Below are 72089 nucleotides of genomic sequence, written 5' to 3'. Positions count from 1 at the left end.
GAAATAATTTGGGGTGATTTAAGTTGGATCTGTTGTATAGCGTTTTAGGGACTGATCCTAACACGATACTGTGGGGAAGTATTTGCTTTTCAGATAGTGTTGTTGAAGCATGAGTCAGTTGGCTGAGATCGAGCCAAGGCTGGTGACAGCTACATGCATTTGGCCAACTCTTTGGGGGACAGAGTGGGAGGATGCAGACCTAGTATGCAGAGACCATGTTCTCAGTGTCAAGTAGCAAGGTTCATGGGGTCTCTGGATCATCAGCCAGACCTAATCCATTAAGAGACCAGGAATTAGAAACAGACTCACTAAAAAAAAAATCAATAAAATACACAATGAGTTTTAAAAATGAACCAAATTGTGTGTGAACATTGTAGAAACATTAGAAAACATAGCCAGGAAATTAATAAGTAATTACCCAGATATAACCACTGTTAACATTTTGATGTAGGTCCAGTTTTATTTTCCATGTGTACCTATATTTTACACACACGCAAATGGGGAAAAATGCTCTTGCAGTTAAAAAATTTTTTTTGCTTGCACTGTCTTGTGACCAAAAATTAGACATCCACAGCAAAATGGTTACTTGGTATTTCACTGTGTGTACAGTCAAATGATCAAATACATTAATAGTTAATTAACATATTTGATTATTTGGGTTGCTTTTAATTTTTCGTTATTATAAATAATGATGTCATGAACATCCTTGGACATACTTTGAACATTTGCCTGACTATATCCTTGAGATAACTATCTAAAAAGGGAATTTCGAGGTCAAATGGCATGCAAATATTCAGAGTTCAGATACCTACTACGACTATGAGTGCAGTGCTCAGCTGCTCAGTCGTATCTAACTCTTTGTGATCCCATGGACTGTAGTTTGCTAGGCTCCTCTCTCTATGGAATTTTCCAGGAAAGAATACTGGAGCAGGTTGCCATTTTCTCCTCCTGGAGGTCTTCCTGTCCCAGGGATGGAGCCCCTGTCTCCTGCACTGGCAGGTGGATTCTTTACCAGTGTGCCACCTGGAAAACCCTACTACAACTATACCTTCCAAAAAGTTTTAATCCATTACAGTTTCACCAGCAGTCACACTGGATTTCTGAGCAAAGCTTTCAGGCCAAGCTCAGTTCTAAGGAGGGGTTTGAGAATCACTTGCTGCTAAAAATCATAAGATGGTTTGATGTACGTGCAAAACAGAAAATACTGTTGTTCCTACAAGGCTTTTTGATGCTGTGACCTAGGTCACTTCTACCAAAAGGAAAAAATATCTTGTGTATGTGGACACAATATACACTGATCATGAACACAACCAAAACCCAGCAGTTTTCAAACTCTAAAGAAATAAACCCAGTCCAAGAACCCTTGGTCAGAAAAACAAGTTATCAAAGTAAGAGTATTCAATTTTCATAGCTGCATGACAAATTATCACACTTAGTAACTTAAAACAACACACATCTGCTGTCTCACAGTTTCTCTAAGTCAGGAGTCTTGACATACCTTATCTGGGATTTCTAAAAGGCTGTAGTCGAGATGTTAGCCAGGACTGGGTTCTCATCTAGAGAACCAGCCAGGAAAAGTGGGCCTCCCAGCTCACTCCACTTACTGCTATAGGACTCATAGAAGCTTGATTCTTCAAAGCCAGCAAGGAGAGCAAGGCTCCACAGTGTATCTGCTAACAAGACAGTCTTACACAGGGTAATGGAATCTTAACAGTGACAGCCCATCCACTTTGCCATACAACAGAATCTAATTAAGCCTGTGGCACCCCGCCACTTTTGCCATGTTAGAAGCCATGTTAGAATTTGCCATATTAGAAGCAAGTCATAGGTCCCAGCTACACTCAAAGGGAGGGAATCACACAAACACAGGAGCACCGAGAGGTAGGGACCATGAGGGCCACCCAAAGTCTCTTCATCATGGTAAACGACTCTGAAATTTCTCTCCTTAAAGTGCTTTCCACATGAGTAATCAAGGGGGCTGAAGATGGGAAAATGTAAAAATCTGAAACTCATCAGCCTAAAAATAGTCGTCCTGTGTCTCTCCTTTCAACTGGAGGTGAATGGCACAACATTCTATAAATAATCCCTGGCCCTGTGACACATGTGGCATCATTGAAGGTGCACCCTGGGGTGAGTGTTTCATGTTTTCCTGGGAATTCAGTTCTATATCCCTATGACTCAGTTATTTTCTCCCAATTTTGTCCTGTGGAATGAGGTGGCTTACTTCCCAAACCCATGTCATGATGACCATAGTTGAGACATTTTCCATGTGCAGTTGGGCTCACTGTTCTTATGTCCCTAATTACTATCTCCCTGAAGACCTAGCCATGAGCCTCCACAGCCCTTTCAAGAGTTTAAAAAGCACAGAGGGAGGCAGGCAGTTTAAAATGTTCTTCAAAAACATAATAGAAATCATGTTGTTAAAAATGGGCACTAAAGAATTTCCCCATCAATTTCTGCATTTTTATCTTCCTTTTAAAAACTCTAGGGAGAGTTTAGGTTGCATATTACACACCTTCTTTTAAATTTTTTAATTATTATTTTTTAATTTTTATTTATTTTTTTCTTAAATTTATCTTTTAATTGGAGGAAAATTGCTTTACATTGCTGTGGCATATAACAATGCAAACCAGCCATAATTACACATATAACCCCTCCCTCTTGAGCCTCTATTTTTTTAATTATTATTTCACACCTTCTTTGTAGTGCAGTCAAACACTACCTTCATTGTAAAGCAGCTATAACACAGCATTTTCTTAGGAAAACATTGTGCATTCCATGTATCTTCCCCTCGTTGTCCACAATGAACATCATTTAAGATTACATCAGAAAACCTTGGAGGAAGGGTAAGGGGAAAAGATCTCTTAAAACACCTTACTCCCCTTCTTGTCTTCCAGTTGGTTCCCTTTCCTGATCCACATTTAGAGAAAAACAAGCTTATGGCCCAGGGCAGAGTATGATAAATGACTGGAAGGATAGTCAGCTTCAGTCACACAACACTGTACAGATTTTAAAGGCTTGAGTTCTATGTAACTGTATCACTGATCGCCTTCTTCCTTTCAAGGGTTGTTGTTCAGTCACTCAGTCATGTTCGACTGTTTGCCACCCCATGGAATACAGCACTCCAGGCTTCCCTGTCCTTCATTATCTCCTGGAGCTTGCTCAAACTCATGTCCATTGAGTCAGTGATGCCATCCAACCATCTCAGCCTCTGTTGTACCCTTCTTCTGCCTTCAATATTTCCCAGCATCAGGCTCTTTTCTAATGAGCCAGCTCAGGTGGCCAAAGTATTGGAGCTTCAGCTTCAGCATCAATCCTTCCAATGAATATTCAGGGTTGACTTCCTTTAGGATTGACTGGTTTGATCTCCTTGCAGTCGAAGGGACTCTCAAGAGTCTTCTCCAAGAACATGGATGCAGGGAGAGGGGAGGAGAGGGTGAAATGTATGTAGAGAACAACATGGAAACTTACAATAACATATGTAAAATAGATAGCCAATGGGAATTTGCTGTATGTCTCAGGGAAGGTACACTCATGGCTGATTCATGTTGATCTTTGACAGAAAACCACAAAATTCTGTAAAGCAATTATCCTTCAATTAAAAAATTAATTAAGAAAAGAGTTTTTTCCAACATTGCAGTTCAAAATCATCAATTCTTTGACGCTTAGCCTTCTTTACAGTCCAACTCTCACACTCATAAATAACTACTGGAAAAACCATAGCTTTGACAATGTGGACTTTCGTCGGCAAAGTAACGTCTCTGTTTTTTAATATGCTGTCTAGGTTGGTCATAGCTTTTCTTCCAAGGAGCAAGCATCTTTTAATTTCATGGCTGCAGTCACCATCTGCAGTGATTTTGAAGCCCAAGAAAATAAAGTCTGTTACTGTTTCCGTTGCTTCCCCATCTATTTGCCATGAAGTGATGGGACCGGATGCCACGGTCTTAGTTTTTTGAACCAAAGCTAAATGTTGTGAGTGCACAGTGAAGATGGTGGGAGAAAAACATTTAATGTGTTCCGAGCCTGCCCTCTTCCTCTTGCCTGCTTGGTTTCTTGCCCCCCCACCCACTTATCTAAGGGAAAGAAAAGCACTGCAGAAAGATTTGCCAGAGAAAGCAGACTGGGAAATAAAAGACTGTTCCCCAGAGGGTGGGGGTGGTGGGGAGTGGATCTAGCCCCGGACTGTGTTTAGGGAATTAAGGTCTTCATTGACAGGCAAGATGAGAGAGGAACCAGGAGAGAAACAGAATGCACTCAGATAAAAGTTTGGGAGGGCCAGGAATTGGGTGGGAGGAAGTTAGGGCTGGGCAGGGGGTTTTAGTAACAGTTGCTGCTAAGTCACTTCAGTCGTGTCCGACTCTGTGTGACCCCATAGACGGCAGCCTACCAGGCTTCCTCGTCCCTGGGATTCTCCAGGAAAGAACACGGGAGTGGGTTGCCATTTCCTTCTCCAATGCAGGAAAGTGAAAAGTGAAAGGCGACTCTTTGCGACCCCATAGACTGCAGCCTACCAGGCTCCTCTGCCCATGGGATTTTCCAGGCAAGAGTAATGGAGTGGGGTGCCATTGCCTTCTCCGTTAGTAACAGTTACTCTAGACCTTATACTTGGACTGTCTTCAATGTTTGAGGGAACTGTTAATGAAGAACAGTGATTCTATTTAGACTGGGCTTATTTAAGTGTTACATCACTCTGATCCCCCAAAGCATGTATTATTACATGCAAGCACGTAGTATCATGACCTCTCTCCACCCCAGCACGATCTCCTCCAGCTGTCTTCACAAAATGCCACAAATTAGGTGGCTTAAAACAACACAAATGTACTATTCCACAGTTCTGGAGGCTAAAGTCCAAAAGCAAAATGTCAGCAGGGTCCTGATCCCCCTGAAACCTATAACACAATTCTTCCTTGCCTCTTCCTAGCATCTGGTGGTTGTTGGATATCCTTGGCATTTCTTGGCTTGCAAACACATCATTCCATTCACTGCCTCCATTATCACATGTATTCTCTGTGTGTGTATGTGTCCTCTGTGTCATCCACTCATTATAAGGACACCAGCCATGTCAACTTAGGCAGTACTAGCTGGCAATGGCACCCCACTCCAGTACTCTTGCCTGAAAAATCCCGTGGATGGAGGAGCCTGGTAGCCTGCAGTCCATGGGGTCACTAAGAGTTGGATACGACTGAGCAACTTCACTTTCACTTTTCACTTTCATGCATTGGAGAAGGAAATGGCAACCCACTCCAGTGTTCTTGCCTGGAGAGTCCCAGAGACGGGGGAGCCTGGTGGGCTGCCGTCTATGGGGTCCCACAGATTCGGACACGACTGAAACGACTTAGCAGCAGCAGCAGCCCCATATGACCTCATCTTAGCTAATTACATCTGCAAAAACCCTGTTTCCAAATAGGAGCACATTCTGAGGTTCTGGGTGAACATGAGTTGTTTCGGGGGGCAGGGCATTATGCAACTCAGAACAAGACAGAACTTAAAGAAACACACACCAATTAAATTTAGTTTTCATGCTCTAATGTGTTGTTTTGGAAACAAAGTCAGCGGTATTCTGCTTGGGGAAGGAATTGTTCTGAAACCTTCAAGTTTTTATTGATCTGAAATCTTCCACAAGAAGGTGGAAAGGGTAAGAGACTTTGGGATTCTGCACCAGAAGATGACTTCCAACCCCCTTAGCTGAGTCTTTCTTACAAGAACCTCATTCACCGAATGCCATAAGATGCCTAGGACCACATTTTTATCCAATCAGGGAGCCTGTAAGATTCAGGACAGGTAAAATCCAGTCTCAGACTTGTCCCAGGCTCAGGTGTCCAAAAAAAAAGGAAGTGAGTTCTTAACTTTCTATAACTGACTCAGTTGTCCTTAAGTGTTCTCTGACCCCAGTGCCACTGACTAGTGAGAAGTGCTGGTGGAACTGAATTGTAGTCCAAACTGGTAGACTCAGGCTATCCCAGGAAGCAGTCTTTTTGAGTGAGTCAGTTTTTCCAGTTTACATCACTCTCCCTGTTGCCTCTCCAAGACGGTATCTGGGCATGTGGGAAGCTCACAAATTTTGGGTCAGCTGGGGAGAGGGAGCCTTGCACTTCTCCATAGCTAGGAGCTAGCAAGTGTCTGCAGTGATGACTGATCTGCTATTAGCTCAGGCTGTTCAGAAGTCCACTGCAGAAGTGTGCATTTGGGGCCCTTGAGGTCTGGTCTCTCTGTTTGGGCAAGGCTCAAGGTCCTCCCTGCTGACTCAGCCCCACCACAGTCCTCGTGGCACTGCTTCTCGAGAGCTAGCTTGGCAGAAGCACTGCTTCTCGAGAGCTAGCTTGGCAGCAGCACTGCTTCTCGAGACCTAGCTTGGCAGAGGGCCTTACCACATGCCTCAGCGTGGCCGCTGTTCCCCCAGGGCCAGGGCACAGGCACCAGGAGGCTCTCAGGAAGACAGAGGCTTATGGCTCCAATCGTCCCCTCCTGATCCACTCCACCCATCTTTAACAATTCTCAGCTACATCCTCTGCACAGGCCCAGGACTGGAGCATGTGATGGCGTAAAGGAGGTTATGTATTGCCACACTGTCCTGGCTCACTCCACCCTCTGAACCACGGATGGGGGTTGGGAGTCAGAGACTAGAGATGGAGCAAATGCTTGAACATAAACAGGAAGACAGCAAGAGCTTGAAGAGAAAGTCACGGTGCTCCCAACCCAATCCCAGTATTACTGTGGGAAAATGTGGTCCATAATATTGGGATGAGGGCAAAGTGTGGCACTGAAAAGACAAATCAGAAATGAAACACTATGCTCTAGACCAGTGCTCTCCAATAGGATTTTCTGCAGAATTGGACATACTCTGTGTCTCTAATTGTCCCCTGTGCAGTGGTTCCCCAACCTTTTTGGCATCAGGGACCAGTTTCATGGAAGACAATTTTTCCACAGACTGGGTTTGGGAGACAGTTTCAGGATGATTCAAGTGCATTACACTTATTATGCACTCTATTTCTGTTATTATTACATTAGCTCTGCCTCACATCATCAGGCATTAGATCCTAGAGGTTGAAGACCTCTATACTATAGTAACCACTAGTCACATGTGGTTATTGAGCACTTTAAATGTGATTGGTGTCACTAAAGATATGATTTTTTAGCTTAGTTTATTTTTAATTAACTTAAAGCTAAGTTTAGATAGCTTAAATCTTAACCTATATGTATCCTGAACCTCTTGGGTACTCCGGTGAAGCCCATGAACTCCTTCTCAAATTAGTGTATAAAATAGATAAGATTATGATGGAAACCAATTAATTTTGCATTTGTGTGTTATTATTCTTAAATGTAAAGTTATTTTTTAAAACGTTGGTAATATAGTACTTTATTTTCTTCTTTATTCATGCATTAAATATCAATCTAGCAGTGAGCCTAATCGTCCCAATTGTGAAGTAGTAATGAACATAAACAGTATTTTGAGGTAATGTAATGTGATATGAAAATGTCTATGACTTATACAGGTGATAAAGTCACAGATACTGCTAATACTGCTATGGTTTGGGTTTCAGTTAGGAGTTGGCGGGGGGCGGGAAACAAGTACAATTTTCTCCCATCAAAGTTTACAAACCTCCTGAATTCTCTTCGCAGATCTGTTGAAGATACAGGAATGTATACTAAAAATCCCTGCTCTAGACTTCTGTAAACAAGATAGGTTGACATGTTTGAAGAAATACTTATGGAATGCATTCTTTATGTCAGGTACCGTTCTAGATGCTTGAGTTGCAGTTGTAAATAAGACAGACGAGTTGGAATTCTTGTATGTTTTCAATAAGCTTATATTTCAGTAGAGAGGAAATACGATGAATCAACAATCCAATCATTTCAGATGGCAGGAAATGCTGTGAGGAGTACCTAACAGGTTGATCTGATAGAAAGTGACTCAGAGTGGCTGTTTTAGATTGGGTGGTCAGCAAGGTCTCTAGAGAAAGTGAGATTTGAGTTGAGGCTTTAATGGAAGGATCCAGCCACATGAAATATGGAGACAGCATCTTCTGAGCCTGGGAACAGTGAATAGAAAGGCCCTAGAGTTGGATCATTGAAAAAGCAAAAGAGTTCCAGAAAAACATCTCTTTCTGCTTTATTGACTATGCCAAAGCCTTTCACAATAAAGTGTGGAAAATTCTGAAAGAGATGGGCATACCAGACCACCTGACTTGCCTCTTGAGAAATCTGTATGCAGGTCAGGAAGCAACAGTTAGAACTGGACATGGAACAACAGACTGGTTCCAAATAGGAAAAGGAGTACGTCAAGGCTGTATATTGTCACCTTGCTTATTTAACTTCTATGCAGAGTACATCATGAGAAATGCTGGGCTGGAAGAAGCACAAGCTGGAATCAAGATTGCCAGGAGAAATATCAATCACCTCAGATATGCAGATGACACCACCCTTATGGCAGAAAGTGAAGAGGAACTAAAAAGCTTCTTGATGAAAGTGAAGGAGGAGAGTGGAAAAGTTGGCTTAAAGCTCAACATTCAGAAAACAAAGATCATGGCATCTGGTCCCATCACTTCATGGCAAATAGATGGGGAAACAGTGGAAACAGTGTCAGACTTTATTTTTGGGGGCTCCAGAATCACTGCAGATGGTGACTGCAGCCATGAAATTAAAAGACGCTTACCCCTTGGAAGAAAAGTTATGACCAACTTAGATAGCATATTCAAAAGCAGAGACATTACTTTGCTGACTGAGGTCCATCTAGTCAAGGCTATGGTTTTTCCTGTGGTCACGTATGGATGTGAGAGTTGGGCTGTGGAGAAGGCTGAGTGCCGAAGAATTGATGCTTTTGAACTGTGGTGTTGGAGAAGACTCTTGAGAGTCTCTTGGACTGCAAGGAGATCCAACCAATCCATTCTGAAGGAGATAAGCCCTAGGATTTCTTTGGAAGGAATGATGCTAAAGCTGAAGCTCCAGTACTTTGGGCACCTCATGCGAAGAGTTGACTCACTGGAAAAAACTCTGATGCTGGGAGGGATTGGAGGCAGGAGGAGAAGGGGACGACAGAGGATGAGATGGCTGGACGGCATCACTGACTCGATGGACGTGTCTGAGTGAACTCCGGGTGATGGTGATGGACAGGGAGGCCTGGTGTGCTGTGATTCATGGGATCTCAAAGAGTCGGACATGACTGAGCGACTGAACTGAATTGATCTGAACTGTATGGAAAGCAAGTATTTAGAATTTTTAAAAATTATTTATTGTGCACCCTTTTTAGGTCTGTACTTTCAGGTTCATGCGTGTACCCTAAGGCACTTCCAACATTAGTGTGTATCTCTAACCCCAAATAGCTACTCAGCTGCTCTGAGTAAATTGAGTAAATTATGTGGTAAAATGTGACCTCATAAGATTTCTGAGAAAATGCAATTATCCTATTTACAAGGACCCATTCTTCCCTGGTGGCTCAGAGGTTAAAGTGTCTGCCTGCAATGCGGGAGACTTGAGTTCAACCTTGAGTCAGGAAGATGCCCTGGATAAGGAAATGGCAACCCACTCCAATATTCTTGCCTGGAGAATCCCATGGGCAGAGGAGCCTGGTGGGCTACAGTCCACGGGGTCGCAGAGTTAGACATGACTGAGCGACTTCACTTTCACTTCACTTTCATTCCCATACACCCCATAATAACATCACAATGATGCTTCCATGGGGCTCTTGCCATTCTATTTTGGTGAGTCCAGCATCTTTGAATCTCCTCCCTGCATTGGAAGAAGTCCCCACTTTGTGAGTTCTTCCTTCCTCTATGGATTTTCCATAGTGCAGGCAGGTGACCTGGTTTCCACTCCAGACTTCGAGCAGGAAGCTAGAGGCATAAAGTTGCAGATTCTGACCCCCATCCATTCTGGAGAAGGTAGTTGCAGCTGCATTCACTCTAGAGCCAGGAGTGACAGCTCTTAGTAGTGTCAGTGATGCAGAATGTACAGGGCGAACCAGAAGCATTTCCACTGGAGCTGTCTATGCAGTTATCCGGAATTTTCTTTTTTAGCACATTCTCCATGCTTGGCTTGCTGGCCTTCCTGGAGATTCTGTGATCCTTTTCTCCTAAACCAGTGTTGATATTTGGGTTTCCTAGGAAACAGACAGAGATTTGTGTGCAGGAGGTTTTTGGGTGGAGCAGCCTCCAGGATCAACATCTGTGAAGGGTGAGGGATGCAGGATTGGGCAGTGGAGGAACTTGAATTGTCATCATCTGATCCTACGGGGAGCTCTAGAGCTGGGGGGCTCTTCAGAGTTGCCCTGAATTGAGCTGAGGAGGCTAGAACTTTTTACCCCCATGACTCCCACTGTCCAGTCACAGGACACAGGCTGTCCCAGGAGGGGGCATGTCCTTGGGTAAGGTGACTGTCAGGTTGAGAGCCATGTCTAGCCAAGGATGCAGCAGGAACTGTCAGCCGCCAGCACTTCCAGTCTCTACACCGAGCTTTACAGTTTGGAAAGCCATTATTCCCCCGAAATCTACTAATAATCTGCTTATTTTCTTCAAAGTTCAAATAAGAAATTGAGGCTCAGAAATATTAAATGAATGATAAAAATGGTGGACATGAAACTCAAGCCTTAGTCTTCCTAATTCCAAATCCTATTACTTGGCCTGTACCATGTGGAATGTTGCAGAGTAACAGACAAACCCTCAGGAACAGGCAGACTATCTACCCAGAGTAAGGCCTGGCAGATTTAACATTTTGAGGCATATCACTTTGGGAGATTTTCCCAAGAACTCTCAGTCCAACCAGGATTTGGGACAATGGAGTCCAACTGGACCACTAAACAGCAATCAAAGCCCCGTGCTGGGTGTTAACTCTGATATGAAGCACCTATTCCTACTTTCACTATATTCCCTCCTAGGTTCCAAAATCACTGTGGATGGTGAACGCAGCCAAAAAATTAAGAGATGCTTATTCCTTGGAAGAAAAGCAATGACAAAACCTAGACAGCTTATTAAAAAGCAGCGACATTACTTTGCCTACAAACATCCATATGACCAAAGATATGGCTTTTCCAGTAGTCATGTATGGGGATGTGAGAGCTGGACAATAAACTGGTTGAGTGCTGAAGAACTGGTGTCTTTGAACCGTGGTGCTGGAGAAGACTCTTGAGAGTCCCTTGGACTGCAAGGAGATCAAACCAGACAATCCTAAAGGAAATCAACCCTGGAAGGACTGATGCTGAAGCTGAAGCTCCAATAGTTTGGCTATCTGATGCGAAGAGCTGACTCATTGGAAAAGACCCTGATGCTGGGAAAGATTGAAGGCAGGAAGAGAGGGGGAGAGGGTGAGATGGTTGGATGGCATCACCGACTCAATGGACGTGAGTTTGAGCAAGCTCTGGGAGGTGGCGAAGAACAGGGAAGCCTGGCATGCTGCAGTCCATAGGGTCACAAAGTTGGACAGGACTGAGCAACTAAGCAACAACAGCTAGGTTTCTGGGTGAGATTTAAGGTCTGCCAGGGAAATGTACTTGCTTAATGTTTGGAAGGCAGAAGAGAGAAGGTGACCATTTTCCTATAAATAAGACAGTGGACAAAAGTAAGGAGCAGCATCCAGACTCCACATCTTTTGCCTGGTAATAGGTGGCAGGAACAGAGCTGGCATCAACAACAACCTTTTCCTGATCTCCAGCTTACAGCTACAATTGTTGATTTTGAAGCCAAAAGGCCAGGAGCTGTCCCCCAATTTCAACCTCTCCAGCCCTTCCAAGAATTTTGTTGGCACGTCATTTCCTATATTAAGCCAATGTCTCTCTCTGTTTGAAATATTTACTGTGGTTTTCTTTTTCCTGTGCAGAATCTCAGCGTGCACCCCAAGAGTGAAGCCAGAGTCTCTGGCTTTGCTTCACATACCCACACAACTGACACAGTTGGTAAAGGCAGTTCTTACTGGGAAAGCAGCACAGAACAAACCAAGTTCCTAAATATGAGATGATTCTTCCAGGGAAACCAGTGACAAGGGGCCATTTGGAGATTGCTTCTTGGAGCAGGTCAACTTAGAGCCTTGTCTTGCTGTGTGGATTATAATATTCAAGCCTTCTGACCATGACACTTGGTGCCAGCATAGACCTATTCTTTGCCATGCAGCCACAGAGAGGCGAGGCATGAAATCCCACCAGGTGGTCAGGATACTTCCCAGCACACTGCGTTGATAAGGTGCTTCTCTGATAAGGCAGATGTGCAGGAGCCCAAGACCACTGGCAATTAACCAAGTGTTGATGGCTCAAGTGGTAAAGAATGCAGGAGACCCGGGTTTGATTTCTGGGTTGGGAAGATGCCCTGGAGAAATGAATGGCTACCCACTCCAGTATTCTTGCCCGGAGCATTCCAGTTTGGTGGGCTACAGTCCATGGTCGTACATGGACTGAGCAAAGAGTCATACCTGACTGAGCGACTTTCACTCACTCACTCATTCAGCTAAAGTTGTAGGCACCAAAAGCAGTGAATGAAGAACACTTTATGGGCCTCAGGAATCCCATTCCCAAGAAATGGAGAAAAGCAATAAACTTTTAGAACTCAAAAATCACTTGGATTTGTAGCCATTAAAAGCCAAGAGACTTTTCAAATAAAGATGCCATTTTTAGAGGAGGGCAGAGCCAAAGCTGCAAAGAGTCTCTACAAATTCAAGCATTAAACAAATATTCAAGGACAGACTGCACACAAATGCAGAACCTGGAAGACAGAAAGTGCTATGAAAATTAGTTGAATGATACACAATGAAAGAAAGGATTAAGGTAACATGCAGGCACTCTTCCATTTTTTAACAAGAATCACTGAAATATCCAGTTTCCACTTCATAAGGCTGTTGCTATGTTTCAGGCAACAGCTGGTCTCACTCTATTGCTGTGGGTACAATGAGTTCTAGTAAATCCTGTGTAATAGATGTATTCATATGCTCCATCCTCTTAAAAATCTTAATTAGGGTGCTGTCTTTTAAGCAAAGCATTTATATAGTTACTTTATTGCACTTGAATACAGTGTTAGCTTCAGTAGACTTAATATAATTGTATAGGGCTTTTAAAAAAAATTTCTTTACAATGAAGGGAATATTTTTTATCATCACTACAGAGTTATTCCCATGGATATTTAAGAACCATTGGTGCAAAGGTTTATAAATCTCTGTTGAGAAGGAAGACTTAGAGATATAGTAGATGGTGATAGTTTGGCCAGTTATTAACTTCTGCAAACCTCAACTTCTTTGAGGTTGGGGTCAACATCTTCCTTGACTACCTCATGAAGTAATTGTGAACACCAAATAAAATACTATACATAAAAGGGCTTTATAAAGAGTTATGTGCATTTCAAGGGTTGTGTGTATTTCAAGAGCTATTACCATACCCATATAAGCTTCTGACCTTACACTCCACATGGAGATGATGCTGGTGCTTGAAATTTACAAGCATTAAAGTAAAATTGGACTTTCAAGAAGCATGGGACTAGAGGGCAGAGAGAGCTTGGATTATTTAGAAAGATGATGGAAGACAAGCAGAGTCAAGATCCAAGGCATTTGGGGAACAAGGGACAAAAGACAAATGTGCGGTCAGTTAGGCCTTAGCCAGGGTACACACTGACGTTTTAATACCACATCTGTGCCTCCTCTCCATGACGCCAAATTGTTTTTCAGGCCTCCACCCAACGAGCCTCACCCCAAACGTCATTCTATCTTGCATCAGAGATCAAACAAACTATTCTTCATTTAAGCGAATGGGTGTTCTGGTAAACCCTCTCCATGCACTCCTACAGCACCAGGATTCCATTTATTGAGGTCGGATGTCCTATACCCTCTAACAAGTGGATAAAATGGAACTTGGCTGACATCAGGTTTCAGTTGCCTATGCACACACAGATACAACCTCAGCAGTGTAATTTTCAAAATCAAGTGACGAGGATTTATGAAGGAGGCTCTGATGTCTTTTCAATAACACTACATTACCAGTACTCCAGTATGATCTGTATCATTTTCTTTATCATTATACATCCTAGAACCAAAGGAATATTAATCATTTTTCAAATTATGGAGTGAAATAGACTGTGTTGTCCACAATATACCCAATAAGAAAATGCAGCTATTTTAAGTCCAGCTGTTTTATCTACTTCTTTTAAATATAACAAAGTTTCATGTATTCTGAAGTGTTTAGGCACAGAGGCAGTTGTACAGTAAAAAGATCACCATGTTTGAGGTAAAAAAACATAGTTTTGAATATAATGAGGAATTTTGAGCAAGTTACTCTATCCCCCTGGGCTGCAGTTTACCAAGCTCTTTTCATTAAATGGGGATGAAAGCGTTTATTTCACAGGGCAAGGATCAAATGCAATATTGTGAATGCAAGAGCTTTAGAAAATAATGTTCAGTTTGGTTCAGTCGCTTAGTCATGTCCGACTCTTTGCAACCCCATGGACTGAGGCACGCCAGCCTTCCCTGTCCATCACCAACTCCTGGAGCCTGCTCAAATTCATGTCCGTCAACTTGGTGATACCATCCAACCATCTCATCCTTTGTCATCCCCTTCTCCTCCTGCCTTCAATTTTGTCCAGCAGCAGGGTGTTTTCCAGTGAGTCAGTTCTTCACATCAGGTGCCCAAAGTACTGGAGCTTCAGCTTCAGCATCAGTCCTTCCAATGAATATTCAGGACTGATTTCCTTTAGAACTGACTGATTTCATCTCCTTACAGTCTACTGCTGCTGCTAAGTCACTTCAGTCGTGTCCGACTCTGTGTGACCCCATAGGTGGCAGCCCACCAGGCTCCTCCATCCCTGGGATTCTCCAGGCAAGAACATTGGAGTGGGTTGCCATTTCCTTCTCCAATGCATGAAAGTGAAGAGTGAAAGTGAAGATGTTCAGTCGTGTCCGACCCTCAGCTACCCCATGGACTGAAGCCTCCCAGGCTCCTCTGTCCATGGGATTTTCCAGGCAAGAGTATTGGAGTGGGGTGCCATTGCCTTCTCCCCTTGCAGTCTAAGGGACTCTCAAGAGTCTTCTCTAACACCACAGTTCAAAAGCATCAATTCTTCAGTGCTCAGCTTTCTTTATGGTCCAACTCTCACATCCAAATATGACTACTGGAAAACCATAGCTTTGACTAGAGGGACCTTTGTTGACAAAGTAATGTCTCTGCTTTTTAATATGCTGTCTAGGTTGGTCATAGCTTTTCTTCCTAGGAGCAAGCATCTTTTAATTTCATGGCTGCAGTCACCATCTGTAGTGATTTTAGAGCCCAAGAAAATAAAGTCTGTAACTGTTTCCATGGTTTCCCCATCTATTTGCCATGAAGTGATGGGACTGGATGACATGATCTTCATTTTTTGAATGTTGAGTTTTAAGCCAGCCTTTTTGTTCTCTTTCACTTTCATGAAGAGGCTCTTCAGTTCCTCTTCTCTTTGTGCCTTAAGAGTGTTGTCATCTGCATATCTGAGGTTATTGATATTTCTCCCAGCAATCTTGATTCCAGCTTGTGCTTTATTCAGCCTGGTATTTTGTACGATGTACTCTGCATGTAAGTTAAATAAGCAAATAATGTTGGGACCTTTCTTTATTGATTGTGTGTTATAGTCACAGACAACTGTCCTATTTACAGATGTATCTGTGATATTGGAAACTCTCAAATATGTCCTTACCACAAACACTAATTTTAAAGTTTTTAGCTGAAGATCAAAATCAGGATCTATCCTTTCCTTCTTGGCTTCCCTCTTCCTGTCTCAAGTTTCAATATTTAATTGTGGTCATACGTTTCTTGGCTAACTTCTCATTGAAGATCAAAACCCAGAGTCTCACTGACAATTTTAGGCCCACCTAACTGCTAGCCAGATAGAGAGGCTTTTATATAGCTCAGATGATCCTAAGACTCTAAGCCACAGGAAGAGTAGGGGGAAATGTGGAACAGTCTTGAAGCTCTGAGTGAATGGAAGAGGAACTCACAAGGGTTATAGCAAAATGTAAAAGCCAAATGGTTCTCTGTACCTCAGTCTCACTGATTTCGAGGGTCCATTTATCTATACAAGCTCAAAATGGAATACCAAACTATTTCTTTTAATCCACTGGAGAGTAAAGGAAATGTTAATCCATTAATTAACCTGAAAGTTAAGTCAAAAACAATATGAAAATATATTTTCTGGCAGATGAAACCTACTAAGAATCTGCTGAGGTTTGTGGGGAACCAATAACTAGCACGGCTCTGAACCGAGAAATCAAACAAGAGGTTAAGGCAGGTAGAGAACCAAACCATCAGCTTTATTATTGATAACATTACATTTAAGAGCATGGCTCATCACTCTAAGTGGGCTTCCTAATTCTTTCTAACAGTTAAAAGCATGCTTCATCTCTACGTGCCCCTGGGCTTCCCCCACTGCTGACTTATTCTGTGTCTGCGAGCAATAATGACTTGTTCTCTCTACAAGTGGGCTTCTTCCCAAGAGAAAGGGAAGAGGAAGGAATTCAAGAATGTATGCTCAGCCCTCAAATTCACCCTGAGGAAGAAGAAAGGATGGAAAGCAGAGAAAATTCAAGAATGTAATGGCAGTGGAAGCCCTTCCACATGGCTGGAAGGATCCACTCCAGGAAAGAAGCATTCCTCTATAATAGATCAACCATCTTTTTCAGCCAAAAGTAAATTTCTGTAAGAGGCATTAACTCTGAAATCCAAAATATCACACAACTGTACTTCTTAAAGATGATGATTTGGATGAAATATCCATATTTCAAGAATATTTATATATTGCAAAATGTTTGGTTGCCACATGTTTTAAGGGCTTTCTCCTCTAGGTTGTCTACCTTGTTGATTATAAAATTGTCCATCAACTCAAGTCTAGTAAGACAAGGGTTGAAGGGCAGGTGGAAATAGAGGGGTTGAAATGATGGCTGGTTTCCAGATCACAGAGTCGAGGCTATGAAACACTTTGCGAGATGGCACATTTTTTTTTTCTCCCTCAGCCTGGATTACTTCGTACTGTTCCTGATTCTCCTGGCAGGAGTCCTGCTGAATTCAGGAAAACCATATGAAACCCATCCCGGGCATTGCCAAAATAAATTGTTAATCATATCAGATGTAGCACCAAAGAGTGTTCCATCGTAGGCAATTTTCTGTTCTGTAACTGTTCCCCTTGGCTTCATTCAGGATCTGCCAAGAGGAAAGGAAGCCCATATTGAACATGCCACATCTGGTTATCTGCCAGTGGAGAGAGAACAGTGAGGGATGCTCATGGGGTCAGAGCAAGGGTACTCCTAATACAAACGGGAGATGTTCATTACAGCCCAATTTCAAATATCCCTCTGGGGATAAAACAGTTTGGAATGCTCTACACTATTCATTAGAGCTTGAGAGTATGAGAATCTCATGAAAGTTCAGTTTTCACAGAGTGGGGATGACCATCAACATCTGTGCCTGCATGTTTCAAAAATGGCTTCTTTAAATACAAAAGTTATTAAAAATTACTGCAATTGCTTCTGCTATCTGGTTCGATTAAATGGAAACAGGCTCACCTGAGCACTTAGTTATCTGGACTATCGTCTGTTTCTCCATTATGGGGTAAAGAAAGAAGTAAATGATAAGAATTTTTTTTTTAATAGAGCAAAAGCAGAATAGATAAGTAGCATCCAAAATCTGTCCTAGGGAAGACCACATCGACACATCTAACCTCATGATAATAGACCCTTGGAAAATAGATTGAATACTTTTAAATTGAATCTGCACCCCCTCTACATTTATAGTTATGCTAGAGTTGTTGCAATGAGCAAGTAGAAGGGTTATGCAGCTCTTGAATATTAATCATGGCATAGGACTTCTGTGTTTATCTAGGTGAGAAAAGGAACTGCTAGAGTTCGAACAAGAAGAGAATTTTGTCCAGGCCTCAGGTTCTCAACTAAACAAACTCAATACCCCTCTTTAGGCCTTCATTTTACTGAAGTTCTGCTGCTTCAGAAAATAAAACATGAAGGTTGTTACACTGTCCTAAAAACTTGTCTGTTCTAGGGACTCCCATCATGCCTACTTTAGATATAAAATTTGATTTCAGCTTTAATAAAGTAGGTTCTCTTCACCAAGCTTCGTTTTTCCATGACTCATTTAAAGAGTGATTTATATATGCTGATTTGTTCCAATTTAGGCATCTCCCTGCTTTTCTGAATTTGGAGAGGCTTCTTACCTGAACACGGATTGTGAGTCTAAATCTAAAGTAAAACTGTCATACCAGAAAATTGCTGACATTCCTAAAGTCAATCTAAACATCTTGTCAGACCCAAGGGTTGGATTTTTAACACCTGGAGATGGTTAACTGGTGAGGGAGGAGGAATATATTTAACAGAGTCTAAGGGAAAATGCACCCCAGCAAAGCAGAGTGGATACCATTTTGCCATATTTTCAAAATGAAACTTCCAAATTTGAAGTTTCAATCTATCAGCTCAGAGACTAGCAATGATTTTCCTCTGTGTGTGTGTGCGTGTGTGTGCGTGTGTGTGTGTGTGTGTGTGTGTGTGTGTGAGATGGGGTAAGGGGATGTGTGCGGAGAAGGTGGACATTTTTGTGAAAAAATTCAGTTCAGTTCAGTTCAGTCACTCAGTCATGTCTGACTCTTTGCGACCCCGTGGACTTCAGCACACCAGGCTTCCCTGTCCACCACCAACTCCAGGAGCCTACTCAAACTCATGTCCATTGCATCCGTGTGCCATCCAACCATCTCACCCTCTGTCGTCCCCTTCTCCTCCTGCTTTCAATCTTTCCCAGCATCAGGGTCTTTTCCAATGAGTCAGTTCTTCACATCAGGTGGTCAAAGTATTGGACATTCAGCATCAGCATCAGTCCTTCCAATGAATATTCAGGACTGATTTCCTTTAGGATTGACAGGTTGGATCTCTCCTTGCAGTCCATGGGACTCTCAACTGTGGTCTTCTCCAACAGTTCAAAAGTTCACAGTTCAAAAGCATCAATTCTTTGGTGCTCAGCTTTCTTTATAGTCCAACTCTCACATCCATACATACTACTGGAAAAACCATAGCTTTGACTAGACGGACCTTTGTTGGCAAAATAATTTCTCTGCTTTTTATTTTATTTTATTTTTTTCTCTGCTTTTTAATATGCTGTCTAGCTTGGTCATAGCTTTCCTTCCAAGGAGCAAGTGTCTTTTAATTTCATGACTGCAGTCATCATCTGCAGTGATTTTGGAGTCCAAGAAAATAGTCTGTCACCGTTTCCACTGTTTCCCTGTCTATTTGCCATGAAGTGATGGGACCAGATGCCATGATCTTCGTTTTCTGAATGTTGAGCTTTAAGCCAACTTTTTCACTCTCTTCTTTCACTTTCATCAAGAGGCTATTTAGTTCTTCGCTTTTGGCCATAAGGGTATTGTAATCGGCATCTGAGGTATTGATATTTCTCCTGGCAATCTAGATTCCAGCTTGTGCTTCATCCAGTCAAGCATTTCTTATGATGTACTCTACATATAAGTTAAATAAGCAGGGTGACGATATACAGCCTTGACATACTCCTTTCCCAATTTGGAACCAGTCTGTTGTTCCTTGTCCACTTCTAACTGTTGCTTCTTGACCTGCATACAGATTTCTCAGGAGGCAGGTCAGGTGGTCTGGTATTCCTATCACTTTAAGAATTTTCCACAGTTTGTTGTGATTCACATAGTCAAAGGCTTTGGCATAGTCAATAAAGCGTAAGTAGATATTTTTCTGCAACTCTCTTGCTTTTTTGGTGATCCAGTGGATGTTGGCAATTTGATCTCTGGATCCTATGCCTTTTCTAAATCCAGCTTGAACATCAGGAAGTTCACGGTTCACATATTGCTGAAGCCTGGCTTGGAGAATTTTGAGCTTTATTTTCTTAGCATGTGAGATGAGTGCACTTGCGTGGTAGTTTGAACATTCTTTGGCATTGCCTTTCTTTGGAATTGGAATGAAAACTGAACCTTTTCCAATCCTGTGGCCACTGCTGAGTTTTCCAAATTTGCTGGCATATTGAGTGCAGCACTTTCACAGCATCATTTTTCAGGATTTGAAATAGCTCAGCTGGAATTGCATTCACCTCCACTGGCTTTGTTTGTAGTGATGCTTTCTAATACTCACTTGACTTTGCATTCCAGTATGTCTGGCTCTAGGTGAGTGATCATACCATCTTGATTATCTGGGTCATGAAGACTTTTTTTTATAGTTCTGTGTATTCTTGCCAGCTCTTCTTAATATTTTCTGCTTCTGTTAGGTCCATACCATATCTGTCCTTTAAAGAACAAAAATAAAGACAACTAAGAGATTACATGTTTGCTTTCTTATTGTTACTATATGCTGAACCATTCTCAACAATGTTAAAGATAAAACTTCTTTCCTAAAAAAAAAAAAATCTTTTATTAATCTAAGTTTTAAACATGTGCTACTGTTACTGTTGAGTTTAATAATACATAGATAAGCCTCAAATTGGAACACTATGTTACTTATCCTTAAAAAAAAAATTGTATGGGACTTCTCAGGTGGTGCAGTTGTAAGGTATCTGTCTGCCAGTGCAGAAGAAGCAAGAGACACTGGTTCAACCCCTGGGTCAGCAAGATCCCCTAGAGGAGGAAATAGCCCACTCCAGTATTTGCTCCAACAATAGCAAATGTTCCAATATTGTAATCAAGAGCAAATCATTCCCCACACTTAGTTGAGATAGGTTCCAGGCAGCTGCGTAAGGATGAGTCAGGAGTGAGGAGAGTAGCTGAGACATTTTTATTTACTTAAAAGAATCATTTCACGTGGCATCCCTGTGTTCATGAGGCATGTAGCATAGTGGTCCAGAGTACGGCTCTGATGTCAGCTTCTGCATCAAAACCTGGCAATGGCCACATAGCTTAGTTTCCTCATCTGTCAAAGAGGGACGGTAATACTAGGACCAATCTTATAATAATGTTGTGAAGATGATTGAATTATGCTGTTGTTATCACTCAGTAGTCGTGTGCAGATGTGAGAGCTGGGCCATAAAGAAGGCTGAGTGCCAAAGACTTGATGCTTTTGAACTGTGGTGCTAGAGAAGACTCTTGAGAGTCCCTTGGACTGCAAGGAGATCAAACTGGGTCAATTCTAAAGGAAATAAACCCTAAATATTCATTGGAAGGACTGAGGCTGAAGCTGAATCTCCAATAATTTGGCCACCTCATGAGAGGAGCCAACTCATTGGAAAAGACTCTGAAGCTGGGAAAGATGGAAGGCAGGAGAAGGGGGTAACAGAGAATGAGATGGTTGGATGGCATCACTAACTCAGTGGACATGAGTTTGAGCAAACTCCAGGAGATATGGAAGGACAGGGAAGCCTGGCGTGCTGCAGTCCATGGGGTCTCAAAGAGTCAGATATGACTGAACAATGACAACAAGCACTCAAATACCCCTCATTCCCATTACTAGAAGCATTAAGATGGAGTTGAATCCTGACTGTTGACATGGAGTTACATTATATTACTTTACGTGGTAACTCACCACATTACACACACATTTGAAAGTCAAATGAGAGATTCTGTTCTGTTCCAGCACCTTGGTAAATTTAGAAACAGGCCAGTGGCCACTGCTCTCTTCTGTACTCCCCCACTTGCCCCCTGCCTTGAGAATAAGGGAGAAAACATACTCGAAAATAAAATAAATGATTAATATGTTTTGATCCAAGACCCAGTTCCAAGTATTTGGTAGTTACGATATTAGTTTCTGAGGGATGCTATAAAAATTACCACACACTAAGTGGCTTAAAACAATAAAAATGCTTTAGCTTGCAGGTCAGGAGGCTAGAAGTCTGAAACCAAGGTTTCTGTTCGGTCTTATACCCTCCAGGAAAGAAGGCTCTGCAGGAGAGTCACTCCCTGCTTCTTCCAGTTAGGGGTGGCTCCCAGCCATCCTCGGAGCTCTTTCTTTGGCTTGCAGCCCTTACTCCAGTCTCTCCCTGTGTCATCACATGAACTTCTTCATTGTGTGTGTGTGTCTGTGTCTTGACACGGCGGTCACTGGGTTTAGGGTCGATCTGGATCCATGTGATCTCATCTTGCTGCTGCTGCCGCTGCTGCCGCTGCTGCTAAGTCGCTTAAGTCGTGTCCGACTCTGCACGACCCCACGAATTGTATATGCAAAGACTCTGCTTCCAGACAAGCTCATGTGGCGAGCTTCACGTCCAATACTGTGGACACGAATTTCGGGAGATGCTCTCTAACCCAGCCTAGCTATTTATGGTCACACTTTCCCAACTGTGCCTTCAGGTCATCACTATCTTTTATGTCCTCGTCTTCTGGCTTTGGCACCCTCTCTGCTCCTCTCACTGTTAACTGTACCTTGAGGCATAGCCACCTCACAAGGGAAATGCTTTAGAAGCCCACTCCTGCACTGTTTCACCTCTTCTTTGGCAAAGCAAAGCAGGAGTGAATAAATCTTCGCCTTGGAGCTGTGCTTTGCCATTTGGAACACTCTCCATTGGAAAAGGCAATATTTTCTCTTAGAAAATACATTTCAAGTTGCAAACAGTCAATTTAGAAACTATTTTTAGAAACGCTGTCAGCTCCACATCGGGGGCTGCCTGTATTGTTAATGAGACATCATGCAGGGTTTTGGACTGTCATCAGAGCCACAGCGGGAATCCTGCTTCAGTGTAATCGCTTCAGATAATGCTGTCTTTGATTTTTAAGAAATGAGTATCCTCATCAAATATAAAAATTTTATTCTGGGGAGGCTCATAAAAATCAGTTCATTTATTAGACAAGACTCTAACCTGCATGCTAAGAATTCAAATATGATATTATTTAGTACGAGTTCTTCTAAAATCAGAGCCTGGGAGGTCTCACATCCAGGTGATTAATTTGGGAGATGATCCTGGGAAGCAGGAGTGTGGGAACAAGGAGGGCAAGAGATAGGCAATCGGAAAAGACAAAATGAAGTGCATGATCAAGGTCACTCCTGTGTGAGAGAGAAGCTTGGTTGCCCAGGGCTCTGGAGAACTGTAGAGACCACCCGCCCAAAATCATCCTCTCAAAAGACCAGAGGCTGGAGTGCTTCCACAGGTCCTTCTCACCATCAAACGAGTTCTCCTTCTGTGCATCCTTCACACTTCTGATCCGTACCTGCCTGGGAGAAGGTGCTGGCAGTGCATGACAAGGCTTCACTTCCATGTAACTGTGCACCAGAGCCAAGGATTCCCATCAGAAGGGGGCCGGGGGAAGATCACACAGTGACCAAAAGCATCTGCTCTATTGGAATTCTTTCTTTTCATCAAGGGTGTAATCTTCACTCTGGACATCACCTAAAAGCTAGCCACTCTATGAATTAGAAATGGCATACAGTTTATTTCTTTTACAAGTAAAAGGCAATTAAAGTATTTTTAGGTAGTATGGCATCAGCTCAGATGTGCTCAGCAGCAGTACAAGAAGATCCAAATCTGGATGGTGTGAAGAGAGGAACAGAAGCTGGTATGGCATTCTGTGCTGTGAGATAGCAACACTTTTAGCCTCAGGCAGATAGCTGGGATCCTTCTGCAGGCTGACTTCTGCTGTGAGAAGCCTCATCAGGGACTCCTGGCAGACTAGCCTGAGGGGGTGGGTTCCACAGTACCTTTATAACTTGCTGAATTTAGCCAAGGAGGTGCTCCACCACTGAATGGATTCCCCAGTGAAACTGCTCGAATGTTCATGTTCTAGGTACCCAAGGAGAATAGCCCGCAGAGTCTGAGCTTCGAGGAGGGGCAGCAGGGTAAAGTAGGGTCTCCTAGTAGCACAGCTCCAAGTGGTGGCCCAAACAGTTGTCTTTATATATACGAGATTCTGTGCGTTTGTAGCTGCTGTAACCACCTAATGGCATCTGAGCTAGCTGTAGCCTCTCTGCTTTAACAGTGTATCTATAAATTACAGCTCCACATGGTTTTGAAATATTTTATGTGAATTTTTTTTGTTAGACGAGAAATCCATTTCTCATTAATCCAAAAAATTTTAGCACTAAATTGTCAATGACAAAAAAAAATGAGCTGTTGAACTTATCAAATACAACTTCAACTATTGTATGTTTAAATAGTCTTTTTTAATGATTGAACATTTCTTCAACTACTTTCACAAAATTTCTAGTTGACAGTCACATTCAAGTATTTGAAGATATCGTTATTACAGATTATGGTTAGTAATTTCCTGTAGCCATTTTAAGCAAAAATTTCTGATTAAAATAAATATTATGCTCACAAAAGCAAGTCTGAATTCTTCATTAAAATGTTTGAAATGCTATTATTTGGAAATTTTACATAAATTCTATATTCAATATATGCCCTCCTCAATGGATTTTATTTTCCATATAGTATAAGCTCTCATAGAACATCTATGCCGGCATATTATACGAACATTATCATTTTCTATGTGTACCATCTCACACGCTAGTAAAGTAATGCTCAAAATTCTCCAAGCCAGGCTTCAGCAATATGTGAACTGTGAACTTCCAGATGTTCAAGCTGGTTTTAGAAAAGGCAGAGGAACCAGAGATGAAATTGCCAACATCCGCTGGATCATGGGAAAAGCAAGAGAGTTCCAGAAAAACATCTCTTTCTGCTTTATTGACTATGCCAAAGCCTTTGATTGTGTGGATCACAATAAACTGTGGAAAATTCTGAAAGAGATGGGCATAACAGACCACCTGACCTGCCTCTTGAGAAACCTATATGCAGGTCAGGAAGCAACAGTTAGAAATGGACATGGAACAACAGACTGGTTCCAAATAGGAAAAGGAGTACGTCAAGGCTATATATTGTCACCCTGCTTATTTAACTTATATGCAGAGTACATCATGAGAAATGCTGGGCTGGAAGAAACACAAGCTGGAATCAAGATTGCCAGGAGAAATATCAATCACCTCAGATATGCAGATGACACCACCCTTATGGCAGAAAGTGAAGAGGAACTAAAAAGCCTCTTGAAAGTGAAAGAGGAGAGTGAAAATGTTGGCTTAAAGCTCAACATTCAGAAAACAAAGATCATGGCATCTGGTCCCATCACTTCATGGGAAATAGATGGGGAAACAGTGGAAACAGTGTCAGACTTTATTTTTGGGGGCTCCAAAATACTGCAGATGGTGACTGCAGCCATGAAATTAAAAGACACTTACTCCTTGGAAGAAAAGTTATGACCAACCTAGATAGCATATTCAAAAGCAGGGACATTACTTTGCCAACAAAGGTCCGTCTAGTCAAGGCTATGGTTTTTCCAGTGGTCATGTATAAATGTGAGAGTTGGACTGTGAAGAAAGCGGAGAGCCGGAGAATTGATGCTTTTGAGCTGTGGTGTTGGAGAAGACTCGAGAGTCCCTTGGACTGCAAGGAGATCCAACCAGTCCATTCTGAAGGAGATCGGCCTTGGGACTTCTTTGGAGGGAATGATGCTGAAGCTGAAACTCCAGTACTTTGGCCACCTCACGCAAAGAGTTGACTCATTGGAAAAGACTCTGATGCTGGGAGGGATTGGGGGCAGGAGGAGAAGGCGATGACAGAGGATGAGATGGCTGGATGGCATCATGGACTCGATGGATAGACGTGAGTCTGAGTGAATTCCAGGAGTTGGTGATCAACAGGGAGGCCTGGTGTGCTGCGATTCATGGGGTCGCAAAGAGTCAGACATGAGTGAGTGACTGAAATGAACTGAACTGAACTGAACTGAACTGAACTGAACTGATGTGTACCATCTCATTAAAAGGAAGCAAGAATTTTGAAACAGGGCTATCTATTATCTCACATAAGTTTGGAAGAAGTACAATTCCTGGTTTAATTTCATTAGATGCATAATGACATCATCAGGTGCCCACAGTTCTGTCTTGTCTGTCAGCCTCTGTAGCTTAGCTTTTGTTCCCTTACGTCCCTTATGTCCCTTCATGGTTGCATGCTGGCTGTAGCAACCTTGAGCATTCTATCCTTATGCAATAATATCAGAATGTTGGAAGGAAGAGTGTCCTTTCTTCAGGCCCATCCTCAGGGCAAGAAAAGCTCTCATAGAAATTTCCTTGCAAACTTTCCATCACATCTCAATGATCAGAATTTATTCATGCCACTTCCCAGAAAATGAATTACCACCTAAATCAGTTAGAATGTTCCATTGTAGATCTCAGAAGTTGATCCTGGCTGATAAAGGAGAGGAAGTTCTATTAAGGATATTGGTTTTAACTCACTAATAATCTTAGCACCATTAAAAGGACCAGCCAAAGTGCATCTTACAGTAAGAGGTGATACAAGTAACCAGCACATTCTGTGACGTGTCCTTGCAAAATCATGAAATTGAACCTGAATATTATCAAGTCCATAGGTCCAACTACCAGTTTAAAGGAAATACTGGAGCTAGAGGAACTAGCTAAACAGTACCACAAGCGGAAAAGCAGCTGAATCTAGGATATAGGCCATTATTTGGGGCAAATGATTCACTTTTTCCAACAAACCAATTGCATGGGGGAAGAAAAAATGGAGGGAGGGAGACTGTTAGAATAAGAGACTTAGAAGACATGACAATCAAACTCAATAATGTGAATATTTTTGGATCCTGATTCAAGAAAGCTGACCGTGAAATGACATATTTGAGACAACAAGGGAAATTCAGATAAACTGGATATTAGATGATATAAAGGACATTAGACACTCTTCCCTGGTAGCTCAGACAGTGAAGAATCTGCCTGCATTGCTGGAGACCTGGGTTCAATCCCTGGGTTGGGAAGATCCCCTAGAGAAAGGAATGATAACCCACTCCAGTATTCTTGCCTGGAGAATTCCATGGACAGAGGAGCCTAGTGGGCTATAGTCCATGGGCTTGCAAAGAGTCGAACATGACTGAGCAACTGACACTTGCTTTTGTCTAGCTTTCGATTTTTCTATGATAATTACAAAATGTTGAACAAACACTGGGTAGCTTATTGTACTTGCAGGAGGACCTGAGAGCTAGGCTTTAAGGTTAGCCCTAACAACCAGTGCCCCAGACTACGCCCCAGAACTGGCGTGATAGGAGACAGCCTCAGTCACTCCACCCTCACTGAGCACCAGAGGAAACTGTTGTCTCCTCCACACCAGGAACTGTCTTTAAAACTGGTACTTTTGACACTAAAAGACAGACATCTCAATTCCTCCTTGGAGTTAGCAAAAGACAGAAACATCACATATAGCCTGTTTCCTCATATTGCTCACTTTCAAATTGAAGGTTCATACAAGTACATCTGATGGGTGGAGTCTCTGCTGTGTCCTAGCTTCAAGGGAGACTGAATTTAAGCCCTGACTGATACATGAGCAAGGCAGAATATGTAATACCAACATGAAGCATATTCCAATCTTCCTAAATATAGAAAGGCTATCCAAAGGATGATGGGCTCCCATGCCTAGCGCAGATGTCCACTATGTCCTACATAATAATCATCATAGAATAAGATTCATCTTTCAGGCTGGAGAGAGACTCAGCCATCCCTGGTTTCAGAGGGCTTCCCAGGTGGCACTAATAGTAAAGAGCCTGCCTGCCAAAGCAGGAGACATAAGAGACACGAGTTTGATCCCTGGGTTGGGAAAATCCCCTGGAGGAGGAAAGTGAAAGTGAAAGTGAAGTCGCTCAGTCGTGTCCGACTCTTCGAGACCCCGTGGACTGTAGCCCACCAGGCTCCTCTGTCCATGGGATTCTCCAGGCAAGAATACCAGAGTGGGTTGCCATTTCCTTCTCCAGGGGAATCTTCTCAACCAAGGGATCAAACCCGGGTCTCCCGCATTGCAGGCAGACGCTTTAACCTCTGAGCTACCAGAGAAGCCCTTGCAGGAGGAAATGGCAACCCATTTCAGCATTCTTGACTAGAGAATCCCAGGGACAGAGGAGCCTGGCAAGCCACATTCCATGGGCCACAAAGAGTCAGACATGACTGCAGAGACGACACCAACACCTGACTAATACAGGGTTCTAATGGCAAGGAAGAAAAGGGTTGGGATAGGGAAAACCATGCAGGGGGTGGCTTCTGGGATGGTAACCCATAGTGATTGCCACAGATGTTAAAGAATCAGTGTGATAGTACCTTTGAAAGTGACCTGATCTGGAAATCAGATTTATATGCTATCTGTATAGTCTTGGGGGCTTCCCCGGTGACTCACTGGTAAAGAATCTGCCTACAATGCAGGAGCCTCAGGAAATGCAGGTTTGATCTCTGGGTAGGGAAAATCCCCTGGAGGAGGGCATGGCAACCCACTCCAGTATTCTTGCCTGGAGAATTCCATGGACAGAGGAGCCTGGCAGGCTACAGTCCATGGGGTCGCAAAGAATCGGATGCGACAGTGCTTTAGCACAAAGGCATATGCATAATCTTGGATTAGTTGCTTAGCCATTCTGCCTTTGAATCAAATAAGCAAGTTCTCTTAGCTCAGTGGTATTCCCCTCTCCTCTCCGCCTCCCACCCTCCCTTCCTGCTTCTCTCCATCTCTGAGGAATCCTAGGGAGCACTACACACTTTAAAAAATTACTTGACTAATTGATTTTTCAGTGTTTCCCCCTTCCCCCAACTCTAGTATTTTATTATTCAGTGACTCCTCTTTGGACCAATTTCTATTTCATACTTTGCTTTACATTAATAGAGAACAGTTTTCTATGAAAAGAGTCAAATAGACTAGGGGCCATAGTAGTTCGGTTTCATTCTGTGCTAACACTGCCTTGGTGAATCATTTGTCTGTCCCTCAGTGTTTCAGGCAGTCAGACGTTCAGGTGCTGAGATTGCCAGGATGTAGACTGAATACTTGCTCTGTTCATGCTCTCCCGTTATAAACTGCCTAGGGAAGAGGCTCTGTCAAATTCCTCTTCATGTCTGTCAATCTCCCACAATGCCCAACACAGAGAAGATGCCCAGGAACTGTTGGTAGATGATTTGATGATATACAAACACAGTTTTAATGTTCTGAGCACTTTACATCTTATGAATCACTAGTACAATGGAGAGTGACTAGGGAATGGGTTTCTTTGGGCTTCAGGAGAGGGAAGGGGCCCCTTTGAGGAGATGAACACACAGAAGACACTCCAGAGGTGTCAAGTAAAGCTACATCTCTTACCATCTTCTCCACCTCCTACTCTATTCCTTGGATCACTGGCTTTAAAACTCTTCCATTTATTTTTCAAGATCCTTTATCCTTTCACCTCATCCACCTTCCATGAGCAGCTTAGCATGTGTCCTAGTTAGAATCAGGGCAAAAATACATGGATGAAATTCAAGACCAGTGTTGATATGACTCACATTTTTTCTTACAAGAATCAGACCCACCAGAAGACATTATGATGCCATGATATCTCTTTGATAATCTTGCTCATCATGAAGAAGAGAAAGAGGGAAGCAAAGGTTAAAAAAAAAACTATTTAACATTCTGCAGTGGGTGGTCCTTTCAAATACAATTAGATTCACACAGTATTCATCTCTTCTTCTATTTGCTAAAAGACTGATGTCCTGTAAGTTCATCGTGTCTGTCCTCTGCATTTCAAACCACACTGAGGGTTTTATCAGGAGAGGAATTGATCCTCACTCCCTCCTGTAAATTGTATAATTGGAAAGCAATAAATTTAAAGATCTAAAAGAACCACCATAATGAAAGTGTGAAACAATAACTTACTCTAATTAATAACCATTTATGTCTCCCACTTGGTGAAGTGCTTTGGAAATGTAATCACCTTTTAGTTTAAAGCATATTCATTTTGTGAGTAGAAAATTATTTCATTTGTGAGAATGAGAATTAAATATGGCTTTTAATCAGCCTGGAGCTATTTAGGGCTAGAGGGACTTTAAAAATGTTAGCAGTACTATGAATTTGCTACAGTTGTTTAAAAATCTTATCTTACCATAGATGACAATTTTTCCTTGTTTCTAATCAAGAGAAAATTAAACTTAAAGGATAAAAGTACATACAATTATATGGTATTAAAGCAATTAGTGTTAAAATTCTCAAATGTTAGCACTATTTTTGAAAGTCTTGTCTTTATTCATGACTTGACATTTTATGATTTATCATTTTAGGCAACAAGTTGCTGCATTTAGAACTAGCCATCCAGTTACTGAGCTCCAACTATAGAAAATTTCTAAAGATATTGCTACCACTAATAATTTCACATTAATGACACTAATAGTTCGGTATCTGTCCTGCCAAGAACAAATGTCATATTCTGAAAAGTTTAGAGATTGTCTTTTTCCTAACTTCAGAATACCTTGTAGAAATCTTTGTTTAAAATTTGCTTTTAATAAATGTGTGCTATATTGGAGTTGGGAAGACATGGTGGTCTGCACACTGGGGCAATAATATGTGGAAAGTTCTTTGTAAGCTTTTATTGGATTCTCACTATTAGTGCGGTCCAACCAGAATAGTAGCCTTTTTCCCTCCAATATTTTATTACAAAAAATTTCAACGTACAGAGTAAGTTAAACAGTTCTGCGGTAAGTCCCTCTACATCCCTCTCTAAACTCTATGATTAGTGTTTTGCTATATTTGCAAAAAACAGTTATCACATAACTATTCATCTAGTCATCCCTCTATCCACCCATCAAACTATTTTTTAAAATGAAAATCAGATTAAGTTACAAATAATTGTATACTCTCTTTAAATACTTCACTGTGTATATAATAGCTGGAGTTCTCTATTTTGTTATGGAATTTATGAAAAATGTATGTACATCAAAATATATAAATCTTCAGTACTTCATTTAATAAGTTTTAACAAGTGCCTGTCTGTGTATCTGAATAGGTATCAAAATATAGAACATTATCATCACTGCAGAAAATTCTCTCTTGTCCTGTTCTAGTCAGTCCCCTGCTGCTACGTCCCCACTCCGATTTAATCACTATTTGGATTTTTTTTCACCATGGAATAGCTTCTCCAGCTTTAGAACTTTGTATAAACGGAATCATCTATACATACTGGATAAGGTTTCTGTTACTGAGCATAATTCGAGATTCATCCATTTCATAGCCTATTTCGTAGTTTGCTTCCTTTGTATTACGCTGTAGTAGTTCTTTGTGTGAATTTATCAACTTTATCTCTTCTTCTGTTGGTGGTTGTTTAGATTGTTTCCAGTTTGGGATTCTTGAATAAAGCTGCCTGTATAAATGTTTGTTTTTCTTGTAGATGTATGCTTCCATTTCTTCTAGTCCCTTAGTGCCTCCAGAAAGGAATATAGCTTTGATTTTCCACACCTTAGTTTTAAATTTGGGTGCTTTAAGCCACTAAATTCCAAGTGATTTGTTATATGTGTGTGTGCTCAGTTGCTCAGTTGTGTGCAACTCTTTGGGACCCCGTGAACTGTAGCCCACCAGGCTCCTCTGCCCATGGGATTTTCCAGGCAAGAATATTGGAGTGGCTTGCCATTTCCTACTCCAGGGGGTCTTCCGGACCCAGGAATCAAACTTGTGTCTCTTGCACCTCCAGCACTGGCAGGTGGATTCTTTACCAGTGTGCCACCTGGGAAGCATCATAGAAAACTAATACAGACTTTGGTACTGGGAAGTGAGGGTATTGTATCACAAAGACCCTAAATTATAAAAGTGGCTTTGGAATTGGGCAATGGGCAGAGGCTGGAAGAACTTTTGAGGCGCAGGATTGGAAAGCATAGATTACTTTGAACAGATGGTTAGTAAAAATATGAGTGTTAAAGACTCTGCCACTGAGGGCTCAGAGAAAGTCAAGACTATGGTAGAGAAAACACAAACTGCCTTGAGAATGCCCAAATAGTTGTAAACAAATGATTAGCAGAAACAACGGGCTTTAGAGACACTATTGATGAATGCTCTGGAAGAATACATTATTGGGAACTAGGGAAAAGGAGGTCCTTATTATACAAGGCAGAAGGTCTGTCCACATTCACCTGAAAAAGAGAAATTGTAAATGATAAAATTGTGTTATTTTACCAGAGGAGCTATCTAAGCAGAGTGTAAATGTGAAACTTGGTTTCTTCTTGATGCTAGTAGAGAACTATGAGAGGAAAGAGATAAACTGAAGTAAAAACTAATAAAAAGAAAATTAAAAGGAATCAGAACTTGGTGATTTGGTAAATTATCAGCTGGAGAAGGCAATGGCACCCCACTCCAGTACTCTTGCCTGGAGAATCCCAGGGCCGGAGGAGCCTGGTGGGCTGCAGTCCATGGGGTTGCTAAGAGTCGGACACGACTGAGCGACTTCACTCTCACTTTTCACTTTCATGCATTGGAGAAGGAAATGGCAACCCACTCCAGAGTTCTTGCCTGGAGAATCCCAGGGACAGGGGTAACCCTAGTATGCTGCCGTCTATGGGGTCAAACAAAGTCGGACATGATTGAGGAAACGTAGCAGTAGCAGCAGCTGATTCAAATTGCAAACAATGGTGGAAAATAAGAGATCCACTATCAAGAAGATATGCTCTAAAGATAAGAAGGAGGTGGCAAAGCAAGTTTTGCAAATGCTCCATAAACATGTGAATCATTACCTATAATAAATCTCTGTTATATTCAATATGTCTATAAATATTTCATTGGTCCTGTTTCTCTGGAGAACCGGAATTATATATAGTCATAATGTATTATTATTTTTTATATATTACTGAATTAACTTTATAAACATTCTGTTAGAATGTCATGAAGGATATTGGTCAATATATTTTATTTCTAATGTCTTTATCTGGCTTAGGTTTCAAGGCAGGCTAGCTTCATAAAACAAGTTTTTGAAAAGAGTTTATCTAAGATCAATTATTTATTTATTTATTATTTATTTCTTAAAAAATCGACCAAGTTGAATAGCAAAATAATCTGACCCTGGAGTTTTCTTTGTGTAAAGATTTTAGAGAAAAATTCAGCTTTTCTAATGGAAATAGAGCTATTCAGATTTTCTATTTTCTCTTGTGTCAGTTTGGGAAAGTTATATCTCAAGAAAAAATATTTTGTTCTAAATTATCAAATTTTTTGTGAATTGTGTCTAAAGCATCTCTTTTATTCTGTTCATGTCTACAAGATGTCCACTGCTATTCCTTTAGTTCCTGATATTCATAATTTGCATTCTTTCTCTTTTATTCTTGATCAGTTTACAATGGTTTTACCAATGGTAGAAGGTTGAGGAAATAAAAATGATGCATAATTCAGAGAGCTTAGGTTTACTTGTGGACTATGAACTGACATGTATTATTTCCCAATTTTTGGTAAAGGATCATATAATAAAACATTTATTGCATGTAAAATCATACAACTATTTTCCTATTTCTCAGCCTTTCTCCATTTACTAATCTACAGAAAATAATGCAAGAGCAGATGAGTTATACAGAAAAAAAGCAATTGAGTTTGACCACAACCACCATTACAGCTTCAAGATTAGGCAAAATATCCTAGTGGTTAAGAGCTAAGCTTCTGGAAATCAGACAGATTTTTGTTTATATCTTGGCTCTAGTGCCTGCTAGCTGAGGACTTTAAACAATTTACCTTATTCTTCCAAGCTTATAATGTTCCTAGGATTAAATAAAATAATACATGTAAAGCATTAAGTATAATTATTGACCCAATGTGTTCAAAGTATTTTACGTTCTTATTTCTATCACTTTGTTGTTGTTGTTCAGTTGCTAAGTCATGTCTGACTCTTTGCGAACCCTTGGACTACAGCACGCCAGGCTCCTCTGTCCTTCACTATCTCCCGGAGTGTGCTCAAATTCATGTCCACTGAGTCAGTGATGCTATCTAACCATCTCATACTCTACCACACCCCTTTCTCCTGTTGCCTTCAATCTTTCCCAGCATCAGGGTCTTTTCCAATGAGTCGGACCTTGATTCATGGACCTAACCTTCCAGGTTCCTATGCAATATCATTCTTTACAGCGTTGGACTTTACTTTCACCACCAGACACATCCACAACTAAGCATCATTTCCGCTTTGGCCCAGCTGCTTCATTCTTTCTGGAGCTATTAGTAATTGCCCTCTGGTCTTCCCCAGTAGCATATTGGACGCCTTCCAACTTGGGGGGCTCATCTTCTGGTATTAAATCTTTTCGTCTTTTCCTACTGTTCATGAGGTTCTCATGGTTTACCATTTCCTCCTCCAGTGGACCACTGGAGGTCAGATCTCTTCACTATGACCCCTCCATCCTGGGTGGCCCTGCATGGTGTGGCTCACTGAGTTACGCAAGCCCCTTCCCCACGACAAGTTTGTGATGATGAAGGGGTTTCTATCACTACCATCTCTATCACTAACCCAGTCAGATTTAATCTTAGACAACAGAGTTTAGCTTATTTTTGTGTTTTTTTTTTCCCTCCTGTTGTTCATTGTCTAAAGAATTTTTACTTCCTGTCCTAAAGTTTGTGAAATGCTGCTCAGCATTATTTTACCAGTTCAGTTCAGTTCATTCGCTCAGTCGTGTCAGACTCTTTGCGACCCCATGAATCGCAGCACGCCAGGCCTCCCTGTCCATCACCAACTCCCAGAGTTCACTCAGACTCACATCCATTGAGTCCGTGATGCCATCCAGCCATCTCATCCTCTGTCGTCCCCTTCTCCTCCTGCCCTCAATCCCTCCCAGCATCAGAGTCTTTTCCAATGAGTCAACTCTTCACATGAGGTGGCCAAAGTACTGGAGCTTCAGCTTTAGCATCAGTCCCTCCAAAGAAATCCCAGGGCTGATCTCCTTCAGAATGGACTGGTTGGATCTCCTTGCAGTCCAAGCTCTCAAGAGTCTTCTGCAACACCACAGTACATGGTTGTAAATTATCTCGAGAGACAGTTTTGCCATCAAGTGGAATGTTGTCCTTGATTGATTGAAGAGATTTCTGTACCATTTCATTTGCATAGTTCTTTGGGGAAGAAGAGGGTATGACCAAGACTTTTTCCATGTGTTCTTGAAAATTATCTAAATAAGAACAAAATTAAAATATAACCCCGAGCAAACAGGAAACTGACTTTTTCTTTCGGGAACTTAGTCAAAAGCCAACTTTTTGTGGTTTCTGTGAAGGTTCCTCCCACAAAGTTCAGATATTCATCTTGCATTTTCAGTCTCTCTTTCCCTCATCTTCCAGGCTACCTGCAAAGACCTCAGCCCTTCATTCACCTTCCAGAAACTGACTCCAAAGATGCCTGCACAGATTTTTTTTTTTAATTCTTTTTTTTTTATTACAAAACAGACTTTTTTCCTTCTTTCTAAGATGAAGACAATCTCATAGAAATACCAGACAGCCATGCTGGCTTCAGGCAACTATAAATAATTTCCCTATCCACAACCAAATACAAGTACCTGGCATGCTGTTTATATAGCCCATTAATCATTATTTAGTCAAAGGAAATGTCAAGCAACGGACAAGCCTGGACAGAAGATGCATCTTTTGTGGAGAAACTCTTTTGCCTTGTTATACAACTACAGATATTTTATAGCCATCATGATTTAGGATAAGACTGTTGAGCTATCCTCACACTCATGGCAAGCTTTTGACTTTAAAAAAGTGAAGAGCTGAGTCAATTTATTTGGGGGAAAAAAAAAAGAGAGTACTTGATGGGCACATACTGTTTGCTTTCCTCATTGCAAGTTCTTTTTTCTTTAAAAATATATATTCAACATGTTTTCATGTAATGTGAACCTGAGTGTGTAGATTGTTTTGTCATCTATTTTTTTCACTTCTTTCTATTTTATATACACATAATGATGCAGATTATATCAGTCCATTCTAAAGGAGATCAGTCCTGGGTGTTTCGGAAGGACTGATGCTAAAGCTGAAACTCCAATACTTTGGCCACCTCATGCGAAGAGCTGACTCATTGGAAAAGACTCTGATGCTGGGAGGGATTGGGGGCAGGAGGAGAACGGGACGACAGAGGATGAGATGGCTGGATGGCATCACTGACTCGATGGACATGAGTCTGAGTGAACTCCGGGAGTTGGTGATGGACAGGGAGGCCTGGCATGCTGCGATTCATGGGGTCGCAAAGAGTGGGACATGACTGAGCAACTGAACTGAACTGAACTGAACTGAACAGATTATATATTTGTCATCATTGACTAAGGAGCAGTCAATCGGGTTATGATAACTTAGTGTGCTTAGCTATTCTCCTATTGGTGAGAATTGTTTCTAATTTGCTAGCTTCTCTAACAGGTATTGGACAAATAACGACTTCATTAGGCTTCCTTGGTGGCTCAGACAGTAAAATCTGCCTGCAATGCAGGAGACCTGGGTTTGATCCCTGGGTCAGGAAGATCCCCTGGAGAACAGAATGGCAACCCATTCCAGCATTCTTTCCTGGAGAATCCCATGGACAGAGGAAACTTGTGGGCTGCAATTCAGGGAGTCACAGAGTCTGACACAACTGAGCGACTAACACTTACTTAAGGACTTCATTATCTTAATTATCCTCTCTCTTTTGGGGTTATTTTCTTTGTATATACTATCAACAGCTCTGTATATCATATTAAAACTTTCTTTTGGGGGGATGATCTGAAGGAGAGCTTTATTTTAAATTAATTCTTTGTAATCAGATTTTACTTCAAATATTTGAGCACTGGTTTATTTTTTGTAACCGCATTCCTTACTTTTATTCAACCTATGAGACATTTCAGAATCATAGAGTCAAAATAAGAACTTTGGAAATAGCTTATCCAACTATTATTGTTGTACCTTACATATTATACTAATCCCAATCCTCCCCCCCATTTTATAAATGAGGAAAGTGAGACCTGGGACAGAAACTCTTGAAATGCTAGTACTTCCATCTTGTATTTGAATATGACATTTTGCATTTCGAAAGTTTTACCTTGAACTATTACCTATAATTATCCCATTATATTGTCTCAATGGTCCCATAAAATTAAAAAGACAAACTTGTTGCCTTTTTAAAATTTTACTTTGATTTTTGGAGGAGACATTAAAACCTTAAAGTCACAGTGTTAACTTTTTTTTTTAACTTTTTATTTTGTATTGGGGTATAGCCAATTAACAGACAATGTTGTGACAGTTTCAGATGAACAGCAAAGGGACAGCCATACATATACATTTTCCCCTCCTCTTCCATCCAAGCTGCCACATAACATTTAGCAGAGGTTCCCTGTGCTATACAGGAGGTCCTTGTTTGTTATCCATCACACAGTTAAGCCAGAATACAAACTCATTTTAGTGACTTCTTTTCCATGATTCTGTCCTCAAGACTACAAATATTCCAAAATTAGAAACATAAATTAATTCACACATGTGTGAATGTTAACTTGCTGCTTTTTATAAAATTGTAGACTTTCCAACACTGGATTTTATCATTTCAAATATCTGATCACTAAAAACATTATTCTGAATAGATAAGTGGGCAGTTTATAATTTAGAAATTAATTTTGTAAAGTATTTATTGGGTGCCTTCTATATGTCAGACACTCTCCTCAGAACTAGGGATTCAGAAATAAGCAAAATAGACACAATCCTTGCCTTTATGGTTAATATACATTGAATTAAAATGTTCACCCTTACTAATAATCAAATGTGTACATATAGAAATGCAGCAACCATTACTTTAAATTATTATTGTATCATATTAGCTCTTTATAGAGAAAATACTCAAGGCCTCCAAGTGCGTATGAAACTGATACTTTCATGCACTATATAAGAGCAACTCCAAGATAGAATCCCCTGCTGGGAAAGAAATTTTGCAACAGAAAGACAGCCTATGAAATACCTATAGGTTTTGGTTCAGAAGTCTCACTCCTTGGAATCTTTCTTAACAGAAAATACTAGATGCACGAAGATGTTCCTTTCAGAGTTCTTCATAGTAGTTTAACATTTTTTCAAAAGGAAGGATGATGATAAGAACAATGAAGAAAAACATGAGGTATCCACACAATAGACTTAAATATCAGCTTTCAGATAAGACATTTTAAATACTTTGTAAAGGAAAAAAAAAGAATAACGATGTAAAATGGCATAGTCAGTATGAATATGCCTCTCCTAGAAGGAGAAATACCAAAATGATAACATTATGGGTAGTTTATTTTTTACCCCCTGTTACAATTTTTTGGTTCCTTTTAGATTTCAACAGCAAGATTTTATTACTTTTATCATCAGGAAAAAACTTTAGCTCTCCATCCCTCACCCCTCTCCCCATACCCTCCCACTCGCTGTATCCCCACCACCACCAAGTAATGTTTTAGCTACAGCCGTGTTTGTCTTTGTGGAGTTGCAGCAGTGAAAATGCTAATGGGAAGAAAAGGGTACCAGAGGATGTGTGAGAAATGTGTTTTCTTTTTCTCTATTGTCATCTTATATTTAACTCTGAAAAATTATTTTTCCCTCTTTTATCATATTTGTGCCGGACTTACATATAACAGAGGGCCCCAAAGAGAATTTAAACATTAATGTTAGGTTAAAACTTCATCCTATTGCCTTACACACTGGATCAGAGCCCACACGTATCATAAATGTACCTGAAGTTTCATTCAAACAGCTTTGCGCAACTAAAATTAATCTCTTACTGGGTAAGCTCCCTGTGTCCCTGATCCCACATTATCCTCCAGCCCTAGTCATCCAGGAAAGGTGGAAGTGAATCCTGGCAAAAGGCTCAAGAAAACCTGCCAGATGCGCAGGAGGAAATGTCTTTATTCAGCCTTGTTTGTCCACAGCTTTTCCATGAACTGCTGTGGGTTTATCTGGATGGAACGTTCCGTGCTGGCAATGGCAAGGTCAACTCAAGAGTTAAACGTGACCAGGTCAGAAATGTGCTAGAGAGTGGTCTGAGGGACTGGAGGGCGTGGAGGCGGTGGGGGGTGGGGGTGCTGGCAGGCACTCAGGGGGTTTGTGATCCTGTCCAGCTGTTCTCAGGGCCTTGAGAGACTTCCGATGACCTGACCCTCCTCTCCTCCAGTCGCTTCTGCTTGCCTTGATGCCAGATGCCATGGAGCTGTTAGGATCACTGATCTAAATGGAATGAAACAGTGGAACGAGTTTTGGTTCCCAATAGAATTTCCACCCAGTAGCAATTTGTTGTTGATGCCTTCTGAATCCTTAAAGAAAAATCCTTAATAAGCTTACCTTTAATATTGCACTCAGTTGGAAATATTAGCTAGGAAAGCCTAGCTCTGAAGGATTTAGATTATAAAGTTTATTTCTTTTATTACTAATGCACATTTATATTGCGCATTATTTAACAATTATATTTAGAACAAAATATTATTATACTATATCATGGTGTATTATTGAGTGCATGCATGCTCAGTCACTTCAGTTGTGTCCGACTCTTTGTGACCCTATGGACCATAGCTCACCAGGCTCCTCTGTCCAAAGGATTCTCCAGGCAGGAATACTGGGGTGGGTTGCCATGCCTTCCTCCTGTTGTGTTATAATGTTATAGTAAATAAAACCTTTAAGACGAAACTAATCCTCAATGCCCAAATAGCTTCCAAAAGAAAATATTTAATATAACTCAACTTGGAACTCTGACAATGTACCTTGTATTGAGTAAGTTCTACTGAAATATTTGTATTCAACTGAAAAACATGCTAGAAAAGAGAAGCAAAGAGTCAGGACACTGTGTGAAAACTCTGGTCTGGCTAACCAGCTGCAGAATTTGGGGAAGATGTTTACTCTCCACCTCTGAGCCTCAGTTTCTGTATGTGTAAAATGAGATCATTGTAAAACAAGGACTTCAAAATCTTTATCCAGCATTCTGACAGAGAGCTGATGGGCTGGGCTCTCAGGAGTCTATGCGTCATCCATGGTGGTTACTAAGGAAAGGAATTCCAGGGTCCACACTCTTGACCCTGCCTCTACTACAGGTCTCTAAGCATGGGCTATGATGACACAAGAGTGTATGTCCATGACTTCAGGCAAACATACATGTTCCAAAGACTAATAATAGTGAGACACAAGGAGGGATAGGAACCAGAGAGAAAAAGATGGTTCTGGGGTTGTGTTCATTGAATAGAAACACAGCATTGAGAGACGCTAGCCTGAGCACCACTCCCCATAGCCAGACCTGATCTCCTCTGCCATCCCTTAGCAAGGACCACTATAATCCGCTCTCACCAAGAGTAAACAATTCCTTTATCCTCCATGATTTTGAGGTTGGGGCTTCCCTGGTAGCTCAGCTGGTAAAGAACTTGCCTGCAATGCAGGACACCCCGGTTTGATTTCTGGGTCGGGAAGATCCCCTGGAGAAGGGATAGACTACCCACTCCAGTATTCTTGGGCTTCCCTGATGGCTCAAATGGTAAAGAATCTGCTTGCAGACCTGGATTTGATCCTTGGCTCGGGGAGATCCCCTGGAGGAGGGCATGGCAACCCACTCCAGTATCCTTGCCTGGAGAATCCCATGGACAGAGAAGCCTGGCAGGCTACAGTCCATGCGGTTGCAAAGAGTCAGACAAGACTGAGCAACTAAGCATGACCAGCACAAGATAAGAATCCCCCCCCCCGCCAACCCTCCTCCCCAGGGTTCAGAACTGGCCCTTGAAATTCCGGCAGCAAAATACATATAGGCTTATGATAGTTTATTACAATAGAATTATTCTTTTATTTCACCAGCGCTTGCTGGGCATCTTTTTATTGCCAGAGAGCTGTGGAGACTGGAGGCATAAAGAGGGTATAGTCCCTACCCTCAAGGCTAGCAAAGACTTGCACATAACCAGTAACTCTCTTCTCAGTTCTATGGGATCTACAACGTGCAGTAGAGTCATCAGAGACGTGATCAGATGGTACCTACAGTGACGTCTTCTTATATCCATATACTATCTCCTGGGCCAGTTATGAAGTTGCTGACTTTCAGGGTGAAGCGCCCCCTTCTCTGCTCTGCAGCTGGGTTCCTGCAGACTGCAGCTCTGCTCTGCCAGCGGGCTCTGTGCTAGTTTCTGCCATCATAGCTGCGAGGCTGAAAGAGGAAGAGCCTCGCTTTGTCTTGTCTGCCTCCTGGTCCTGGGAGTGTCACCCCAGCCACACTTCTTCACTCCAGCAGCGACAGTTCCTTCCCAGAGCAATAACTGAATCCACTTTGCAGTTTTCCCAACACTTAGAATCCGCTTTGTGGAGTGGGCCGCCAGGACCACAGCTGGCAGTAGGCTTTGCCGAGTCTGGGTCCCACAGTCCTGGGAGCTCAGAGACACCAGCATCAGCAAGTAACATCCACTCTTCAGAGGTTCAAGTTTCAGTTCCATGGGGCCTGCCCTCGTGATTTCCAAGTTTTAATCATGTAGCCTCTTCCCTTTGTTTCCTCAGCCCTGGGGGCGGTAGCTACTTCCTGCAGTGACCACCTCCGTGGTATCTGAAGACTTCCCTTTTCATCTTTCACTTACCTGTCAACATCTTCAAATAAGGAATTTGGTTTCTGTCTCCTGATAAGACTCTAATGGATGAGACTCCCTGGATAAATTAAGAGTCAGGAGAGAGAAGAGTGAACATCATGAGTTTTGGAGTCACCCAGACCTGGATTTGAATTATGGTTTTGATCTTCCCGACCCAGGCATGGAACCCGTGTCTCTTGTATTTCATGCACTGGCAGGAGGGTTCTTTACCACTAGTGCCACCTGGGAATCCCTCTTATACTTTTAACAGCTACCTAATTCCTTCCAGCCTTGATTAGCTGGTAACAAAGATGGGGTTTCCAGCTGTCGTGAGGCTAGCTGAAGGTCTTGGCACAAATGGCCTGCTCAGTGATAGCAGCCATTACCATTACCAGATTGTTAGCTTCTAAGGCCAAAGCCAAGGTCTTGTATATCTTACCATTCCCAACAGGATGTTTCATAAATCTGTTTATGTGAGATATACTTAATAAGGCGATACTGAATGAAAAAAGTACTTAAACTATTCGTGGAGTACTTAACTTTCACAGGTCTAACATGAAACCCTTTGTGGTGGTCAGGTTTTATCTTTAAGTTATGGTTTAAAACATCTTTTTCAATTGCTATTTAAAAATAGAGAGTAGTGAATTGACCTGGATGATAAGAAAAGAAAATCTGTGTCATTCATTCTTCTGTCAGCCTGGCAAGTTGTCTCAGAGCCTGACTAATAGGATGTTGGAATGTACCATAACTTCCAGAAAGAAGCCAAATTTGGTCGGCGAGTGACACATTTGGGGCTCTTCCCAGCTACAAAGCAGACACTAGTTTTGTTTTTTGTTTCGTGGCATACTTCATAAAGAGAAAGATTTTGACAACTCATATAATCAGTGATATCTCTTCTGAGTGTTGAACTGAAGACTCTAATGTAAACCCTGAAAATGAACGAGGTCCCAAAGGAGTGTCCGGGGCCTTCGTAAGTCACTGTGGATAAAAGTCGTTCCAATGCCAGAGGGGAGAACAAAGCATCTATTCTTTTCAGTACAACAGATAGATAGACACCCAATCTGGGTAACGGCTGTGTACACAGGAGAAGAAGGAAGTCCGCAGTGCTTTCTTGTTTCACATTTAGGGTTGTGCGGGGCGGGGCCTGATAAAGGTATTTGCGTCTAAGTGTGGAAGGCTTCCCCAGTCCCAAAGGCCTGGATGGGGATGTGGAAGAACTCAGTTCATTCCAGAACACTGCCTTCCCACAAAAGCCTACAACATCTATAAAGAGAAAAACAGCTGCCCAAGATCCTAAATCATTCGTTTCTCAAATAAGCCATGAATCTTAGCTAACCAGCGGTGCAGGTTTGAAAGAACCATAGTTTGCTACCTTCTTGAATGGCTTTCCTAGCCTTGAAGTAGCTTTTGATTTCTTTGTGAAACAGTGTGACCCTAAACACAGGAAAAGAGACTGCAGTGTGCAGGAAGAACCGGAGAGCTAGTCATTCTGTTTCCAGAAGACTTTTCTTGTTTCCATCCATTTATTTGGGGGTCGGCCAAGGCCGTGTCCTCCAGAAAGCCTTTTCTGAGCATGCACCCTTCTCTTAGAGCAGGTGGGCATTGCAATGAACACAGTATCCCACCTGGACTGTGAGCAGACACTGTTTGCTCTCTGACAGTCACACACACACAACACACACACACACACACTGCACAAAAGAGAGAAAGAAGGAAAGAGGAAGGAAGGAAAAAAGGAAGGAAGAAAGCGGGGAAGAGAGGGAAAGAAAGGAAGAGAGAAGGAAGGAGAGAGAGAGAGGGAGGGAAGCAGGAAGGAAGGGAGACAGGAGAAAGAAAGAGGAGGCAGATGTGAGAGAGGCAGGAAGGGAGAAAAAAAAAGAAAAATAAGAGAGACAGAATCATTCAGAAACAAAGTGTTCTCAGGCTGTGTGAGAAACAGCCGTTTGTAGAGATCATTGTTACTACACAGACAGAGATTATCTTTTCTTGGATTAATCATTGCCCAGGCTGGAGGTGGAGCACCTGAACCATCTGCACAGAGCACCTGGGGAAATAACTCTAGGTAACCTGCGAGGGTGAGGGTGAAGCGCTCTGACTGTGTCTCGGATGTTCATTAGGGTGTGGAGTCACCCTTGCTGCGTTAATACGCTGCAAGCTAGAGGTTTACCCCTTGGACTGGACACACGGCTGGTGGTGGTCTAGGACGCCAGGTTTACAAATGGAGACAGCAACTTTCAGTGAACCGGGGCCAGGGCCAAGATGGCAGTGAGGGGAAGGTTACCAGATTAGATCAAAGCCAGAGGGGACATCTAGCTGATGAATATGCCTCAGGCATGTTCAATGACAGCTGGTTGAAGGCCAGGCAAGGCACAGGGGCCCATGTATCCTTTAAGCTGAACCTGCAACATCGTCCGTGCCGGTCCTGCCGGTCCTCAGCTGGCTGTCAGTTATCTCAGGACACCAAATCTGTGCGTCTCTGCCCCGCCATGCCCAGCCATTTCATTACCTTGTGGTTTCTTTTTCTCTTTGGTTTCCTAGCTACACTTCTTTCGAAAACTGTTAACTCTTTCTTAGTTACATTAAGGTATAAAGGGAATGCTTACATCTTAGCTAGGCATAAGTGAACATACAATCGTATGTCTGTACAGGCTTGGGGGCAGTGGAATGCTGTTCAGTTCCAAGTCTTTAATTAACAGCCTTAGACAGGAACGTCCCTGGTGAGCCAGTGGTTCCAGTGAAGGACGTGCAGGTTCGATCCCTGGTTGGGGAGCTAAGATCCCACATGCCTTGCTGCCAAAACCCATAAAACAGAAGCAGTACTGTAACAAACTCAATAGACTTTTAAAATGGTCCATATTGAAAAAAAACCCCAACACTTTAAAAAAAATAGCCTCAGACAAGTTAACCTCTTGAGCCTTGATTTCCCTGTCTATAAAATGAGGGTGATAATCATACCCACTTCACAAGACTGTGTGATAATAAAGATCAAATAAGTTAACAGGATTGTGGTAGAGGCTGCTCCATGTCCACCTATGGTATCTATTCCCTCCTTTTTTTCAGTAATGAAGTTTTACCTGGATTCATGGCCGTCTGGAGTAAAAATTACATCTCTGAGTGTCCCTGCAGTCAGTAATTCCATTTGACTCAGTTCTAACCAATGAGTTACACATGGAGACACGGTGGTCAACTTTTAGGAAATGTCCTTAAGCTGGAAAAGAAACGCCTTCACATCTTCTTCTCTTCTTGCTCGTTAGAATGTGGAAATGATGGCTAGAGCTCCAGCAGCCTTCTTAGCCCAGGAGGCAGTACACTACCCATGGTGGAAGAGCAAGAATAAAGAAGACTGGATTTCTATAAAGTTTGAGGGTGCCATTATACACCCCTTAAGAGCCCACCTTGGGATTTATTGCAAAAGAATAATGAACTAACTTTTGAAAAAAAAAATCCATTTTGAGAGAGTCCTCGGGTACCATTACACTACAGTCTAACTAGGGCTGTAGAGTATGCAGAGTGATTAGAATAGGAGAGATCTTATTGTCATTTTTTCTGATTTTTAGGAAATACATATCAAAGTTCTCAAAAATACAGACATGAACCAGATGGGTCAAGAGGGTCAAAGAGGGAGTGTTGGTCCACCCCTCCGTGACCTTGGCCCACTCCCAAGGCTATGTGGATAGGACAAGAAATACAGTCTTTACCAGGCAGAGGCTATGGGCTACCAGCCAGAAGGGAACACTCAGCCTCCTGGCCTCACTTTATCCCCACTGCTAATCCTCTTCTGCAAGCAGCACTATGATCTGGAAAGGGGGAAAGGACAGAAAGTGCCCCCATGAACCACACAAACTTTGGACATTGGTAGACCTGAGTTTGTGCCCTGGCACCTCCATCCACTTGCTGTGTGACTTTGGGCTAGTTTTGAACCTCTCTGAGCTCCAGTCTCTTCACATCAAAATGGATCATGGGATATTACTAGGTCCTTGGTGTTGCTGTAAGACTTAAACAAAATGTCAAGTTTTGAACATAGTGTCTGACACATTATAAGTATTTGGTAAATGTTTAGATGTGAAACCTGAACTTCATCTCACCATTCCCAACCACAGCCACAGGCTTCATCCAGAGCCGTTTGACTAACTGTCTGCAGCAAGGACTCTTCCCCCAGTGCTGTGCCTTTTGCTCACTGCTCTCTACAGATAGCTCCATTGCTTCTTTCGGTCTCTCTTTATCTCCCAGATTTTCCCGGCACCTTTAAGTCCTCCTTGACTTTCAGCCCGAGGCAATCTCTCTCCCTTTTTCCTGGATGGTGGGAGTATTTGATGTCCAACCACTCATTAACATTTACTGCCTCAGATTGGTATTAAATTTCAAAGTGCGTGTCTCATCTTGCCAGCCTTACCTTATGCTCTACACGGGTGTGGCTCATGCCTGTTGCACCTTCTATCCCCTCAGCCCTTAACTCAATGAACACTTGCTGAGCAAGGAAACCAAACCCAATTATCCAGAGCCCTCTAACTAATTTCTCTTTTGGAGTTCTTTTTGAACCTACATGCCTATTGGGCGGGCTTCACAGGTGGCTCTAGTGGTAAAAAACTCACCTGACGTGGATTCTATCTCTGGATTGGAAAGAGCCCCTGGAGGAGGGCATGGCAGCCCACTCCAGTATCCTTGCCTGGAGAATCCCATGGACAGCAGAGCCTGAAGGCTACAGTTCATGTGGTCACAAAGAGTCAGACATGACTGAGGCAACTCAACATGTATGCACGCCTATCAGGCATCAGTGTTCCTCAGAGTTCAAAGCACATGGACAATGCCTTCCTGTGACATCATCAGGGGTTCAGTTACCTTTGCTCCTGAGCATCCAACACAGATTGCTTGGCTGATCCTGGTCAGTCATGGGGAATAAGAGGAAAGGTGAGAGAGGACTTCACGTAGAAGAAATTCATTACTCCAAACAAGTAAAATGATGTAGAGAAATTTTTTAGGGGTGGTAAGTCAAAACTACTATTTGGAGTTTGGGAGCACATGGGATTTGTCTTTTGAAAGAAGAATACTGCAATGGAAGACATCACTATCGTTTTGAATACGAGAACGCTTTTGTCTTTTAAAAATCTATTTATTCTTGACCGCACTGGGTCTTTGTTGCTGCCTGAGGCCTTTCTCTAGCTGTGGCAAGCCAGGGCTCCTCTCTTCTTGCCGAGCACGGGCTCTAACATGCACAGGCTTCAGTCGTTGCAGCATGTGTGATCAGCTGCTCCCTAGCACATGGGATCTCAGCTCCGGGTGCTAAGCCACTCCAGTTGTGTCTGACTCTTATGTGACCCCATGAGCCTGCCAGGCTCCTCTGTTCATGGGATTCTCCAGGCAAGAGTACTGGAGTGGGTTGCTATGTCCTCCTCCAGGGGATCTTCCTGACCGAGGGACCGAACCTGCATCTCTTACATCCTGCAATGGCAGGCGGGTTCTTTACCACTAGCACTACTGCTGCCGCTGCTAAGTCACTTCAGTCGTGTCCGACTCTGCGCAACCCCATGGACTGCAGCCCACCAGGCTCCTCCGTCCGTGGGATTTTCCAGGCAACAGCACTAGCTTGGATCAAACCTGTGTCCCTGCACTGGCAGACAGATTCTTAACCACTGGCCCATCAGGGAAGCCCCTGCATTTGTCTTTTTAAACAGGTATGCTGGGCTTGTTTCGTGCGCATGCTGTCTCCAGTGCCTTAAGGGAATGAACAGAATGGCAAGCGTGCTAGCTGGTCACTCTGGAATAGGGTTCCTCCCCGGGACCGGAGGCCCTGCCTTCCTCCAAGGAAACTGAAAAGATCCACAGGACTGTTAGGTCATCCCAGCTGCATGGTGGGACAGAAATATTACACAAGGAATCCTCCTGTCATCACTATCGCTTTTCAGGTAATTGAGGACTCATTAGGGAGGCTTATTAACAATATAAATTCTCTCGTTTCTAACTCCAGCCTACCCACCCCCAGGAACTCAACAGGGCTATGGGTAGGACTCAGGAATCTGCATTTCCACCCAAACTTCAAGTGCTGTCGATGCAGGGCATGGCTCACAGACTACACTTTGAGAAACACTGCTTTAAAAGAAAGACCTTTCACTCTGAACAGGAGCCACTGCTGCCTTCCCTCTTGCAACCGTTCTACCTTAGGTGTGGCAATAATAAAGCAATGAGTTAATCATCTCAGTTAAAATGCAGACGGAACAGTAATCTGAGTACAGTTTTGGACTAGAGACACTCCAGTTCTGGAGGTGTGTGGGTGGTTGGCCCTTTCAAAGCAACTTGTGCTGAAGGGTGGGTCAAAATGTTTTGGGCGGGGGGTGAAGGGCAGGTCCTGGAAGTGCTCTAACTGTGGACAAGAGAAGGACATTGGCCACCAGCTGCTGTGGGAAGGTGACTCATCAGCCTATGTGGCAGTAACCACTGGCTGGCGGAATGACTCCCTTGGCCGTGGGGGGCCGTGGGGGAGGTGATGGTTGTGGCTGGAGAGAGCAGTGCATTCCAGAGGAGAACCAGACCTCCTGCAAGGATGCCGATCTGCGCTGTCAGTCACCTTGGCAGCCACGGAGGAGGGACAGGGAGGGGTAGATGAGCGGTCTCAGCAAGATGGCAGAGGCACCATTTAGTCACTGGCGTGATCAGCCCTGGGTCCACTACCCCTGGACTCACCCTGCCTCCTTCTCTCCCCATCTCTAAATCCAATGACTAGATCTGGTCGATTCTACACTTTAACCTCTTCTAGGTGCCCCCTCTACCACTGCCTTTGTGTCACCGCTGTCATATACCGCTCATCTTTCTCTTTCTGTGTATCCCCATCATTATGACCCAGGCTTGAGTTCCTGTCATTGCTCACTTGGACTCCTGTCCCTGCCTCCTGCCTCCCTGTCTCTAATCCATCCTTCCTACAGCCACCTATGTGTTTTCTCCAAAAGTGAAAATCCAAGCATTCCCTTACTTAAAATTCACAGCTAGAAGGGGGGAAAAAAAAATCTTCAGCTTACCATGGCTCAGTGGTTCTTGAACTTCACTGTGCCTCAGAATCACCCGGGGGCTTGTTAAAACACAGCATGGGGCCCCAGCTGGAATGTTCTTCACTCTTCCACATCTTCCTCCTTTACCCACTGAATTCCTGACCCTATAACCTCTGTGCCGCCTTCTCCATCTCTTTGCCTTCGTCCTCACTCCACCTCCCCCCGCACCATCATCATCACCACCCACACACATTGAGTGCTTGCTATGGTGCATTCCATTGAATCATCACGGGGGAAAAAAAAAATCCATGATGTGGGTCCCATTATTTTTCCTATATAATATAGGTGTTGAAACTGGGGCTCAGATAGGTGCAGAAACTTGGCCCAGTCAGATGACTAGAAAGCAGTGAAGTCAGGATTCAGTGCCTGGGCTCAGGACCCCAGCAAATATCAACTCATCCAGATGGAATTAAACCTTTCTTCCTCAATGCTCTCAGAACACTCTTCCCATCACTTACACATCTAAATCCACACACAAGTAGGCTGAGTTATTTGAGGGTGGGTCTTCACCTTTGTTTCCTATGCCTAGCCCATAGAGGGAACTCCATGCTGGGTGAATAAATCATGAATTATGCGCACTGGAGTGCTGGCAAACGTAAAGTAAATTTTTTTGATGGGCCATAAGAAATGAGAAATATTCCAGATTACTTAAATTCCTTATAATATGCAAACTCAACATATAATATGCCAACAGGTACCGTTTCATATTGGGGATACACAAGTATCACTCTATATTAGGGGAAACCCTGAGACAAATGAAAATACAAAGAACATGATTGCCATTAAGTGGTCATTTTGACCTTTCCATCTTGCCTCTCCTGATTACATCTTTTAGACATATTCAAAGTACATGGAGGTTTCTCTCTGGAATAGCATGATGGCAGAAGTATTAATTTTACAGGAAACTTTGGTTAAGTCTTTTCTGTTGGTGCAGAAAAAGAACTTGAGAAGTCAGCATATTAAGCAAAAAAAAAAAAAAAATTTACAGGAGTATGTGTTTTAGAGTGAAATTTCACATGTATTTGGAACCAAGGCAGAAACAATGCTTTCTGTAAATGAGCACCATTAACTAGAGAATATAACTTACCTTTCATATACAAATCCAAAGTATAAGCAAATGGCAACTTTTTGCTTCTCTCTTTTACTAGGAAGGAAATTGTAGCCAGCTAGCCCCCAGGGCATCTCTCCCCTGCTGCAACTTTGCTTTCCTGGGTTAAGAAATTACATTTTTGGTTAAGAAAGGGGGAAAAAAATGAGAGAATGCTACACCCCAGAGTAAAAGCGACCTGTCAGCACTGATTTTCCAGAACTAGTGCCTGCCCCACAGCTCCTCCCCACCTCACTCTGGGCTTGGGGCCATGCAGTGCCAAAGGTGGTGCTCCTTTTCCATCCGACTTCAAAGCCTTTGTCCAAACGAACCATAAGTTAACAGGCTCTATCAACGTGGATGCCTCTTTGAAGGCACCTTAAGGCCAAGCGTCACCTGCTCTGTTCTGGAAGGCAGCGAAACAGAGGAAAAGCCGCACCCCTCCCCTCCTGCAGTGTGCATTCTAACTCTCTTGCTACCAGCTATACCTGCCTGTTCTCTCAGGCAGGTACGGGACCCAGAGCAGCTCACTGTCTGGGCCTCTGTGTCTTCTCCCTCCACTTAGAAGCAAAGGCCTTCCGGGACCTGCTGAGGCCCGGAGCTGGGCTCCTCCTTGGTGGCAATGGGGAAGCTTGGAGCTCCTTTCACCCAGTGGGCATAGAGGTGACTTCATTCTGCAACTCCCTGAGGCTGGTTTTCCCTTCCCTACAAGTCAGTAAGCACAAATCTTTGCAGAGAAGCCCGGAGTTCTAAGCATTCGCTCAGCAGAAGGAAAAAAGAAAACAAAACAAAACCCACCACACCACTTTTCCAACTCAGCCCTGTTAAGGACATGGTCTCAGACATTTCCTGCCTGAGCCTCCGCGGCTTCCCTCCTCTTGCACACGTGCTCCCCCTACTGCCTGATGGCGGCAACGCAACCCTCGCTCCACGAGACCCAGGAACGCCCCAGCCTGGCCCTGGAAGAGCCATGTTGTAAGGCTGCAGAGGGCTTGCCAAAAAATGAAACAGTAGATCTTAAGAATTCTTCCATGGCTTCGGTGAAGGGCCCAAGCTAAGTCTTTACATTTCAAGAGTAAACTCTGTAATAGAGACTGAATAAACAAATGTTCCCTGAATAGAATTTTGCCAAATAAATTAAATGTAGGCTTCCCTCTAAGAGTTAAATAAATGAAAAGAGCTTTGGACTTGGGTTGAGAATAGGGGACTCAGATTCAGGTTATGCTTCTTTTTTTTAAAAATGAGTGACCTTGGACTTTAACCGTTCTCACTCTCAGTTTTCTCATCCATTATTTGGGCATATGGCTCATCTCTTAGTGTTGTTGTGAAAAGTAAACGAAAGAATGTGAACGTGTGAGAAACGTGTTTTATAACATAAACATTTAATATGAGCCATTATTTTTTCCTTTCCAATGCAACACACACACACACCTGCCTTTTTCATACATTTCAGTGGAAATGATAGGGGAGGCAATTTAAACCCCCAAAAGGAAGTAGGACAAGGAAGCTCAGTCACAAACAGGAAGTAACAAAAATGCCATCAGAAAAAAATTGGCTCAAGCAAAAGAAAAAAAAAAAGTCATAGGCCACGTTTTAAAGATCAAGTTAGACTTAGTTCATGATTTGGGGTGTTGCACAGCCCCCTAAATTAGAGGGTTTTCAGAGATGATTAGGCAACTCTTTTGACCTTGATTTGACCTCACAAATGGGAATTCTCCGGGGCGTTTTTTTGGATCTCTGTAGTTGGTAGGTTCCTGCCTTTTTAAGTGTAGGTCTCTCCTCCTTTTCCCCTGCGGCCCTGGGAGGGGCCCAGCGCCCTGAGCTGGGGCCCCGCCCTCGCCCGCGCCCCGGAGCCGCCCTGCCTCCTCTCGGATTACTCCTCCCTTCCTGGCCTCACAAACTTGCCACATTGTAGGTTGGCTTCTGCAGGAAAAGTAAGAAAAGCACTGCAATGCCGGCGCACAAAGAAGTTTTACAGTGCTGGGGTTCAGGTCCAACTTTCCTTCCAAATTTTTGTTAAGAAGAGACAAAATCTTGGATATTTTCCTAGGAGGAAAAAAACAACAACAACTTAAAGGGAAACAAAATAACATGTCAGGACACATTGTGCTATTTATTTTCTTGTTTTTCCTCTCATTCTTGAAACTTCCCTTCAAAAATCTTAACACCTTTCTTGCCTCTTGCTTAATTTTGTGTGTTTTTAGCATAGAGAGAGAGAGGATTTGAAGCCTAAGGATTATAAGTCAGAACCAAGGAGGAGGGCATGGCAACCCACTCTAGTATTTTTGCCTGGAGAATGCCCCTGGACAGGGCAGCCGGCTGGGCTAGAGTCCATGGGGTCGCAAAGAGTCGGACATGACTGAGGGACTAAGCACTGTATATGTCAAGCATTCCTAAAACTCATCTGTTTGCAGAATCAGGGTTCCTTTTCTGGCCGAAATGAAGAGACTGATTTCTGCCTTCTTTCCCCAGACTTTTAAAATTAAACCACTCTTCAGCAAATTGCTTGGGGAAGGTGAGATTTGGAAAGTAAGGAGATTCATGTCCATCTAAGTGACTCAAGTTTAAGGATAGTGCCATCAGTTCAATTGCTCAGTCGTGTCCGACTCTTTGGCACCCCATGGACTGCAGCACGCCAGGCCTCCCTGTCCATCACCAACTCCTGGAGTTTACTCAAACTCATGTCCATCAAGGCGGTGATGCCATCCAACCATCTCATCCTCTGTCATCCCCTTCTCCTCCCGCCTTCAATCTTTCCCAGAATCAGGGTCTCTTCGCATCAGGTGGCCAAAATATTGTAGTATCAGCTTCAGCATCAGTCCTTCCAATGCATATTCAGGACCGATTTCCTTTAGGACGGCCTGGTGGGATCTCCTTGCAGTCCAAGGGACTCTCAGGAGTCTTCTCCAACACCACAGTTAGAAAGCATCAGTTATTCAGCGCTCAGCCTTCTTCACAGTCCAACTCTCACATCCATATATCACTACTGGAAAAACCACAGCCTTGACTACAGGACGTTTTTTGGCAAAGTAATGTCTCTGGTTTTTAATAAAAGGATAGTGCCATAGAGACACATATTCTAAAGACTGTCCCCTGTCTTGTTGCAAGCTTAGTGTACTTTGTGGCGGCCTCCAGCTGTGCCACAGCCTCCAGCTGTGCCTTGGCCTCCAGCTGTAGGTGTACATTTGGCAACTGTACTGTCAGGATGCTGATAATGATATTTTCAAAGTGTTTTCACACTTGTGCTTCATAACAACACCGGCAGCATGGTGAAGGGATGAAATTTGCTGCTGTTACAGACGAGGAAGTGAGGAGAAGGGGGGGAAAAGTGATTTGTCCAAGGCCACTCAATTGGTTCCCTACAAAACCCAGACTAAGAAGTCAAGATCTTCCAAATACTACACTGGTATTTAATGCCCGGTTTGGAAATTATTACCAACAGGTTCCACAGGCTCTTGTTTATGCCAAAACAAACTGTGTTCATTTTTAAACTAGGGTAGCATGAACTTTTAAATTAACTTTTTACAAATTATGTAGAGTATGTATCATTAGCAAAGGGACTTAGAGGCCCTTTTCAATAGACAGTATTTTTTTAAATTAAAATTTCATTTTTAATAAACTTAGGGAGGGCATAATTCACTTTCGTGACTGAAAAGTCGCAGTCCTAAAGCCTAGTACACTTGGGAAGTCTTGTTGCCACCTCCTCTCCCTTCAGCTCTTTTCTCTACTTCTGTCCCTCACTGGTAGGTACTTTTATTTTTTTGAATCCTACCCCTGTTTCTTTAGGAAAATACAAATAAGTACAAATACATGATCCTACTCTTATGTATTTTCAGTCTTACAAAAAAGAGAACATTTTGAATTGGTTTTCTGGATGTGTGTGGGCTTTGCTAAACCATCTCTCTTTTCCCTGGGAAGCTCAGGGGTCTGCAGACAATTCTAGTGTGACTGAGAATCTAGAGGTTTCAGCTGGCTGTAGAAGTTTCAGTTGGGTAGCTTTACCTGGTAAACCTAGGTCCCTCCCTCAACCAGAACCAGATGCAGCTGCTGCAACCCTGGGCTTCGAGCACATACTGCTACAGGACAGCTCGTTGTTTCACAAGGAGAAAGTCATCTAGATGTCCGAGGAAACCCAAATGATATGATAGGGGCAACGTTTTAAGCAGTAATTGTCTGTTACTGTTGCTGAAAGGATGGTTAGTGACGAGTTCCATCACTATGGGACTCATTCTACTATGTCCCACTGTGACAAGGTCATAGTGCCTGACAGACAGAGGGGCCATCTCCAATACACTCTCCAAATAGGATTTTTCCACAAAGGAGCTTTCACATCCTCCCTGTCCTCAGTGGCACTGAAAGAACAATCAAAGATCAAACTCAGGCTATGGCAAGGGGGAAGGTCAGGGGCCCTCTGAGAGCAGGAAATCCAGGCCAAGAGCTAAGCAAGGGAAGGACCAGTGTGGGTCAGAGCACCTGGGCCATCAGTGCTCTAGGCTCAGGAGAGCAAGGGCACGGACGAGCGGCAAGGGCACGGACGAGCGGCAAGTGCAGAGACCGGCCAGGAGGCTACCGCAGCTCCTCCTGAGGAGCGATGGGCGTGCAGCGGGGCCTGCAGATTCTCCGCACCACTGACGGGGCAGATCCTGAGGAGACGGCTGGCAGAGGTGTCACAGACGCCCCTGCTGTCCCTTGTGTTAGTTTCCTGGGGCCGCCGCGACAAAGTGCCACAACCCGGGTGACTTACAGTCCCAAGATATATTGTCCCGCCATAATGGAGGCTAGAAATTCAGGACCAAGATGTCTGCGGGGCTGGTTTCTCCTGAGGGAGGAATCTGTGCCGGGGCCCTCTCCTCGGCTTGCGGATGATCGTCTCTTCCTGAGTGTCTTCTCATCATCTTTCCTCTGTGTGTGTCTGTCTGTGTCTGAATGTCCCCCTTCTTATAAGGACACCAGTCACACTAGGTTAGAACCCATCCTAAGAACCATTGTTTTAACTTGACTACCTTTGGAAAGACCCTGTCTGTAAATAAAGCCACATTCTGAGGCACTGGGGCTTAGGACCCCAACATATTTCTTAGCTTTTAGGTTTTTAAAGAATTTATTTAAATTAAAACTTATAGCTTTCTGTCTGCATTAATAGTAACATACAGTTAATAGTTTTCACCCTTTTAACCAGAAATACCAAAACTCAAGAGTTTCCAGAGTTGTTGGTATAATTATTATTATTGCCATCATTATTATTTTGTCTGGTGTAATTACTATTAATAAAGATTTTTGATGTTGACTGAAACATCAAAATTTGAAAGGTCATATTCTATATTTTCTATTCCTGTGGTATTTATCTGGGACCATAAATTTTAGAGAAAACTGTTTCTTCAGTTTATTTTATTGTGGTAGAATAGCCTTATGCATTTTACCATCATAACCATTTATAAGTGTGCGTCTCAATGCCGTTAAATACATTCATGTTGTTGTGTACAGTCACCAGCTTCCATTTCCAGAACTCTTCATTTTGTAAAACTCAAGCTTTAGACCCATTAAGTAATAACTCCCCATTCCTCCCATCCATCAGCCCCTGGCAATCACCACACTACTTTCCGTCACTGTGGTTTGGACTACTCTAAGTCCCTCACACGAGTGGAATCATCCAGTGTTTGTATTTATGTGACTAGCTTATTTCACGTAGTATAACATCCTCAAGATTCAACTGTGTTGTAGCATGTTACAGATTTTTTTTCCTTTTTAAGGCTGAATAATATTCCATTGTTTGTATATATATCACCTTTTATTTATGCATATCTCCATGTTTTAACTACTGTGAATAATGCTGTGATGAACATGGGTAGACAAATTTCTAAGACTCTGCTTTCAATCTGTTTGAATATATATATATCCAGAAGTAGAATTGCTAGATCATATGGTAATTCTATTTTTAAACATTTTAATTACTGTAAGTGATGCTGTGATGAACATGGGTGGACAAATCTCTCTTCAAAACTCTGTTTTAATTCATTTGATGTATACCAAGTATTAGTAGAATTGCTAGATCACATGGTAGTTCTGTTTTTAATTTTTTGAAGAACACCCTACTCTTTTCCCAGCAGTTGTACCATTTTACATTCTCACCACCAGTGCACAATGATTCCGTTTTCTCCGCATCCCTGCCAATGTTTATTTTCTTTTTGATAGTAGCCATCTCAGCAGGTGTGAGGTGGTATCTCATTGAATTTTGGTTTGCTTTTCCCTGATGATGGTGATGAGCCTCATTTCATTCTTTTTCAGATCTACAAGAGTCCTCTCTATTTTCAGAGGTGTTGGCCTCACACCCCCATTTCAATATTGAGAACAAAGCCATACAGTCTGTGGAAGTGGTGAATTAATTGGGCATACTATGGTAAGTAGGAGGGAGTTTGAAATCCCCCTGCTTTCTCACTGGTTGCATATACACTAAATCTAACATGATCTCATTGTGAAGAGTGGGTCCTGTCATTTTCCACAAATCCTTTCTTTGTTTTTATAAAGTCCAAAGCAGAAAAAAAAAAAGAGAGAGAGAGAAAATCCCTGCAACGTCTATGCTATAAACCACACTCCCTCACCCCTCTCACCTCTCAGTACATACACCTCACCGCTGGTGTTGAGAGCCTGATGCCCAGACTGTACAAAATCGCATGCTCTTTTTACTCAGAAGAATTTTCTTTGCCTACAGTTTTTAAGACACACTAAGCTAAAATGTGCATATCACTCTATCTAGAGTTGGGCTTTGGGTGATGTGGTGTGGTTATTAATGACTTTACTTTTGTTTCTGTTAAACCTGGCCCAACATCTTGCTGAGACGCTGTGACAAACACTTTGGGTCCATGACTCGGCAAGACCAGGTGTGGCCTGGCCCACCCCTTGACAGGCAGGCAAAGGCAGCCAAGCTCGCTCAGTTCAAACATGCTCAAGGGATTCGGCACCTGGAAATCCCCACAAAGCTAGTTCCATTCCAGATCTTTCTCAACACCCAGAGGAGGGAACACAAGGACTGATTGTCTTCACAAGGTTTCCTGCCTACAGTTCCATAGTCGGGTTTGTGTGGGCTGAGGGTGGGTAGACACATTTACTTATTAGTGTAGGGGCTCAAGCCAGAAAGGTGCCCTAGAGCTCAATGACCAAATGTTGCACCCTGGGATTCTGTGGGGTGATATTTGGAACAACGTGATCCTCAGCCTGTGGGTGCCAGTGTCAAGCCCCTCCCCCAGGCTCAGCCCAGTGGCCTGTTTTCCAGAGGACTTTGTGATTCTGGTTTCTTGTTGCTTCCTGTCGTTCTTGTTTTCCACATTTCTTGGGCTCCATCCAATGCTGAGTAATGATTCATAGCCAGAAGGCCCGAGGCGAGAAGCTGCCACTCCAAAGAGGGAGTGACTAACAGCTCTAGGCACCAACGGCGGGCCCCTCACCTGGCCCACAGGCTCCTGGCCTCTACGTGCCTACAGGAGGAGTTGGGGCACCAGGGTGGGGTGATTTGTTTTTCTCTGGCAGGGCTGGGGAGAAGCGGGGGTGTGCCCAGCTGAACCTCCATCTCTGGTCTTCCCGGGAGAGGTCCCTTACTTCACACACAAAATGTGATGTGCAACAGTCTCTCACTCCCCTTCCTTTCTCCTTCCCTGTCCCACCCACGCCAGGTTCTTCTTTGGAAGGATTTTACTCCAACATTGCCTTGGGGGGAAGGAAAGAAAGATCTGAAATCAGGGAGGGGTAACACAGTGACTTTCCTCATGTGCCCCAAGTCTGTGACATCCACTGGACTCTGAGCTGGCCCCAACTCCTGGTGGGTGGACCCCCAGGGCTGGTGGGTGGACCCCCAGGGCTGGTGTGGGAGTTCAGCGGGGCTGACAGAAGGCCTAAGGGAGGTGCCAGCCTTGAGAGTGAGCTCTCAACGGGCACTGTACGAGATTATGGCAGAGGTGAAGGCAGTACCAACAGCCAGAGTTCACTGAGTGCCTTCTGTGCGCCGGGTGATATTCAATGTAATACTCCCAACAATCCTACAAGGTCCATGCTATCGCTGTTCCCATTTTGCCAGTGAAGACACTGAGTCACAGAGAGGTCCAGGGTCGCACCGTGAACACGAGGCAGAGCTGGGGAGTTTTAGCCCTGGAAGTGCAACTCTTGAGCTGACTCTCGGTCATAGCTCTATGTTAGCCAAAGCATGGTTTCATTGTTCCTGTGTTACGGATGAGAGGACTGAGGAGTGGTGTGCTCTGCCCCACACTGCTAGGGCACGCAGCTGCCAGGCACCTCCCGTCCAGTCCTGCCCACTCCTTTGTTGTGGGGGGGGAGGAGTTGAGGAGGGGTGGAGTTGGGATGTGACCGCCTCCTACTCACCCTTCTCCACCCCAAGTTTCCACCTTCCTCCTGAAGCTTTGTGCTCTTGTTTCAGGTGACAGGAAGCTACCAGAAAAAAGAGCCAGATAGTGAGTGAGCAGATGAGGAAATCAGAACCCTGCATTTGTCAATCTAGGAATCGGTCCAACACGTCTTATGGAACTGACATGTGGCTGCCCAGGTAAAGTGTCCAGATGCCCCAGGCAAAGGGAGGTGAACATTAGAGGAAGTTAGAGTTTCCAGAATGGTGAATGTGGGGTAGTAGAGAAAATAGAGAAGGCTAAGTTGGGACAGAAATGGGCTAGAATTAGAAGCCCTAGATCTCTATGGTGGGAAGAGCCAGAGAGATTAATGAGTGCAACCTCTTATATACTATTATTAATGAGAACTAACATTGCTTGGGCACCCATGTGCCAGGCATTGTGCTAAGTGCTTTCCTTGTGCCTACAATAATCCTATGAAGCAGGTGCTATATTTATCTTCACTAAGAAACTGAATAAAAAGTTAATTGACCCAGTAAACGGTAGATCAAGACAGTCTCCCTCTCTCCAAAGCCCACATGCTTTTGTACTCTTTAACATATTATGATGAACCATTTTAAATGTATACAAAGTAGAGAGAATATTACAATGAACCTCCGTAATTTCACTGACCAGTTGCAATAATCATCAATACAACACAGATCTTGTTTCATCATTCATCCCCCATCCACGCTTCCAGTACTAGATTATTCTGAATCTCACACATATTATTTCTTATTGTATCATCCTATTGGTATCTGTGCATATTTTAATAGGTATCTCCAAGAAAAAAAGACTTTCTTAATGTAGCCATAATATCAGTGTTGTAGCTAAAAAAATAATAATAATTTCTTAATACCATCAAGTATTCAGATATCTCAGACTGTCCCCAGATGTTTTTTTAATAGTTGATTTATTTGAACTGGAATTAATAGTCTCTATACTAAAAATAGAAATACCATATTATCCCTCAGTTCCAGTCCTGGGTATTTATCTGAAGAGAACAAAAACACTAACTCAAAAAGACACACGCACCCCGATGTTCATAGCAGCATTAGTTAAGATATGGAATCAACCTACGTGTCCATCGACAGATGAAAGGATAAAGAAGATGTGATATATGTATATTTGCATGAGTATATGTACAGTGTACACACACACAATGGAATACTACTAAATTATGAAAATGGATTTCATCGTTCGCAACAAGAATGGACTTGGGGAGTATTATGTTCACTGAAATAAGTCAGAGAGAGAAAGACAAATACTGTACACATCACTTCCACGTGGGATCTGAAAAATAAAGCTAGTGAACACGACAAAGAAGAGACAGACTCACGGACAGAGAGAACAACCAGGGGTTACCAGTGTGGAGAGGGAAGTGGGGAGGGCAAGACAGAGGCAGCGGATTAAGAGATACCAACTACTATTAATACGTATAAAATAAATCAGATACAAAGATATATTCTGCAGCATAGGGAGTCTAGCCAATATTTTATATTAGCTATAAACAACTTTTCAAAATTGTGAATCCCTATGGTGTACACTTGACACGTCCATAATTTGAAGGTCAATTGTACCTAAAGTTTTTTAAAAAGTCCCAACATTTGGTTGATACCCTGCTGCCGTTGTTGAAGAGACAGAGTCACTGGCCTTGTAAACTGTCTCACATTTTGGATTTTGCTGATTATATCCGTTTGGTGCCATTTAACATGTTCCTCCATCCTCTGTACTTCCTGTAAACTGATAGTTAGATCTAGTAGTTTGATTAGATTCACATGTAATTGTTTGGCAAAGCCACTTCATAGGCAGTACATAGTCGCAGCCCTTATACTTACACCTACTTTTCTCCGGAAGACAAAAGGTCAAATCTAACTCAGGTTAGGGTCAGAAAAAAGCCAGAACCAGGATTGGAACTCAGTCTTCCAGCCCCCTGCCCTTCCACTCGTCACTGGACTTGACCCTAGAATATTCTCTTTTACTAGGAGGACAGTTTTGCTGTCATTTAATCCTCTACCTCCTTCTCTAAGAGAAACCAACAGAGGAGCAGTGGGAAAGTTCAAGCCTTTCTCTGGCACATGGTACTAGCTTAATTTTAAACAGATGATGGGAGGGAGGGGTCTCCTCAAGGCTGGATGGGGCTGTGTACCTTCCGCTTTTGCTGGAGGACTGGAAGCACTTCAGCCAGAACTCTGGCACAGAAAGGAGATAGAGCTCCTTTCAAATATTGAGAACTAATTTACCTGAGTACTGATAGGAACATTTCATCTTTTTGACTTATCCATTTTCCTTGATAGGAAAGAAGTCGGTGAACACTCGCAGTGCTGGAGGCCTACTGAAGCACACAAAATTCCATTTGGGGGAATAGGAAGGCAAGAGCTAGTGAAGATGGCAACCCTTCTGTGCATTTCAGCACAGGGAGCACTTCCCCCCCCCCCCCCATTCCTGCTACACTGAGTATGCAAATATCAGAACCAAGATTGATACAGATAACCAGAACTCTTCCCATTGCAGTGGGAAGACCACCCTATACCAAATATTACTGGACCAGGGAGAGGGGTTGGGGAGGAAAGATGACCCGAATGCACAATTACAGTGAAGATTCACATTCACTGGACACTTAAAACACACTGGGAAGATTACGTGCAGTATCTCACTGGGGCTTCCCTGGTAGCTCAGATGGTAAAGCGTCTGCCTGCAATGCAGGAGACCCAGGTTTGATCCCTGGGTTGGGAAGACCCCCTGGAGAAGGAAATGGCAACCCCCTCCAATACTCTTGTCTGGAAAATTCCATGGACAGAGGAGCCTTGTAGGCTACAGTCCATGGGGTCGCAAAGAGCTAGACATGACTGAGCGACTTCACTCACTCACTTAATCCTCACAACAGCCCTGCAAGGTAAAACAGAGGTGCTTTAATCAAATCTGCAGGTGAGGGGGGATGTGAAATCTCACAGATACTACCAGTGAGGCAGAATTCAAATCTCTGTCTTTCTCATTTAGTGTCTGTAGCTTCACCATTAGGCTATAAGGTCAGCCAAATGAAGATGGTGATTTGAGAGGGGCTAGAAATCCAGAGGGCTTCCCTGGTGGCTCAGACGGTAAAAGAATCTGCCTGCATTGCGGGAGACCCAGGTTTAATTCCTGGGTTGGGAAGATCCCCTGGGGAAGGGAATGACTACCAATGCCAGTATTCTTGCCTGGAGAATTCCATGGACAGAGGATACAGTCAATGGGGTTGCAGAGTCAGACATGACTAAGCAACAAAGACTTTCACACTTTTTTCTGGGAATTTAGATGGGAGATTCTATAGTGTTCAGGAATGGCTTGGATAAGGAACACAGGGGCCCCTAGCCTTGGGGGACAAGTCATCTGATATTTTAACACAGGTCTCTGACGTTCATGAATTGAATTTTATGGACGGAGGGTTGGGAAGCCTCCACAAGCAGTTGACATAGAGAAGCAATAGTTAGGCGCTCTCCTGCTCTGTCTCTGTCGAGTTTAAGGCTCCTAACTGGAAAGGACCACTGGGGTTGCATCCGACACATGTGAGGCCTTGTGTAAATTTGAAAGTGACACCTCTTGAAGGGGGATAAATTGCAAAAGCTGCCCCTCTGGGAGGCCCCTTCTGCAAGAGTGGTGTCTGTGTAGCGCCCACTGCTTGGGCCAATGGTGGGTCAGATTTCAGCCCCCTTCATGGCCTCAGCCAAGCCATAGAGTATGCAGCAGTCTCTAAAAGAGCCAAGCTGGTTTTCCACCCAACATGCTGTGTGTACACTTGTCAAGGCCAAGTGACCCTTGCTGAGCTGTCATCATCTTTTGGTGGTTGTTTCATGTAACTGTGGTCTCAAGTCAGGTCAGAAGAGGACAGAACCCAATTACTAGATTACTCACGCTCCTGATTTTCTTTCTTTCTTTCTTTCTCTTTTTTAACCACATTCACAGCTGTGGCGCATTCAATGCTGTGGCAGTCAAATTCCCCCCTCTAACTCAAGAGGCCAGGTTCCCCCACCAAAGCCTCCAAGGGCTTCATGGTTCCCAGGCCTGAACCCTGGCTCCAAGGCCTCTCCTGGTCATCAGGTCCAGGCAGGCCAAGTGCCACCCTTCTCCAAAGCCTCCTCTGACTCTGCCAGCCTCTGCAGATATGCCTGTGGAAGCCTAACTGGCCTGCAGGGACACCTGCACTCCAGGCCAGCTTCAGGAGCCAGTACTGGTGAAAGGAACACACACAGAGATGGGGCTGACACAGCAGGTTCAGACACCTACTTAGAGATCTTGGAGGGCCTGCTAGGGAGCTAGGGACTGGATGTAGCTCACCTTGTGGGCAAGGACACTGATAGTGGAGGCAGCAGGGAATTTTGTTTGTTTGCTGTTTTGTTGCTGCTATTGTTTCATTTATTTTACCTTTTCTACTGTATTTTTTAATTTTTCTAACTTTGTTTCTTTTTGTTATTATTCTGCTCTTTTCTGTTTGTTGTCTTTTGTTTTTTGCTGTTGCTGATTTTTTCTTTTGATATTTCTGTGTTATTTTGTTTCATTTTGGTTTTTATTTTACTTTTATCTTTTTAAAATTTTTGGGTTTTGTTTTTGCTTTTGTCATTTTGGTGTATTTGTCTTTTGTTCTCTGAGCTCTTCTTTTAGTTTTTGTTTGTTTGTTGTTCAATTTTTGTTTTATGTTTAGGAGGCTGGTGGGCTGCCATCTATGGGGTCGCACAGAGTCGGACACAACTGAAGTGACTTAGCAGCAGCAGTTTTGTTTTTATTTTTGGTTTTGGACTCTCATTTGGTTAGATGTCTTATTTTTTGCTTTCCTTCTTTTTTAGTGGTGTTGTTTTGGTTTTTGTTTGCTTGGATTTGTTTTTATTATTTATCTATGGTTTTATTTCTATTTTCCTTTCTTTTTTTGTTTCTGTGTTTGTTTTTGTTTGGTTGGTTTGGTTTTTATTATTTGCCTTGGGCTTTGTTTGTCTGCTACCTTTTATCCCCCCATGCTGCACATCTCGCAGGGTCTTAATTCCCAGGCCTGGAATCAAGCTTGAGCCTGTGTAATGGGAGCACCAAGCTGCTGGACTACCAGAGAAATTCAGGCCCCAGGGAATATTAACTGGTGTGAGTTCTCCCTGAGGTCCTCATCTCAGAACCAAGACAGGGCTCTACCCAACTGCCTACAAGGTCCAATTCTAGATGCCTCTGGCCAAACAATCAATAAGACAGGAACACAGCCCTACCTATCAACAAAAATGAGGTGATAGAGAAATATGTTACACATGAAGGAGCAAGGTAAAAACCTACAAGACCAAATAAATGAAGAGGAAATACCTGCAATCTACCTGAAAAAGAATTCAGTGTAATGATAATAAAGATGATCCAAAATCTCAGAAACAGAATGGAAGCACAGATCAAGAAAACACAAGAAATGTTTACCAAGGACCTAGAGGAACTAAAGAACAAACAAATAGTGATGAATAGCACAATAACTGAAATGAAAAATATGCTAGGAGTCAATAGCAGAATAACTGAGGCAGAAGAACAAGTAAATTAGCTAGAAAATAGAATGGTGGAAATAACTGCTGAGGAGCAGGATAAAGAAAAAATAATTTTTAAAATGAGAACTGTCTCAGAAACCTCTGGGACAGCATTAAACATACCAACATTCAAATTAGTGGGGTCCCAGCAGAAGAAGACAAAGGGTCTGAGAAAATATTTGAAGAGATTATAGTCCAAAACTCCCCTAAAATGGGAAAGAAAATAGTCACCCAAGTCCAGGAAGCACAAATAGTCCATACAGGATAAACCTAAGGAGAAACATGCTGAGACATATATTAATCAAACTAACAAAAATTAAATTTGAAGAAAAAAATGTTAAAAGCAACAAGGGAAAAGCGACAAATGACATACATACAAGGGGATCCTCATAATATTATAAGCTGATTTCTCAGTAGAAACTCTGCAGGCCAGAGTAGCAGGAGTAGCAGGCTATATTTAAAGTGATGAAAGGCAAAAACCTGTAACCAAGATTATTCTACCTAGCAAGGATATCATTCAGATTCTATAGAGAAATCAAAAGGTTTACAGACAAGCAAAAGCTAAGAGAATTCAGCACCACCCAACCAGCTTCACAACATATACCAAAAGAACTTCTCTAGACGGGAAACACAAGGGAAGAAAAAGACCTACAAAAAAACAACACCCCCCGCCCCCCGCACCAAAATAAGAAAATGGTTATAGGAACATACATATCAAAACATTACCTTAAACTTAAAAGGATTAAGTTCTCTAACCAAAATACACAGACTGGCTGAATAGATACAGAAACAAAAGCTGTATATATGCTCTACAAGAGGTCTACTACAGACCTATGGACATGTACACACTGAAAGTGAGAGGATGGAAAAAGATATTCCATACAAATGGAAATCAAAAGAAAGCTGGAGAAACAATACTCATATCAGACAAAATAGACTTCAAAGACTTTTACAAGAGACAAGGAAGGACACTACATAATGATCAGCGGGTCAATCCAAGAAGAAAATATAAAAAGTTACAAATATTTATGTACCCAACATAGGTGCACCTCAATACATAAAGTGAAGGTAATAGCCACAAAAGGGGAAATCAACAGTAACATAATAATAGTGACTTTAACATCCCACTTAACCAATAGACAGATCTTCCAGGCAGAAAATTAATAAGGAAACACAAACTTTAAATGACACATTAGACCAGATAGACTTAATTCGTGCTTATAGGACATTTCATCTGAAAGTAGCAGAATACACTTTCTTCTCAAGTGTACATGAGGCGTTCTTCAGGATAGATCCCATCTTGGATCACATATCAAGCCTCATTAAAGTTAAGAAAATTGAAATCATACTAAGCATTTTTTTTTTTTTGACCATAGCCTATGAGATTAAAAATCAACTACAGGGAAAAAACCTGTAAAAAACACAAACACATAGAAGCTGAACTATATACTACTAAATAATGAAGAGACCTCGAAGAAATCAAAGATGAAGTAAAAAAAAATGTAGAAGCAAATGACAATGAAAACACAATGGCCTCAAACCTATGGGATGCAGCAAAAGCCGTTCTAAGGGGAAAGTTTATAGTAATACAATCCTATCTCAAGAAATAAAAATATCTCAAATAAAGAAGCTAATCATACACTTAAAGCAACTAGAGAAAGAACAAACAAAATGCAGTTAGCAGAACAAAATAAATCATAAAAAAAATCAGAACAGATAGAAATAAATGAAAAAGAAATGAAGAAAACAAGAGCAAAGATCAATGAAACTAAAATCTGGTTCTTTGAGAAGATAAACAAAATTGATTAACCTTTAGCTAGCCTCATCAAGAAAAAAAAAGAGATAGGACTCAAATAAAATTAGAAATGAGAAAGGAGAAATTATAAAATGTTACACAGAATAAAAGAAATCATAAGAGATTACTACAAGCAATTATATGCCAATAAAATGGGCAACTTGGAAGAAATGGGAAAATTCTTAGAAAGGTACAACCTTCTGAGACTGAACCAGGAAGAAATATAAAATATGGACAGATTAATCACAAGTGATGAGATTGAAACTGGGATTTAAAATCTTACAAAAAACAGAAGTCCAGGACCAGATGGCTTCACAGGCAAGTTCTATCAAATATTTAGAGAAGAGCTAACAACCATCCTTCTCAGACTGAAAAAATTGCAGAAGGAGCTCCCAAGCTCATTCTATGAGGCCACCATCACCCTTATAACACCCTTATAACAAAGATATCACACAAAAGAAAACTACAGAACCATATCACTGATGAACATAGGTAAAAATCCTCAACAAAATCCTAGCAAGCAGAATCCAGCAATACATTAAAAGCTTCATACAGCATGATCAAATGGGTTTTATTCCAGAGATGCAAGGATTCTTCAATATACAAAAATCAATTGATGCAATATACCATATTAAAAATTGAAGAATAAAAACTATATGATCATCTTAATAGATGCAGAAAAAGCTTTTGACAAAATTCAAAACCAATTTATAATAAAAATTCTCCAGAAAGTGTGGATAGAGGGAATCTACTTCAACATAATAAAGGCCATATACAACAAACCCACATCAAACATCATTTTCAATAGTAAAAAACCAAAAGCATTTTCTCTAAGATCAGGAACAAGACAAGGATGTCCACTCTCACCACTATTATTCAACACAGTTTTGGAAGTTCTAGCCATGGCAATCAGAGAAGAAAAGAAAGAAAAGGAATCCAAATTGGAAAAGAAGAAGCAAAATTGGGAACTGTCTGGGAATGACATGATGCTACACATAGAAAATCCTAAGGATACCACCAGAAAACTGTTAGTGCTAATCAATGAATCTGGTAAAGTTTCAGGATACAAAATTAATGCAAAAAAAAAATATGTTGCATTCCTATATACTAACAACAAAATGTCAGAAAGAAAAACTAAGGAAACAATCTCATTTACCATTGCAACAATGAGTCAGGCATGACTGAGCGACTTTCACTTTACTTTCAAACCTACCTATGAAGGCAAAAGATTTGTCCTCAGATACTGATGAAAGAAATCAAAGACAACACAAAAAGATGGAGCGATATACCACGTTCTTAGATTGAAAAAAATCAATATTGTGAAAATGATGGCAATACCCAAAGGAAACTACAGATTCAATGCAATCCTTATCAAATTATGCAATCCTTATCAAATCCTTATCAAAAAATCCTTATCAATGGCGTTTGTCACAGAATTAGGACAAAAAGTTCTACAATTTGTGTGGAAACACAAAAGACCCTGAAAAGGAAAAGCCATCATGAGAAAGAAAAATGAAGCAGGAGGGATCAGGGTCTCTGACTTCAGGCTAAACTACAAATCTATAGTAATTAAGATAGAATGGTACTAGCGCAGAGTCATGGATGGACTTGAGATTATCATATAGAGTGAAGTAGGTAAAAAGAGAACAAATAGCATATATTAACATTATATGTGAAATCTAGAAACGTGGTACAGATGAGCCCATTTGCAAAGCAGAAATAGAGACACAGGCATAAAGAACAAATATATGGACACCAAGGGGAAAGATTTACCGAGCATGGCTCTGCCCATCAAACAAGACCCACTTTCCCCCACAGTCAGTCTCTCCCATCAGGAACTTTTCATAAGCCTCTTTTCCTTATCCAACAGAGGGAAGACAGAATGAAAACCACAATCAAGGAAAACTAATCAAACCGATCACATGGAGCACAGCCTTGTCTAACTCAATGAAACTATGAGGCATGCCCTGTAGGGCCACTCAAGATGGGCGGGTCATGGTGGAGTGTTCTGACAACACGCGGTCCACTGGAGAGGGAAGGGCAAACCACTTCAGCATTCTTGCCTTGAGAACCCCATGAACAGTATGAAAAGGCAAAAAGATAGGACATGAAAGATGAACTTCCCAGGTTGGTAGGTGCCCAATATGCTATTGGAGAAGAGTGGAGAAATAATTCCAGAAAGAATGAAGAGATGAAAACAACGCCCAGCTGTGGATGTGACTGGTGATGGAAATAAAGTCTGATGTTGTAAAGAACAATATTGCATAGGAACCTGAAATGTTAAGTCCATGAATCAAGGTAAATTGGAAGTGGTCAAACAGGAGATGGCAAGAGTGAACATAGACCTTTTAGGAATCAGCAAACTAAAATGGACTGGAATAGACAAATTTAATTCAGATGAGCATTATATCTACTGCTGTGGGCAAGAATCCCTTAAAAGAAATGGAGTAGCTGTCATAGTGAACAAAAGAGTGAACAAAAGAACTGTACAAAAAAGACCTTCATGGCCCAGATAACCACCGTGGTGTGATCACCCACCTAGAGTCAGACACGCTGGAATGTGAAGTCAAGTGGGCTTTAGAAAGCATCACTACGAACAAAGCTAGTGGAGGTGATGGGATTCCAGTTGAGCTATTTCATATCCTAAAAGATGATGCTGTGAGTGCTGCACTCAATATGCCAGCAAATTTGGAAAACGCAGCAGTGGCCACAGGACTGAAAAAAGTCAGTGTTCATTCCAATCCCAAAGAAAGGCAATGCCAAAGAATGCTCAAACTACCACACAATTGCACTCATCTCACATGCTAGTAAAGAAATACTCAAAATTCTTCAAGTCAGGCTCCAACAGTACATTAAGCATGAACTTCCAGACGTTCAAGCTGGCTTTAGAAAAGGCAGAGGAACCAGAGATCAAATTGCCAACATTGGTTGGATCATAGAAAAAGCAAGAGAGTTCCAGAAAATCATCTGCTTCAGCTTTATTGACTATGACAAAGCCTTTGACTGTGTGGATCACAACAAGCTGTGGAAAATTCTGAAAGAGATGGGAATACCAGACCACCTGACCTGCCTCCTGAGAAATCTGTATGCAGGTCAAGAAGCAACAGTTAGAACTGAACATGGAACAACAGACTGTTTCCAAATAGGAAAAGGAGTACGTCAAGGCTGTATATTGTCACCCTGCTTATTTAACTTCTATGCAGAGGACATCATGTGAAATGCTGGGCTGGATGAAACTGGAATCAAGATTGCTGGGAGAAACATCAATAACCTCAGATATGCAGATGACACCACCCATATGGCGGAAAGCAAAGAAGAACTAAAAAGCCTCTTGATGAAAGTAAAAGAAGAAAGTGAAAAGTTGGCTTAAAACTCAACATTCAGAAAACTAAGATCTTGGCATCTGGTCCCATCACTTCATGGAAAATAGATGGGGAAACAATGGAAACAGTGAGAGATTTTACTTTTGGGGGGATTCCAAAATCACTGCAGATGGTGACTGCAGCCGTGAAATTAAAAGACACTTGCTCCTTGGAAGAAAAGCTATGACCAAACTAGACAGCATATTAAAAAGCAGAGACATTACTTTGCTGACAAAGATCCGTCTAGTCAAGGCTATGGTTTTTCCAGTAGTTATGTGCGGATGTGAGAGTTGGACTATGAAGAAAGTTGAGCACCAAAGCATTGATGCTTTTGAACTGTGGTGTTGGAGAAGACGCTTCAGAGTCCCTTGGACTGCAAGGAGATTAAACCTGTCAATACTAAAGGAAATCAGTCCTGAATATTCATTGGAAGGACTGATACTGAAGCTGAAACTCCATTACTTTGGCCACCTGATGCGAAGAACTGACTCTTTGGAAAAGACTCTGAGGCTGGGAAAGATTGAAGGCAGGAGGAGAAGGGGAAGACATAGGATGAGATGGTTGAATGGCATCACCGAGTCAATGGACATGAGTTTGAGCAAGCTCTGGGTGTTGGTGATGGATAGGGAATCCTGGCATGCTATAGTCCATGAGGTGCAAATAGAAGGACAGGACTGAGCAACTTAACTGAACTGAAGAGGAAAGAGAGGATGAGATGAATTGACATATATGTACTTCTACATATAAAATATTTAACTAGTGAGAACCTACCGTAACACAGGGAACTCTAGTCAATGTTCTGTGGTGACCTAAATCGAAAGGAAATTTTAAAAAGAGGGGATATATAAATATTTATGGGGTTTCCATGGTGGCTCAGAATGTAAAGAATCTGCCTGTAATGCAGGAGACCTGTGCTGGGAAGATCTGGAGAAGGGAATGGCTACCCACTCCAGTATTCTTCCCTGGAGAATTCTGTGAACAGGGGAGTCTGATGGGCAACAGTCCATGGGGTCGCAAAGAGTCAAACCCGAATGACTAACTAATACTTTCACTTTCACGTATACTTAGAGCTGATTCACTTTGCTATACAGCAGAAAATAATACCACATTGTAAAGAAACTAGACTCCCCCTAATTTTTTAAAAATGCATAAAGTATTATAGTTACATTGCTTGAAAATAAAAAGTAGAGATGAAGTGAGTGTGATAGTCATTCAGTCGTGTCCGACTCTTTGTGACCCCATGGACTGTAGCCTGCCAGGCTCCTCTGTCCATGGAATTCTCCCGGCAAGAATACTGGAGAGGGTTGCCATTTTCTTCTCCAGGGAGAGATGAAGCCTTAAATACAAAGGAAAATAAAAAGAGGCCAGGCTGACAGTACTGTATATGGGCAGCCCAGAGACTGTGACCATATTAATCTTTCTTTTTAATAGAGCTGATTAAGTTAAATGGCGTATTTATGTCATTGGATTTTGCAAAAGAACATGAAAAACAGCTGGCTTTTTATAAACTTTTTTTTAAATCATGCGAAAAGCTCAAGATAAATATGAATCTGTACAAACTGACAGGGAATAAATTTGGTTGTGACTTGGATATGGTCATTCCACTTTTGGAAATTAATAGTCAAGAAATTCTAAACAGAAAAGGAAAACAAAAACTTCTTTTTATGAAGATATTCACTGCTGTATTATTTAAAATAGGGAGCAAATAGAAATCAGCTGTTCTTTATGGTGAATTATGATATGTATTATGTAACAGTTTTACATAGTTTTTAGAACTTGTGTTTGTTAAATGACATAGATGCCTATCTTGTTGCATGGGGAAAATATCAGGAAACATGTAAATATAAAGTACGGTCACAACTATGCCAGGCTTGCTTAAAAGACTTCGGAAAGATATACTAAAAGCTGTCTTATTAGACTAGTGATAATAACGAACATTATCATATTTTTATTATGTGCTGGGTACAGTTTGAAGTGACTTACATACATTAACTCAGTTTATCTGTGCAGCAACACCTTGAGGTAAGTACAACTATTATGATTCCATTTTACAGATGAAGGAACTGGGGCAGAGCATTAAGTAACCTACCCAAGTCACCTAGTGTGAACAAGGTCAAAGCTGAAAGAGAAATCCAGGAAGCCTCAATGGCCATGTCTTTTAGCTGTCAATCAGTTCATGGAAAAATAGAAAAAGAATAACGTGGAAAGATATCATTAAAAATGTTGCACGCAACAGGGTGAGCCTGGGACATTTTGTCATAATAGAAAGCAAGGAAGCTGCAAAAGATTCGAGGGCTATCGTCAAGAGCACTCAAGAGCTAAATGGAAGAGGTTCCCCTCGCCTAAAGAAAATACTCCTGGGAATCAATAACAGTGGTGCATTGAAACACATCAATATTTTGAAATATACAGGTTTAATTATGCAGGAAGAAAAAGACCCGCATTGGTCCCTTTAGAGGAGCTAGGAAATAAATCGTTATTTTGAAAACTGGTAAATAGAGGAAAAGTATTTGTACTGTATAGAACCTAGGGTTACTAAATTGTTGATGAGGGCAAATTTTTATTTATGGAAATATTCCAGATAATACTGAGGAGTTGAGGAATGAGGCAGGAATAGTAATTAGCACAATTTTTAACCTGGAATAAAGTAATGGATTAGGCAGTAGATGCTAATGTTACAGAAAAAGACGTAGCCAGAGTGTGTACTTATTAGTGGAATTATCATATCACCATCTATGAAGTATTTAAGCTACACAAATAAAACCTGAATCAGTTGCACCTCTAGATGTGATTCTCAATTTATAAGAAATGCAGGAGACAGAGAAGTGTTTTAAATGACACGATGGGGAATGAAATTAGCAAAATCTAGTCTGGGAAAATTTATAGGACATGGGATTGCAAGAAAAAAGATGGGGAGTGGGGCCTTAGAGATTAAAAGAGACTAATTGCAACAATCATCTGCATCCTATTTGGAGGGAAAAATCCTTAAAATATTTTTGAGATAATCAAAGAAATTCAAATACTGCTTGGATGTTTTATTGAATTAAGGGATTATTGATGCTTTTGAACTGGTGGTGTTGGAGAAGACTCTTGAGAGTCCCTTGGACTGCAAGAAGATCCAACATGTCAATACAAAAGGAAATCACTCCTGAATATTCATTGAAAGGACTGATGCTGAAGCTGAAACTCCAATAATTTGGCCACATGATGCGAAGAACTGACTCATTTGAAAAGACCCTGATGCTGGGAAAGATTGAAGGCAGGAGGAGAAGGGGATGACAGAGGATGAGATGGTTGGATGGCATCACCGACTCGATGGACATGAGTTTGAGCAAGCTGCATGAGTTGGTGATGGACAGGGAAGCCTGGTGTGCTGCAGTCCACAGGGTCACAAAGAGTCATACACGACTGAACTGTAGGGATTATTGTTCATTTTTTAAGTGTGATGATGATACTGTGTTATACTTTTTAAAAGAAGTCTTGTCACCTACTTAATACCTCATTGACTTAATATAACAAAAAAATGAGTAGAATTTCTCCAGTGTCCAAAACAGCTCATGGCACATATTAAGTAGGATATGAATTTATTATTTTTATTGAATTTCTTTTCTTTTTTGTCTATGGACATAAGAATCCTGAAAAATGTCTTCACCCATTTTGAATTTTATAAATATGACTCTGCTCCCACTTCTGATCA

The 72089-nt window shown here is 42.2% G+C and overlaps 1 long non-coding RNA gene and 1 other non-coding gene across 2 annotated transcripts; one reads left to right on the top strand and one right to left on the bottom strand.

Annotated features, from left to right (window-relative positions):
• Window positions 1-40409: 40409 nt before the first annotated feature.
• On the bottom strand, window positions 40410-49447 carry LOC138442900 (uncharacterized). The gene is made up of 2 exons (XR_011257924.1): window positions 49327-49447; window positions 40410-41278 (listed from the first exon to the last, which is right to left on the bottom strand). It is a non-coding gene; the product is annotated as an uncharacterized lncRNA (long non-coding RNA).
• A 10930-nt stretch (window positions 49448-60377) lies between these two features.
• On the top strand, window positions 60378-60449 carry TRNAC-GCA (transfer RNA cysteine (anticodon GCA)). Its single transcript has one exon. It is a non-coding gene; the product is annotated as a tRNA-Cys (tRNA).
• The last annotated feature ends 11640 nt before the right edge of the window (window positions 60450-72089 follow it).

This window comes from Ovis canadensis, chromosome 6 (genome assembly GCF_042477335.2).
Source record: "Ovis canadensis isolate MfBH-ARS-UI-01 breed Bighorn chromosome 6, ARS-UI_OviCan_v2, whole genome shotgun sequence".
NCBI lineage: Eukaryota > Metazoa > Chordata > Mammalia > Artiodactyla > Bovidae > Ovis > Ovis canadensis.
Note: the sequence above shows the minus strand (reverse complement) of the source record. Positions and strands in the feature narration are given on the sequence as shown.